The sequence below is a fragment of the Arachis hypogaea genome, chromosome 3 (genome assembly GCF_003086295.3).
Source record: "Arachis hypogaea cultivar Tifrunner chromosome 3, arahy.Tifrunner.gnm2.J5K5, whole genome shotgun sequence".
NCBI lineage: Eukaryota > Viridiplantae > Streptophyta > Magnoliopsida > Fabales > Fabaceae > Arachis > Arachis hypogaea.
In genome coordinates, this window is record NC_092038.1 from 57,042,224 (window position 1) to 57,114,312 (window position 72,089).

The 72,089-nt window shown below is 36.2% G+C and overlaps 2 protein-coding genes across 3 annotated transcripts; one reads left to right on the forward strand and one right to left on the reverse strand.

The window, feature by feature from the left end:
* The first annotated feature begins 32,854 nt into the window (after positions 1-32,854).
* On the forward strand, positions 32,855-37,715 carry LOC112790628 (protein TIFY 3). Of its 2 annotated transcripts, none has more exons than XM_025833111.3 (5): positions 32,855-33,395; positions 36,237-36,342; positions 36,471-36,660; positions 37,115-37,172; positions 37,281-37,715. In XM_025833111.3, the coding sequence occupies exons 1-5, from the start codon at positions 33,217-33,219 to the stop codon at positions 37,420-37,422; spliced, it is 675 nt and encodes a 224-aa protein (XP_025688896.1). In that variant the 5' UTR covers positions 32,855-33,216; the 3' UTR covers positions 37,423-37,715. The 2 variants fall into 2 exon arrangements, with proteins under 2 accessions (XP_025688896.1, XP_072089105.1); XM_072233004.1 differs by having other exon boundaries at positions 32,950-33,395; positions 36,471-36,663.
* A 1,011-nt stretch (positions 37,716-38,726) lies between these two features.
* On the reverse strand, positions 38,727-41,533 carry LOC112790629 (large ribosomal subunit protein uL18c). Its single transcript, XM_025833112.3, has 3 exons — positions 41,201-41,533; positions 40,168-40,329; positions 38,727-39,215 (listed from the first exon to the last, which is right to left on the reverse strand). Exons 1-3 carry the CDS (start codon positions 41,360-41,362, stop codon positions 39,066-39,068), a joined length of 474 nt encoding a protein of 157 aa, XP_025688897.1. The 5' UTR covers positions 41,363-41,533; the 3' UTR covers positions 38,727-39,065.
* Between the last annotated feature and the right edge of the window lie 30,556 nt (positions 41,534-72,089).

Below are 72,089 nucleotides of genomic sequence, written 5' to 3' on the forward strand. Positions count from 1 at the left end.
ACTCCAATTTACAAAGTGTACAAGAAAACAATTCTCAAAGAATTGTTGAGATGAAATGAGTACTCTCTAGAAGAGTATATGATTACAAGTTTAGCACTATTGAACCAATTGATATTGCTCTCTCAAATTGTGTATTATAACACCTTAAAAAATGTGTAGAATGAAAGAATATGACCAAGATAGTTTGCAAATACTCAAAATCACTGAAATAAGGCTTCAATCCATCTATTTATAGATTCCCCAAACCTTAGAAACATTGGGGAGTTAATGGGATGGAGCCTTTTTGTCAAAACTAGCCGTTTTTTATGTTTTTGAATTATTTGCATCGATGCATAACACTTTGCATCGATGCAAATGTGTCTTTGAAGCTGAAATTTGAATTTTCAGCTAGGTTGCATCGATGCAAACATCTTTGCATCGATTCAACAGGTCGCCGCATGCTTTGCATCGATGCAAGATGAGTGTGCATCAATGCAAACCTTAAAGAATGGCTTAAAATCACTTTAAAATACTTAGGATTGATCTCAAACTTGTTGGAGTCAATTCCTATGCTTTTGTACCTTTGAAAAACAAGTTTTAAACCATTTGGCTAGCATCGAGTTGCAAGATGTGCATCAAAATATTTTGTGAGTGTGTGTTGGGAGATTTAGCAATTGGTTCTTAACAAGAAGTTACCTAAGTCCTAAGACACTATACTTGTCTTCAAATGTTGTGGACTTGAGTTTCTTGCTGTTGTTGTGTTGCTTTCAACTCTTCATTCCTCAACGTTGAATGTTGGTTGATCTTTCAACATGCTTGTTCATTCAAGTTGTTTGTTGGTTTGTCTTTCATGTCGTTTGTTGGTTTGTCATTCATCAAAACCTACGAATACAAACTTCGCATACAAGCAACATGATTTACAATTTCCCCCTTTTTGATAATGACAAACCAATTTTGAGGATATGCATTTATAAATGATTTTGAAAGCAACAATAATGCACTTTGTTTTATAGAAAGCTTTGGAGAAGACTTCACAAAAAAAATTTTGCAGGAGTTCCCCCTAAATATGTGCATTTGTTCCTTTAAAGGGCGTTTATCAAAGAAAACGATTTAGATATCAAGGTTTTTGCTTAGCGGAAGTCTTTTTGAAATCATTGTTTCGCAAACTTATTTCTTCTTTTCAAATCCTCAAACTTCTTCTTTTTCAAAAGTTCAAAACTTCAAATATCCTCAAACTTTTCTTCCTATTTCAAAAGTTCAAAACTTCAAATATCCTCAAACTTTTCTTCCCCCTTTTGACATTATCAAAAAGAAGGGAGTTTGAAATGTGTCATAGAAGCATGCATAAAACAATGAATTTTTTTTTTAGTTCAATTTCTCTATTAATCTCAAGGATGAGATATTCCCCCTTTCAAAAAGAATTTGATTTCCTCTTTTTATATATAATAAGCATGCATAATTCTCCCTAAAGAAGTGAAATATATCAAGGCATGCACATTAACTTAAAACAGGGGTACCAAGCCTATTTTGAGTTATTTATGAAGGAAATATCAAAGTATTTAAACCATAATAGAAATCCTTAGCTTACTAGGAGTTAGTTTAACAATTCATATAATCAAATAAGCATAAAGCAATAAAAAGTGACTTGATGAAGAGGAGACAATCAATCTTGGTCTTCATCATCATCAGTATCCTCTTCATATGGTAGGTGGATGCCGAAATGCTCATATAAGTCATCAATACGACGATCCAAGTGACCCGTGCGATGATCTACACGAGACACACGACGATTAAGTGCTTCAAGTTGCCTACCATGCTCTACTTCAATCCTTTGGATGTTTTGGTTGATGGATTGTAATTCTCTCATTACATCAACCAAGGAGGGTGGTTCTTGAGCTTGAGGTGCTTGTGGAGGAGCTTGCTCTTGAGGACCTTGTTCATCAACATTTCTTCTTCCCATTTTGTTGAGAAGATGAGTGTTGATACAAGATTGAGGTGGTACTTCCTTGGCAATCTCATTTGATACATCAATACCAACATAATCAAAGACTTTAGACCATAGGCAAAGGAATCCTAATCCACCATTCCTATCCTTCATCTTGAGCCTAATCATATGTTGTACTATAAAGTATGGCCAATTAATCTTAATCCCATTTATCATAGCCCACATGACAATCAAATCTTCATCATTTACATTCGCATGCCCGGATATTCTAGGTTGCAATACATAGGTGACTAGATATAACAAAGTTCTATGTTCCGCACTCATTGAATTGCAACTAATTTTGGAGTGAGCTCCTTGTACAAGGTTGAACAAATGCATGGCATTGTCCTTTGAATAACCCCATTCATCAATTGGGGTTTTACCACCTTGAAACAAGTCACCTTGATTTGGCAATTCCCAAATGGTGGCTAACTCATCACCATCTAGCCTATAATCCTTTCTTCCTATCTTGAAGAATAATGTGAAATTTGATTCATCTTCCTCATCAATCTCAATCATGAGTGTACTATAGGCTATGGCAACTAAATTCGGATAATATTTACTCTTAATTTGAACAAAATCCATGAGGCCTTGATGAACTAGAATAGCCTTAAGAGTATCAAACTTATGAATGACAAGAAGGGTCGGATCCAAATACCTCGGAGGAATTTCCTTTCTTCCGGCGAGCCTTGCCTCATAGAATTGAAGATCTTCATTAGAAGCAAAGTACCTTGCCAAAGGATGATCATTTGGAGGTGGAACCACACTGGAAGAGCCTTTTGACTTCTTGATGGTTCTCTTGATTCTAGGCATTGTGGATGATTTTGTTTTATGGGTTTTGTAGAGGAGAATGTGGGGACTTCAAATATGTAATTTGTTTGTAGTGGGTATCAAAGTTTTGTGAGTTGTATGAAGCTATATGTGAGCTTGTTTTGGAGGTTTGAATGTGGGGATATGAGTTGTGAGGTTGAAGATGATGAAAAAGTGGGGTTTTGTTGCTCAAAAATGCCAAATTCACGTGTTTTTGTGCAATTTGGTCGTGTTTGCATCGATGCAATAGGCTTTGCATCGATGCACATAGCACGTCGTGTGCTTTGCATCGATGCAAAGCTTAGTTGCATCGATGCAACATGCATCATTTTGCCCAAAATCACCAAATTTTCATCCTTTGGTGGTTCTTTCTTCAATCCTTTGAGTTCCATCATGTATATACTCACTTAAACCATTATAAACTTCAATTTGTTGATCCTCCATTGTTTATAATCTTCAAATTCTTCAATCTACCTCAAGATTAATCACTCATTCATCAACTCATAAACCTACAAAACAATGGCTAATTGGATATCTCCAATGCTTAAGTTAGTAAGAGATACAAAAATAGCAATATAAATACAATGAATTCAAACAAATCATATTAGATTAGAATCCAAGATACCAAGTTCATTTCGGATGTTAAAAAAACTTTCTTTACATAAAGGTTTAGTGAAGATGTCCGCTAGTTGTTTACTAGTTTCGACAAATTCAATAACCACATCACCCTTTTCAACATGGTCTCTTATGAAGTGATGTCTAATCTCAATATGCTTGGTTCTTGAATGTTGAACCGGATTCTTGGTTAAATTTATTGCACTAGTATTATCACATTTGATAGGAATGTGATCAAGCATGAGTCCATAGTCCATAAGTTGTTGTTTCATCCATAAAATTTGGGCGCAACAACTACCGGCGGCTACATACTCGGCTTCGGCGGTAGACAAGGCTACACTTACTTGTTTCTTACTATGCCATGAAACAAGAGAGTTTCCTAGCAAGTGACAAGTGCCGCTAGTGCTTTTCCTATCCAATTTGCAACCGGCAAAATCGGAATCGGAATAACCAATCAAATCACAAGTGGATCCTTTCGGATACCACAATTCAACATTTAATGTTCCTATGAGATACTTCATAATCCTTTTTACCGCACTTAAGTGAGATTCCTTAGGATTAGCTTGGTATCTCGCACACATGCATACACTAAACATGATATCTGGCCTACTTGCCGTTAGATAAAGTAATGATCCTATCATGCCTCTATACTTCTTTACATCTATGCTTTTACCTTGTTCATCTTTGTCAAGGTAGCAAGTAGTGCTCATTGGTGTGTCCATTGCCTTAGCATTGTCCATTCCAAATCTTTTGAGCAGTTCCTTGCAATATTTGGTTTGGCTAACGAAAGTTCCTTCTTTTCCTTGTTTGATTTGCAGACCAAGGAAGAAGTTGAGTTCGCCCATCATGGACATTTCAAATTCACTTTGCATGAGGTTTGAAAAAAACTTGCAAAGTGATTCGTTAGTTGAACCAAATATTATGTCATCGACATAAACTTGTACCAAAAGGATATTTTTGTTTTCAATCAAGATAAATAAAGTTGTATCAACCTTCCCTCTTCTAAAACCCTTTTCTATTAAAAACTTGCTCAAACGTTCATACCAAGCTCTTGGAGCTTGTTTAAGACCATAAAGAGCTTTCTTGAGTTTAAAAACATGATTAGGATTTTCATAATCCTCAAAACCGGGAGGTTGTTCAACATATACTTCTTCTTTAATGAAACCATTAAGAAAGGCACTCTTAACATCCATTTGATAAAGTTTGAAGTTATAAGAGGATGCAAAAGCAAGTAACATCCTAATTGCTTCTAATCTAGCTACGGGAGCATAAGTTTCGTCATAATCAATGCCTTCCTCTTGATTATAACCTTTAGCTACTAATCTAGCTTTGTTTCTAACAATTGTACCATTTTCATCGAGTTTATTTCTAAAAACCCATTTTGTTCCTACAATTGTTTGATTACTTGGTTTAGGCACCAATTCCCAAACATCATTTTGTTTGAATTGGTTAAGCTCCTCTTGCATTGCCATAGCCCAATGTTCATCATCAATTGCGGACTCAATGGTAGATGGTTCAATTTGAGAAACAAAAGCACTATATGCAAATAAATTTCTAAAAGTGGATCGAGTTGTTACCCCTTTCGAAACATCACCAATGACGTTGTCCAGAGGATGATCCTTTGAAGTACGCCAATCCTTTGGAAGTGCATTTATTTGTGCTTGTGATGGTTCAATTTCTTCAACTTGAACACTATCCTTTGTTGAGCTTGTAGAGGCTTCATTTAAATCTTTTTCTTTGTCTTCACCATTCAAATTTAGTGAATCAAAGTTTTCTACATTTTCATCAAAATCTTTTCTAGCACAACAACGGTTAGTTTCATCAAAAGCGACATGAATACTTTCTTCCATAGTCATGATGCGTTTATTATATACTCTAAAAGCTTTGCTAGTTAAAGAGTAGCCTAAGAAGATTCCTTCATCAGCCTTAGCATCAAATTTGCCTAAGTTATCTTTTCCATTATTTAGAATAAAGCATTTACAACCAAAGACGTGAAGGTGGGAAATATTTGGCTTTCTTCCTTTGTACAATTCGTACGGTGTTTTCTTAAGAATAGGTCGAATGATAATCCTATTCATAACATAACACGCGGTACTAACCGCATCCGCCCAAAAGTACTTAGGAATATTAGCCTCATTGAGCATAGTTCTCGCCATTTCTTCTAAATGACGATTTTTCCTTTCAACCACACCATTTTGTTGTGGTGTTCTAGGAGAGGAAAAATTATGCTCAATGCCATTTTCTTCACAAAAAGTTTCAAAAAGATTGTTTTCAAATTCTCCACCATGATCACTTCTAATAGATGATATATGCAAATTCTTTTCATTTTGAATAACTTTGGCTAATCTTTTGAATGCTCGAAATGCATCACTCTTGTTTGCTAGGAACAAGGTCCATGTAAATCGAGAGTAATCATCAACAATAACTAAAGCATAGTAATTGCCACCAAAGCTCATAGTCCTAGAAGGACCAAATAAATCCATGTGCAAAAGTTGTAATGGCCTTGTTGTTGAAACAATGTTTTTGGATTTAAAAGAGGCCTTTACTTGTTTTCCCTTTTGACATGCGTCGCAAAGGACGTCTTTTTCAAAACGTAGCTTTGGTAAGCCAATTACTAACTCTTTAGAGATCAACTTGTTAAGATGATCCATGTTAGCATGAGCTACTCTACGATGCCATAACCAAGTTTCATCATTTTTACTAACAAGGCATTTCACATCATTTGAGGAAACTTCATTTAGATTAATCATGTATACATTGTCAACACGGTGCCCAATTAGCACAATTTCATTAGTGTCTTGCCTTTTTATCAAACAACATTTTGAATCAAAGGTGACTAAGTTTCCTTTGTCACAAAGTTGGCTAACACTAATGAGATTATGTTTGAGACCTTTGACAAGTATAACATTATCTATGGAGGTAGAAGGATTTTTACCAACTTTTCCAACGCCGATTACTTTGCCGGTGTTGTTGTCTCCATAGATCACGTTTCCTCCGTTTGTAGGTTCTATTGCGGTGAACTTTGATTCATCGCCGGTCATGTGTTTGGAGCATCCACTATCAACATACCAATTTGTATCCTTAGCTCCAACACGTACCTACAAAATAATTAAAATTGGGATTTAGGTACCCAAGTGAATTTGGGTCCTTGATGGTTAGTATGAGCATAATGCCCATAAGGTGCCCATCTCGTATCTTGACTACGAAAGTTTATATGTTTAATTCTAGTAAAGCATACGGGTGCTATATGACCTACTTTATTACAATAATGACATATGACATTCGGATTATGCATCCTATGCATGTTTCTAAATGGTTGCCTAGGTTGTTTCCTAAATGCAACATCTTTTGATCTATATGCATTGTGATTATAATTTCTAAATGAAGCATGTTGAGGAAGATGTTTAAAGGCTTCATTCCTTTTAGGCATGCTTGCCTTTTGAGCTTGCGGTTGCCTAATAGGAGTTTTAGCATTTTTAAATTTTCCTTTTTCAAAACCTAAACCTTCTTTATTATGAACATGCTTTTGGTTTTTCAACATTTTATCTAAGTTCTTTGAAGATTCATTGAACTTAGCTAAAGTGTTCTTAAGATTTGTAATTTCATTTTCATGCATTTTGCAAGATTTGTATGGATCACTACTTGTGCTACACTTATCTTTTCCAAGATTGATATTCTCGTTTTTCAACATCTCATTTTGTTTTAAAAGATCCATATTCTTTTTCTTTAGGAGAGAATAATCTTGGGTAAGTTTTGTGTACACCTCAAGTAAGGCATCATATTCATCTTGTAAATTAAAAGAAGTGGAGTTGTCATCACTAACCTTTTCTTCGCTTGCCATTAAGCAAAGATTTGCAACCTCGTCGTCATCGGAGTCGGATTCATCCTCGTTCTCCCATGATATGTATGCTTTCTCCTTCTTCTTAAATTTCTTGTTTTTGTCCTCCTTTTGAAGTTTCGACAATTGGGTTTGATGTGTCCAACTTCTCCACACTCATAGCATTTTGGTACCTTTGTTTTGCTCTTGAAGTTTTTCTTCATTGCAAACTTATTGAATCTTTTTAATAAGAGTGCAAATTCTTTATCTCCTTCTTCTTCATTATCATCACTCTCTTCTTGCAGTGATGTTGTTTTAAGGGCGAGACTTTTCTTCTTGCTTTCTTCACCTTTTTGTCTATTTAGCATAGTCATTTCATAGGTGAGAAGATTACCTCGTAGTTGATCAAATGTAAGTTGATCATAGAGCCTTCCTTCTACAATGGCGTTCACTTTGGAGTTCCATTTTGGTGTAAGGCTTGTAAGCACCTTGGTCACAATTTATTTATCATTGTATTTTGTGCCAAGCATGCTTAGATTGTTGAAGATCTTGGAGAGTCTTTCAAGAGCTTCTTCAATGCTCTCTTCATCTTTCATTTTAAAATTTTCCCATTCATGAACCAACATAAATACCTTTGATTCTTTAACGTGGTCGGTTCCTTCGTAAGTGATTTGGAGTTTATCCCAAATCTCTTTAGCGGTTTCACATGTAGAGATCTTCATATAATCATGCTCGTTAAGTGCACAATGAATGAAGTTGATGGCTTTATCATTCATTGCCACTTTCTTCCAATCATCGTCACTATATTCATCTTCTCCTTTCGGTACTTGCTTTGAGACGGAGACTTCTCCTTCTTTAGCGCTTGTTGTCTTTGTTGGAATGTGATTTCCATTCTCAATCACTTTCCAAATTCTCACATCTTGAGAACGGATCCAAATTCTCATCTTATTTTTCCAATAAGAGTAATTTGTTCCGCTAAAAAGAGGAGGTCTAGCGGTTGAGTTACCTTCGCTAGTGTTGTTGTTGTTAAAGCCTGTGCTTGCCATGATCTTTTCCCTTAAACGGTTAAGTCTTTCAAAGGGTTAAGCTCTGATGCCACTTGTAGAACCTATGCACAATTACTCAAGGGGGGGTGAATTGAGTATTGCAACAACAATGAATCTTTTTGCGAAAGTTAAAGACAATATACAAAAGTGTTATTGTACTAGTATTTTTCCAAGAGCTTAACTCAATTGCTAAGCATTTATAAGGAGCTTTTACTTTCCAATAGACACCAACTCAAATAAATTGATCAAGCTTTTCACCAATCGGACTTAAGCTACTCCTTAAGTACTTACGAAGCTACTTTTCGATCACAATTTATTTGCTCAAAGGTAAAAGACAATAATATTGAAGAGATGAGTTTGGAGAGATGCAAACGCTATTTAGAGTGGTTCGGCACAATCCTTGTCCTACGTCCACTTTCTTTCTCAATCGCAATTGAGAAGTTCCACTGTTGCCAAGCTTCAAGGTGCTCGCGCAAAACCTTTTACAATCCGAGTCCTTAGTTTCTAACACCTCACGGTATATGATCACCACTCGTATACTAACCCACTCCACTTAGAGATACCTTCTCTAAGATTTGCCTTGAGTACTTAGTATACCTCTTTGGTATCCTCACCGACTATAGTGTTTGTAACTCTTGACTCAACCTTGGAGATCACACTCCAATTTACAAAGTGTACAAGAAAACAATTCTCAAAGAATTGTTGAGATGAAATGAGTACTCTCTAGAAGAGTATATGATTACAAGTTTAGCACTATTGAACCAATTGATATTGCTCTCTCAAATTGTGTATTATAACACCTTAAAAAATGTGTAGAATGAAAGAATATGACCAAGATAGTTTGCAAATACTCAAAATCACTTAAATAAGGCTTCAATCCATCTATTTATAGATTCCCCAAACCTTAGAAACATTGGGGAGTTAATGGGATGGAGCCTTTTTGTCAAAACTAGCCGTTTTTTATGTTTTTGAATTATTTGCATCGATGCATAACACTTTGCATCGATGCAAATGTGTCTTTGAAGCTGAAATTTGAATTTTCAGCTAGGTTGCATCGATGCAAACATCTTTGCATCGATTCAACAGGTCGCCGCATGCTTTGCATCGATGCAAGATGAGTGTGCATCGATGCAAACCTTAAAGAATGGCTTAAAATCACTTTAAAATACTTAGGATTGATCTCAAACTTGTTGGAGTCAATTCCTATACTTTTGTACCTTTGAAAAATAAGTTTTAAACCATTTGGCTAGCATCGAGTTGCAAGATGTGCATCAAAATATTTTGTGAGTGTGTGTTGAGAGATTTAGCAATTGGTTCTTAACAAGAAGTTACCTAAGTCCTAAGACACTATACTTGTCTTCAAATGTTGTGGACTTGAGTTTCTTGTTGTTGTTGTGTTGCTTTCAACTCTTCATTCCTCAATGTTGAATGTTGGTTGATCTTTCAACATGCTTGTTCATTCAAGTTGTTTGTTGGTTTGTCTTTCATGTCGTTTGTTGGTTTGTCATTCATCAAAACCTACGAATACAAACTTCGCATACAAACAACATGATTTACAGTTTGCAGCCAGTTTTGGGCGTTTAACACTAGCTTGTAACTTGTTTTGGCGTTTAACGCTAGAATAGGGCAGGAAGTTGGCGTTTGAACGCCAGTTTGCATCATCAAAACTCGAACAAAGTACAGACTATTATATATTGCTGGAAAGCCCTAGATGTATACTTTCCAACGCAATTTAGAGAGCGCAATTTGGGTTTCTGTAGCTCCAAAAAATCCATTTCGAGTGCAGGGAGGTCAGAATCCAACAACATCAGCAGTCCTTTTTCAGCCTCTGAATCAGATTTTTGCTCAGGACCCTCAATTTCAGCCAGAAAATACTTAAAATCACAGAAAAACACACAAACTCATAGTAAAGTCCAAAAATGTGAATTTTGCTTAAAAACTAATAAAAATATACTAAAAAGTAGCTAGATCCTACTAAAAACTATCTAAAAACAATGACAAAAAGCGTATAAATTATCCGCTCATCAGGGAGACTCCATAATAACCCGCGATAAAGCCGCACTAATATTGGCCATCCGAATACTATTACTTGTAACAAAATCAAGGTGGTGAAGAATAGATACATCATCCAACGGAAGCTTACCATGAGGAGCAATTAGCTCGGTAGCAAAACCTACACCATCAAAGTCCTTGGCATTTAGATCGTAAGAACCAAGAGTTTTCTGTTGCTTTGGAGGAGAACCAGCAGCAGTAGGAGAGGAGGCAGCACTGAATGTCGGCTGAAGAGGGACATAAGGAATCACACGGACCTGAGGAGTCGGAATGACCTTTCTCGGCCCAGAAGCATCCGAGTTCGGCTTCTTCGGAGGTAGTTGGGAAGACCCTTCTCCAGAAGTCTTCGCTGTCAAATTCTGTACAGCTGTTGCTTTCTTTGCCTTACGAAAGGCCTTCAAGGAGTTCGTAGATTTCATCATCTCTGCAAACAGAAACCAAGAAAACAAGTCACAAAAAAAGGGTAAAATTCAACCCCAAAGTGAAACTATAGAAAAGAAGTCGGCCACTACCTAGTTCAGCACGAAGGAGGGAAGGATCTCCTAGAAACCTCTTTGTGTCGAGATGAGGAGGCTCTCCCCTGTTCTCCTCTAACACATTCATAAAGGCCTGTTCGACCTCATCCAGACTTTCCCAAGAGTACTTAGCCACTGCCAGATTCTTTTGCCAACATAAGGGAAGGTGGACTCATTATTCTCATCTAAGAAAAAAGGGTGAACACCCTCAATAGCTCGAACCTTAAAATAGTAATTTTTAAAGTCCCTAAAGGACTCGTCATACATAGAGAACACTTTCTTTCCTTTAGTATCTCAGAAAGAAATCCAGGAGGCTTTCTTCTTAGCTACCCCAGGCTTTGTCAACACAAAAAAGTATAGGAAAAGAGTTTGGGTAGGTCGGACACCCAATTCCTAGAACAACAGTTGAAAAATCTTTATGAAATCCCATGAGTTGGATGGAGCTAAGAAGGGGCTACATTACACGACCACAGTAGGTCGGTCTCAAAGGCATAAAAAGGGGTGGTGATACCCCATTTGACTAAAAAAGTAGTCATAAGCATAGAAAAAGGGTCGTTCCCTCTAAAAAGGGTCGTTCCCCCTGAGTCAAAGAGGGAAAACTAACCCTCTCCTCAGGGTCAGGTGACACCAACTCATAATTCTTCTCCTCATCCCTATCACTACAAATCCTATGGAACCTCCTAAGTCTCACACAGTACTCAGGGTCAGCCACGGTAACACACATTAATACTATGGAGTCTAGCCAGTCAGACATGCCATTAGGGATCTTAGTAGACATATCAACAATATTTTTTCGGGAAGACATAGGCCAACTATCCCTACAGTGAGAAAAACAAAAAATGGATTACTACCAAGCAACTCGGGCAAGTAAAGGAAACAACTCGGACAATAAAATGTAATAAGCAAAGTGTCAGATATGGCAGTAAAAGGGAAACCCAGGACTCACGCTAAAGTCCAGGGGCACCCTTCGGAGGCAACAACAAGGCAAGAATTCAGAAAAAGGGAAGTCGACAGGCTATGCCCTAAAACCAGCCCTAACACCTCTCAAAGTAAAAAATACAAAAAAAATCAATTCTTTTTCTGGTAGAATCTCTCCATACAAACAGCAAAATACCATCATCATCACAGACCACGCAAAATATCATCAAGAAAGCTACAACCTTTTTCTACCAACAGTTCAACAAAAGCTAAAACTTTGTACAAGGATGAAAAGAGACAAAAATAGCGACAAGCAAAAAGCCATAGAAAAGCAAAACTACCAGAAGGCACATATTTTCCTCAAGCAGGAGTGGCAGGGGAAAAGCCACACAACGATCAAGACGCAAAGATGCAATCTTTTTGCAAAAAGACTCAAACTTTTTCAAGGCAAACTCAAGCAAAAATCAAAACTTTGCGAGAATGCAACATTAAAAGCATGCATAAGAGAGATTATCAAAGTACAAGAAAATACCAACCTGCAGAAGAAAGAGCAAGAATGACAACCGCCCAGATAGAAGCAAACACGCACCGAGCAGAGTGCTTTCTTCGAGAAAGTAGAAGAGGTAGAAAGATTTGAGGGCGCAAAGGTCAGAAGAGTTATAACAAACAAATAGCAATGAGAAAGGAGAGAAGAAACGGAAAAGTGATTCTTTAAAATTCTAAATGAAATGCAAAAGAGGGAAGAGAGGAAACGGCGAAGGGAAATTAATGAGTTTTTTAACCCTCGCACGTTCCCAAGAAAGCGCAACGCGCGCTGCAATTAAAAGGAAAAACGCTTCGCATTCAAGGAGTCCCAACAGGAGTTATACGGGAGATCGACTAAAGGCAAAATGCTCGAGCTCGACTTCCTCAAAGGGTCAAAGTCTAAAAGACATGACCTTGAGGGAAAGATCGAGCCCACGCAGGGGCACTGTTCATACCCTAGGTCGAGCTATGCGACCCGGGCTGACTGAAGACACGAGCGACCGACCTCTTCAGGTTAGATCGCCATCGACCTCTTTCTGAAGAATTTGGCCAAATCACTATAGAGACTCAAGCAGGCCCAAACGAAGGAACAAAGCCTACTCTAAAGGCGGCCAGGCCTTAAAAAATAAGGCGGTTCCCCTAAAAATATAAGATAAGATAACTATCTTATCTCAAGGAAGGCCACTAAACACTACTATAAATATACTGGAGCACCCAGGTATAACTCATACTCTTATTCTACAAAAAACCTTCCTAAAGCATGTGCTAACTTAGGCATCAGAGTCTCTTGCAGGTACCACTAATGAGCGGATAATTTATACGCTTTTTGGCATTGTTTTTAGGTAGTTTTTAGTAGGATCTAGCTACTTTTAGGAATGTTTTTATTAGTTTTTATGCAAAATTTACATTTCTGGACTTTACTATGAGTTTGTGTGTTTTTCTGTGATTTCAGGTATTTTCTGGCTGAAATTGAGGGACCTGAGCAAAAATCTGATAGAAGGCTGACAAAGGACTGCTGATGCTGTTGGATTCTGACCTCCCTGCACTCGAAATGGATTTTCTAAAGCTTTAGAACTCCAAATGGCGTGCTCTTAATTGCGTTGGATAGTAGACATACAGGGCTTTCCAACAATATATAATAGTTTATACTTTGTTTGAGTTTAGACGATGCAAACTGGCATTCAATGCCAGTTCCATGCTGCATTCTGGAGTAAAACGCCAGAAACACGTCACAAACCAGACTTAAACACCAAAAACACGTTACAACTTGGCGTTTAACTCCAAGATAAGCCTCTGCATGTGTAAAGCTCAAGCTCAGCCCAAGCACACACCAAAGTGGGCCCCGGAAGTGAATTTCTGCACTTAGACTTATTTATGTAAACCCTAGTAACTAGTTTAGTATAAAAAGAACTTTTTACTATTGTACTAGGGGTCTTTTTTCCTATTTTTCGTATTCACATGTTATTTGGGGAGGCTGGCCATTCGGCCATGCCTAGACCTTGCTCTTATGTATTTTCAAAGGTGGAGTTTCTACATACCATTGATTAAGGTGTGGAGCTCTGCTGTTCCTCGAGTGTTAATGCAAATACTATTATTCTTCTATTCAATTCATGCTTATTCTTATTCTAAGATATTCGTTGCACTTCAACATGATGAATGTGATGATCCTTGACACTCATCATCATTCTCACCTATGAACGCGTGCCTGACAACCACTCCCGTTCAACTTTAGATCGAGCGCATATCTCTTGGATTCCTTAATCAGAATCTTCGTGGTATAAGCTAGAATTATTGGTGGCCATTCCTGAGATCTGGAAAGTCTAAACCTTGTCTGTGGTATTCTGAGTAGGATCTAGGAAGGGATGACTATGACGAGCTTCAAACTCGCAAGTGTTGGGCATAGTGACAGACGCAAAAGGATCAATGGATCCTATTCCAACATGATCGAGAACCGACAGATGATTAGCCGTGCTATGATAGAGCATTTGTACCATTTTCACTGAGAGGATGGGAAGTAGCCATTGACAACGGTGACGCCCTACATACAGCTTGTCATAGAAAGGAGTAAGAATGGTTGGAGGAAGGCAGTAGGAAAGCAGAGATTCAGAAGGGACAAAGCATCTCCATACACTTATCTGAAATTCCCACCAATGATTTACATAATTATTTCTATCTCTATTTTATGCTTTATTTATCTTTATATTCGAAAACCATTATAACCATTTGAATCCACCTAACTGAGATTTACAAGATAACCATAGCATGCTTCATACCAACAATCTCCGTGGGATTGACCCTTACTCACGTAAGGTATTACTTGGACGACCCAGTGCACTTGCTGGTTAGTTGTGCGAAGTTGTGACAAAGTGTGATTCACGTTTGAGAGCTCCAAGTCTTTGGCGCCATTGTTGATGATCACAATTTCTTGCACCCAACCACCACCCTCCGGTGAACAAGGATCAGCAGCACCGCCCAGTTCAACAAGTCGAACGCGACAGCTCTGGCCACAACAGCAGATCTCATCTGAGATCAACCTTCAGTTTTAGGTAACCCTCGGAACAGACACCAAACTTAAAGATTTTGAAATCAAACAACACAATTTTCCAAAAAATAGAAAAAGAAACACTGAAAGACACCAAACTTAAAAGTTTTGAAATTAAATAAGAGAAAACACTTAAAAGATTTCGAACAAAAATAAAGAAAGAAAAGGTAAAGTAAGATAGAAATCAAAAGTTCAAGAAAGCAAAGAAGAGAAATTTTCGATAATCAACAAGAAAAAAAATAATTAACCAAGATTACCAAGAAACACCAAACTTAAAAACCTTGACACAAAATTCGAAAGAAAGAAAAGAAAAGGGACTAAAAACAAATTTTTGAAAATTTTTTAGAAAGGAAACAAAAAAGGTTCAAAAATTTAACAAGAAAATCATTTAAAGAAAAACTAATAAAAAGTACCTGATCTAATCAGCAAGATAACCAGTAGTATATCAATCTCGAACAATCCCCGGCAACGACGCCAAATAACTTGGTGCGCAAAATTGAACTCGCACAACTTCACCGACAAGTGCACCGGGTCGTTCAAGTAATACCTTAGGTAAATGAGGATCGATCCCACGAGGATTTTTGGATTGAGCAAGCGGTGGTTATCTTGTAGATCTTAGTCGGGCGATTGGAAAGATAGTGGTTGTAGTTGTAGGTGCATAAAACAAATAGTAAAGAAAGCAATAATGAATTAACGTAGAAACAATAATAAGAAATCAGTTAAAGCTTTGGAGATGCTTAATCTTTCTAGATTAATACTTCTTAATTACTTGCAACGGGATTTTATTGATAAATTCTATACCGGTAAAATATCTCGCATCAGTTTTTAATTAACTTTTGAATTAGAAAAATATATTATTATGTTTTTAGAATTTTAATTTCAAATCAATTAGGATTAGATATAAAAGGAGAAAGGATTCAACCTTGCAGGCTCTCTTTTCTTCTTCTTCCTCATTCTGCAATTTACACTTTTTAAACCTTCTTATTTTTCTCCGAGTCATGAGAAACTAAACCTCTAATGTTAAGGTTAGGAGCTCTGTTTATTTTAATAGATTAATACTATTGTCTTTCTATGCTTAATCTATGCACTGATTTAAGTTCAAAGATTGACTTCGTTCTTCATCCTAGGAATTAGAGTATATTGGAAGATAATTCTTTTCATATTTGAAGTCTTGTTGGATCTTGGAAAAGCTATATCACTAGAATTAAAGCTTGAAATCAATTAATCACAACTCTCTAATTATCTGGATTTAACGAATACGTGACATATAATCTCCTTATTTTTGGGTATTTAGGGTTTGTGTGGTTCATAAACTAGAATTGCACTTAATCTTCTAATTTAAATTAAGTGACCAAGAAATTAGTGGTTTATTAAGTTAGATGAGATTAAATTACTAAGAAATTAGGGTTAAATCACCTAAGGTTTGCCATGAATTGAATCTTTGCTTGATTTGAGTAGTTGATAAGAATTGTTAATCCAGAAATCTAAACATCTCCAAAGCCTTAATTATTTTCTCATATTAATTTCACCCAGCATTCATTGTCTACTTTCTTGCACTCTTTGATCATTATTTTATGCTATTTGAATCCAAACCACTCAATTTATCTATTTGATTCGAATTTTTGTGAAAATATTTGAATAAATATTTGAAAGGTGCACAAAAATTCAAAGCAAAACTTGATCTTTAGATTGTTTTATTTGAAAGCAATAAAATATCCTTTAAAAAATCACTTGATGTAAAATTATCAAAATTTAAGAATAAAAATATTTTATTTTTCTAGTAATACTTACAAAATATTGCATCAAAATCTTATTTCTAAAGTCTTTTTTAGAATATATATATATATATATATATATATATATATATATGTATATAGTTCTTTTTGTCTCTTTTTCAATTTTTTGGAAACTTATTTGTCATTAATATCTTTTGGATTATTTTTTGTAAGAGATATAAACTTATTCGTACTGATGTACAGGATTATCGTTGGTAAAGATTTCACAATAGAAATGAACTTCGTTGCAAGTATAGTTCTAAACTGACAAACAACCCTCAATCAAAGTTTAATTTTGTTTATAACAAGTACAAACACCAATAAAATAAACCAAAGTATTCAAACCTCGGGTCATCTCTTAAAGGAATTGCAGGAAAGTGTGAATATTATTGGTTATGATTGTACCTTTTGGGGTTTTTTGGGTTTGATTAATAAGAAAATATAAATTGCAAGAAAGTAAAACTAGCAACTAAAATAGATCTTGACAAGGATCAAGAGTCAAGGGTTCCTATCTTGGATCATTGACCACAACATGGTAATTACAAAGAAATAATTCCACTTAGTCGCCCTCTAACATCGGAGGATTAAGTCAAGTGGACATAGTTGGTCCAAAAACCACTAACAACCCTAAATCGCCAATAAAACTGGACATCAATGATCTCAAGGGTCCTAAGTCCTCAATCACAAGTCAAGAGTACCAAAGTCTATTCTAAAATCCAGCGAAGTATTTTATCAAACACTTGGAAGGTACTAAAAGGAAAGCATGTTAAAATTTCAAGAAATATAAATCTACAACTACCCAATGCAAGAAAATAACAATAACAATTAAAGAAAGGAATAATAACATGAAAACACAAATTGTATTAATAGAAATCAAAATTAACAAAGTATCATGAATATAAAGGCAACAAGATAAAGGAAATGACAAGTAGAACTAAAGGAACAAAGATGCAAGAACAATAAATTGCAAGAAAAAGTAAATGAAAACAAGAATTAAACCTAAATCTAAGAAGAATCTACCCTAATTCTAGAGAGAAGTGAGGCTTCTCTCTCTAGAATATGACCTAAATCATGTTTCTAATCTATCCTAATTGCTCCCCCTTGATCCTTCTTGAATTTGGCCCCAAATACTTCAGAAATTGCCCCCAGCATATTGCCTTCAAGTTGGTCACGTGCCGCTTGATAGGCAAAATTGTGATTTACTCTTTTCATAACTTGAACAATTCTTAGCAATGGCTCTAAAAACTTGGTGCACACTACTATGGTTCACTCACATTCTTCACAACTTCGCACAACTAACCAGCAAGTGCACTGGGTCCTCCAAGTAATAAACCTTACGTGAGTAAAGGTCGATCCCACGGAGATTGTTGGTATGAAGCAAGCTATGGTCATCTTGTAAATCTCAGTTAGGCGGATTCAAATGGTTATAATGGTTTTCGAAAATAATAATAAATAAAGCATAAAATAAAGATAGAGACACTTATGTAATTCATTGGTAGAAATTTCAGATAAGTGTATGGAGATGCTGTGTTCCTTCTGAATCTCTGCTTTCCTACTGCTTTCATCCAATCTTTCTTACTCCTTTCCATGGCAAGCTATATGTAGGGCATCACCATTGTCAATGGCTACTTCCCATCCTCTCAGTGAAAATGGCCCAAATTCTCTTGTCACAGCACGGCTAATCATCTGTCGGTTCTCGATCATGTCGGAATAGAATCCATTGATTCTTTTGCGTTTGTCACTACGCCCAACAATCGCGAGTTTGAAGCTCGTCACAGTCATTCAATCCCTGAATCCTACTCAGAATACCACAAACAAGATTTATACTTTCTGAATTCTCAAGAATGGCTGCCAATAATTCTAGCTTATACCACGAAGAATCTGATTAAGGAATCTAAGAGATATTCACTCGTTCTAAGGTAGAACGGAAGTGGTTGTCAGTCACGAGTTCATAGGTGAGAATGATGATGAGTGTCACGGATCATCACATCCATCATGTTGAAGTGCATTAAATATCTTAGAACAAGAATAAGCTGAATTGAATAGAAAATAGTAGTAATTGCATTAAAAAGGTACAGCAGAGCTCCACACCTTAATCTATGGTGTGTAGAAACTCCACCGTTGAAAATACATAAGTGATGGTCCAGGCATGGCCAAATGGCCAGCCTCCACAAAAGACATATGAATTCGAAAAATAGGGAAAAGGACCCCTAGTACAATAGTCAAAAGTTCTATTTATATTAAACTAGCTACTAGGGTTTACAGAAATAAGTCTTAGTGCAGAAATCTACTTCCGGGGCCCACTTTGGTGTGTGCTTGGCCTGAGCTTGAGCTTTACACGTGCAGAGGCTTCTCTTGGAGTTAAATGCCAAGTTGTAACGTGTTTTTGGCGTTCAACTCTGGTTTGTGACGTGTTTCTGGCGTTTTACTCCAGAATGCAGCATGGAACTGGCGTTGAACGCCAGTTTGCGTCGTCTAAACTCGAACAAAGTATGGACTATTATATATTGCTGGAAAGCTCTAGATGTATACTTTCCAAAGCGGTTACGAGCGCACCATTTGAAGTTCTGTAGCTCCAGAAAATTTATTTCGAGTGCAGGGAGGTCAGAATCCAACAGCATCAGCAGTCCTTTTTCAGCCTGAATTAGATTTTTGCTCAGGTCCCTCAATTTCAGCCAGAAAATACCTGAAATTACAGAAAAATACACAAACTCATAGTAAAATCTAGAAATGTGAATTTTGCTTGAAAACTAATGAAAACATCCCTAAAAGTAGCTAGATCCTACTAAAAACTACCTAAAAACAATGCCAAAGAGCGTATAAATTATCCGCTCAACACAACACCAAACTTAAATTATTGCTTGTCCCCAAGCAACTGAAAATCAATTAGGATAAAAAGAAGAGAATATACTATAAATCTCAAAATATCAATGAATATTAGTTCTAAGTAGATGAGCGGGACTTGTAGCTTTTTGCTTCTGAACAGTTTTGACATCTCACTTTATCCCTTGAAATTTAGAATGATTGGCATCTATAGGAACTCAAAGTTTAGATAGTGTTATTAATTCTCCTAGTAAATTATGTTGATTCTTGAACACAGCTACTTTTATGAGTCTTCGCCGTGGCCCTAAGCACTTTATTTTCCAGTATTACCACTGGATACATAAATGCCACAGACACATGACTGGGTGAATGATAAACCCATATTTCGTGAGTTCTTTTGTGCTTAATTTGAGTGATTTATATAATCCTTCACCTACTTATTCACATTAATTGCATGGTTTTACTTTCCCTTCCTTATTATGTCGTATTGTGAAAAACTTGTTTCCTAAGCTTTAAAAATTAATTATTTTAATTACCTTTATTTCCATTCGATGCCGTGATTAGTATGTTGAGTAGTTTCAGATTTTCTAAGGCGGAATGACTTAGAGGATGGAAAAGGAAACATACAAAAATGGAAGGAGAAAGCAAAACGGAGCTTTAAGGAAACTGGTGTTCACGCGATCGCATGGACGAGGCGATCGCGTGCCAGAAGCGAAGATTCAGCGACGCGGCCGCATGACTGACGCGACCGCGTGCCTTAAACAGAACGCACATGATGCGGTCACATGACTGACGCGACCGCGTGGCAGGGAAAAGCTCCGAATGACGCGACCGCGTGACCCACGTGGACGCGTGACAGAGGCCACGCACCAGAAAATTACAGAACACGCCCCAGCGAGTTCTAAACCCCTTTTTGGCCCAAATCCAAGTCTAGAAAGCATAGACTAGAGGTTATAAAGTGGGGAAATGCATCCATTCAAGATGCCTCTCATAATTCACTTCTCATGATTTAGATTAGTTTTGAGAGAGGTTCTCTCCTCTCTATCTTAGGATTAGAAATTAGGATTTTTAGAAACTAGGATTTAGGACTTCTCTTGGTTTTTAAGAGTGACTCTCGATTCAGGTTCAATGTTCCTTTTTATTTATTTTTCCAATTAAATTTATGAACTCTTCCATGTTATAGATTACTCTTTTAAATTAATGCTATTTGAGATATTTCAGATCTATGATTGCCTTCTTTAATTTATGTTGTCGGTATTTATCCAAATTATTTTCTTTCGAGTAGATAGTTTTTCTTTTTGGCTTTGGTTGAGACATTGGTAACTCTTGAGTTATCAAACTCATTGTTGATTGAAAATTAGAATTAATTTACCACTTAACTTACCTCCATAGTTAGAGGTTAATAAGGTGGGGGAAGAATCCAATTCTCATCACAATTGATAAGGATAACTAGGATAGGACCTCCAGTTCTTAATACCTTGCCAAGAGTTTATTTTTATTGCTATTATTTTATTTCCTCTACTATTTACTATTGTTGCTTTTTATCTCATACTTTAAAAACCCCCAATTTACAATCTCCATAGCCAATAATAAGAACATACCTCCCTGCAATTCCTTGAGAAGACGACCCGAAGTTTAATACTCGGTTATCAATTTTAAAGGGGTTTGTTACTTGTGACAACCAAAACGTTTGTACGAAGGGATTTTTGTCGGTTTAGAGACTATATCTACAACGCGACTGTTTTTATGACATTCTTTACTGGCAAAAATCTTAACGTCAAAATGGCGCCGTTGCCGGGGAATTGCAAACGTGTGCCTTATTATTGGTTATTGTAAATATTTTTCTAAAAAAATATATATTTTTCTTTTACCTGTTTATTTGTTTCTCCTTTTTCCCCTTTATTTCTGATAAGTACTATGAATTATCACCTCTCTCGCTTTGAGTTTGGTTCTAACTTTGTTGAAGGAAATAGAAACCACAGCAGGAATATGCATCAAGGTCAGACCAATCAAGGATGGATGGAGCCAAGAGGATCTAATCAACCCTTTAGGCAAGAACACCATCCTGGATATCATGGACAAAGACCAGGCTACAATGCATCCCAAGCTGATAGATATGGTGGACCATCTTGTAGCTACCAACAAACCCCACCCTATGCTCAGAGATCATCCTTTCAACACAACCTCAACTCACCACACTCACAAGCCCCTTTCCGCCATTCACCTCCATATGACCCTAACCTTCAACCACCATACCAACCACCTTATGAGCCATATGAACCATGTATAGAACCACCCCAATTCCAACCCAATTACTCACAAGAACCACCACTTCAATATTCACCATCTCCATATCCATCAATCCAAGAGCATTATGATCCTACTTATGAAAACCGAGTGCATCAAGAGGCAAAGGATCGTCTCAAGGAAACAATGGATCGATTTCATGCAACCACTCAACAACTGGGGCAAGTATTAATTCAATGGGCTTCTAGACGCTTAAATACACAAGGACCAGCCATAGCCCCATGTGGACAGTCTAGTGAAGAGCATAACATAAAGGAGATACCAGAAACTCCAGTGGACAAGACAGAGCATGAATTCATACTAGAACAAGTAGAAGAAGCTATCATTGTTCAAGAAGAAGAGTTGGTTGAAGACTTAGGAGACGCAGAACCTCCATGGGAAAGACAAGACATAGAGCCTCCTTCCAAGACGGTTGAAATTGATGCTGAAGAGGGTGTACAACCTCCAAAGCATATCATAGTTGAAGACTTGGAAGAGGTTGATCAAGAGATGGAGATTCAAGAAGAAGAAGCACAACCTCCCATGCCCTTGGAAAGCAATGAAGAGATGATTGAATTGGAAGAAAGCTACCAAGAGGAAGAGGTTGAAATTGAAGAAGCTTGCAAAGAGGTGGTAATTATCAGAGAAGAGCACAAGGGAGTGGAGCTTGCAATTTCATTAAAGAAACCTCCCCCTAAGTCGCCATCATCCTTCACAACATTCAAGTGGGTAAATTCATATCCCATAGCTTTCTAATCCCACTTGAATATGGGCTACTGGAGACGGATGGTCAACTTAGAGCTCTTTGTGGCATTAAGAGTAAAAGGAAGATGGTCAGTGGTAAGAATTGTCCTGCAAGGTTCATCATGGTTGGAAGCTTTAAGCTTAAACGTAAAGGTTGGTATAGAGCTCAACTGAATGGGTCTAGGAAGTTATTTGGCCACTTTAGTGAGAATTCAGATTGCTTACGACCCGGAGGGAACAATATTGCTCAACCAAAAGACGGGTGCAAAGGCAAGGTCTGGGACCCCGGAATCCATTCTATCAATCACCACTCTTGGGGCCTTGTCACTTGCTTTAACTTACTTGAAGGCTTTCTGTGCCTAGTTTGGGACCCCGGAGGCTACTGGAAGTACAAACATTGGTGGGGGATTCCTAGATCAGTACAAGCATAAACCACCATAACAGGAAGCTCATCAAATGTCCAACTTAAGGACTATAACTAAAAGTGCTAGGTAGGAGACAACCCACCATGGTATGATCGTTCATTTTGCAAATTTTAATTTTATTTAGTTTTCTTTGTTTTTGAATTTTATTTTATTTTATTGAACCTGGAATCATGCATAGCATTCACATTAAGCATTGCATTATGCATTTTGCATAAAAAAAAGATGCCACGCGACGTGATCGCATCAGCGACGCGTCCGCGTCGCAAGGAGAGAAAAGAAAAATAAAAACGAACAAAGAGTCACGCTGGAGGCGTGCCAATGGCACAAATCAACCCACGCAACCGCGTCGCTGACGCGTCCGCGTCGCATGGGAATAATGGTCTCCCACGCGACCGCGTGACCCACGCGGCCGCATGACCTAGATTTCGATGTCAAAGTGGTGCACACCCAAAAGTTGTGCGAGAGTGGTGCTGGATTGGTGCTGAACGCATAATCCTTCCCACGCGGCCGCGTGACCCACGCGACCGCGTCATATTCCTTTAAAGCCCACTCACGCGATCGCATGCCCCCGATCGCGTCACTTAAAAATTTGGCACTAATAAGATTTTGAACAGAGAGTTGTGCGAGCGCGAGGCTGCACTCGCGCCACTAGCACAAATCGAGTCACGCGATCGCGTGCCCCACGCGTCCGCGTCGCCTAACCTTATTTGTGCACCACGCGACCGCGTCACCAGCGTCGCACAACCTATCCAAATTAGTGCCAATTTTCTTATCTTTTCTTCTCCGAATCCTTATTCTTCTTATCTTTTCTTATTTCTTTCTTCTTCCTTTCTTATTTTCTCTTACTTCCAATTATTTAATTTATTTGCATCCTTTCATTCATTGCATATTTTTATTTTTCTGAAATTATTATTGGTGTTCAAATATTTTTATTCAACTGTTACATCTTTTCTGGTATTTTCTTGATGCTTAGTGACTTGTTTAATTCTGATTGAGTAATATTATTTAAATCAATGCCAATCTTTTATATTTGTATTACTTTTGCATTGACATAAATTTATATTATCTCTCTTTCCCATTGTTGCAAATTTTGCACCATTGATTTGCCATGTCCTTCCACTATTTTCTCACTTGCATGTTGTAGCTACCATGTAAATGAGACGCTTATCATTTGGCATTGACCCAATTATATTTTATTTATTTTCTATCTTTTTGGGTTACTTTTTCTTTTCCCTCTTCTTTCAGGATGGCCACCACGAAGGGAAAGGAAAAGCTTCTTAATGGGAAGACAAACAAGTCCATCAGCAAAATCCTTGGAGAAAAGCATCAGTTGGAGAAGACCCATCCACCTGCACATCTCAGCATGCACCGAGGACGGTGCAATCTTTAAGTGCGGGGAGGTCGATACCGATCTCCATGGGTTAGTACTTTCTTGTCTCAAACACCAATGTTTAAATTTTCTTTGTAGATTAGTTGTTGCATTTGCATATTTGTTTGATATTTGCATATTTTACCACTTGGTTAAAGTAATATTTTCTTTTTCAAGAAACCTTTTAGAGCATTTCACTAATTTGAATAAAATTTAATGTTAGACTTGTTTGAAGAAATATTATTTTGGAACATAGTTTAAAGCTTGAACACACAAAACCAGCGAGATTTTGAGCCTATTTGATTGGCTGCATTTTATCAACCAATATTTTATTTTTGGTGTGTATTTTTCTCTCTAAAATTGTGATCTTTATCTTGCTTAATTCTATATTTCCATTGTTTAATGTATGCATGCACTTATATGATTGAGGCCTTGTTTCACTGAGCTTACATACCCATATAGCCTTAACCCTCCATTATCCCTTGCAAACCAATTTGAGCCTATTTTACCCCTTTGTTCTTTATTTTAGCACATCATTAACTCTAAGCGAAAAATAATAATGCCCTTAATTTGAATCCTTGGTTAGCTTAGACTAATGAGAATGCTTATGATTTAAGTGTGGGAAAGTAGGTTTCAAAACATTTGGTTTGAATAATTGGGTGTTGTATATTTTAATGAAAATGTGCAAAATAATGGTTGAGCACATGTTATTGCATTCAATACTTTAATCATATGCATTGAAAAAAAATAAATAAAAAGAAAAAAATAAAAAGAAAAAAGAAAAGAGCAATTAATAAAAGGGGACAAAATGCCCCAAAATAAATAGTGAAATCAATGCATGTGAGCTGTACTCAAAACTTGGAATGCATAAACATGTGAGAAGCACAGTTAATGGGAAGATAGATTTTGTATTTTAATTAAATGGATTGTCTTAAGTTAGGTGGAAAGTTTATGTTAATTAAGGATTCAAATTTTAGTCCACTTGGCCAAATACAATCCTACCTTGACCCTAACCCCATTACAACCCTTAAAAGACCTCTTGATTTGTGTATTGGTGCATTAAATTTATGTTGATTGTTAGATGAAGAGAAAGCCTTAGAAAGCAAGGTTAGTAGAAAATTGAGAGATTGAACCTTAAACACCTGAGTGATTAGAGTGTATACACTACCAGTAAGGGTTCGATGCTCAATTCCTTGTTCCCCGCTTTCATAAGCTATTTTCTTCTTACAAGTCTATTTGTGCTTTATTTTTATGATTTGAATTAGTAAAATCCAGTTTATGTATGTTCTTAAAAGAATTGTTTACTTTTAACCAAGTAGGTAGAAGCAATTTGCATTTAGTTGCATTTAATTTAGGTTGCATTGCATTCCATCACTTTAACCTTAATCATTTACCTTGGATTTAGCATGAAAACATGCTAGTGTTTAAGTGTGGGGAGGTTGATAAACCCATATTTCGTGAGTTCTTTTGTGCTTAATTTGAGTGATTTATATAATCCTTCACCTACTTATTCACATTAATTGCATGGTTTTACTTTTCCTTCCTTATTATGTCGTATTGTGAAAAACTTGTTTCCTAAGCTTTAAAAATTAATTATTTTAATTACCTTTATTTCCATTCGATGCCGTGATTAGTATGTTGAGTAGTTTCAGATTTTCTAAGGCGGAATGACTTAGATGATGGAAAAGGAAACATACAAAAATGGAAGGAGAAAGCAAAACGGAGCTTTAAGGAAACTGGTGTTCACGCGATTGCATGGACGACGCGATCGCGTGCCAGAAGCGAAGATTCAGTGACGCGGTCGCATGACTGACGCCACCGCGTGGTAGGGAAAAGCTCCGAATGACGCGACCGCGTGACCCACGCGGACGCGTGACAGAGGCCACGCACCATAAAATTACAGAACACGCCCCAGCGAGTTCTAAACCCCTTTTTGGCCCAAATCCAAGTCCAGAAAGCATAGACCAGAGGTTATAAAGTGGGGGAATGCATCCATTCAAGAAGCCTCTCATAATTCACTTCTCATGATTTAGATTAGTTTTGAGAGAGGTTCTCTCCTCTCTCTCTTAGGATTAGAAATTAGGATTTTTTGAAACTAGGATTTAGGACTTCTTGGTTTTTAAGAGTGACTCTCGATTCAGGTTCAATGTTCCTTTTTATTTATTTTTCCAATTAAATTTATGAACTCTTCCATGTTACAGATTACTCTTTTAAATTAATGCTATTTGAGATATTTCAGATCTATGATTGCCTTCTTTAATTTATGTTGTCGGTATTTATCCAAATTATTTTCATTCGAGTAGATAGTTTTTTTTTTTTGGCTTTGGTTGAGACATTGGTAACTCTTGAGTTAATAAACTCATTGTTGATTGAAAATTGGAATTAATTTGCCACTTAACTTACCTCCATAGTTAGAGGTTAATAAGGTGGGGGAAGAATCCAATTCTCATCACAATTGATAAGGATAACTATGATAGGACCTCCAGTTCTTAATACCTTGCCAAGAGTTTATTTTTATTGCTATTATTTTATTTCCTCTGCTATTTACTATTGTTGCTTTTTATCTCATACTTTAAAAACCCCCAATTTACAATCTCCATAGCCAATAATAAGAACATACCTCCCTGCAATTCCTTGAGAAGACAACCCGAGGTTTAATACTCGGTTATCAATTTTAAAGGGGTTTGTTACTTGTGACAACCAAAACATTTGTACGAAAGGATTTTTGTCGGTTTAGAGACTATATCTACAACGCGACTGTTTTTATGACATTCTTTACTGGCAAAAATCTTAACGTCAGTGAACCTTTTCAGATTGTGACTCAGCTTTGCTGAAGTCTCCAGTTAAAGGTGTCCAGAGCTCTTAAGCACACCTTTTTTGCTTTGGATCACGACTTTAACCACTCAGTCTCATGCTTTTCACTTGGACCTGCATGCCACAAGCACATGGTTAGGGACAGCTTGATTTAGCCGCTTAGGCCTGGATTTTATTTCCTTGGGCTCTCCTATCCATTGATACTGAAAGCCTTGGATCCTTTTGACCCTTTCCTTTTGGTTTTAAGGGCTATTGGCTTTTTCTACTTGCTTTTTTTCTTTTTCTTTTATATATATATATATATATATTGCCACTTTTTTTTCACAAGCTTTGTTCTTCACTGCTTTTTCTTGCTTCAAGAATCAATTTCATGATTTTTCAGATTATCAATAACATTTCACTTTGTTCATCATTCTTTCAAGAGCCAAAAATTTTAACATTCATAAACAACAAGATCAAAGATATGCACTGTTCAAGCATTCATTCAGAAAACAAAAAGTATTGTCACGACATCAGTATAATTAAACTAATTTCAAGGATGAATTCGAAACTCATGTACTTCTTGTTCTTTTGTATTAGAAACATTTTTCATTTAAGAAAGATGAAGGATTTATGGAATTATTCATAGCCTTAAGACATAGTTACTAAATAATAATGATCATGTAGGAAAGACACAAACATAGATAAACATGAAGCTCAAAAACCGAAAAATAGAGAAATAGGAACAAGGAAGTTAAGGAATGAGTCCACCTTAGGGATGGTGGCGCCATCTCCTTGAAGGACTAATGGCGTCCTTGAGCTCCTCTATGTCTCTTCCGTGCCTTTGTTGCTCCTCCCTCATAACTCTTTGATCTTCTCTAATCTCATGGAGAATTATGGAGTGCTCTTGGTGCTCCACCCTTAATTGGTTCATATCATGACTCAATCCTTCTTGAGAAGTGTTGAGTTGTTCCCAATAGTTGTTTGGAGGAAAGTGCATCCCTTGAGGCATCTTAGGGATTTCTTGATGATGAGCTTCTTCATGCGTCTCTTGAGATCCATGGATAGCCTCTCATGTTTGCTCCATCCTCTTCTTAGTGATGGACTTGTCCTCCTCAATGAGGATGTCTCCTTCTATGACAACTCCAGCTGAGTAGCATAGATGGCAAATAAGATGAGGAAAAGCTAGCCTTGCCAAGGTGGAGGGCTTTTTGGCTACTTTGTAGAGTTCTAGAGAGATGACTTCATGAACTTCTATTTCCTCTCCAATCATGATGCTATGGATCATGATGGCCCGATCCACAGTAACTTTGGATCGGTTGCTAGTGGGGATGATGGAACGTTGGATGAACTCCAACCATCCTCTAGCCACAGGCTTAAGGTCCAGTCTTCTTAATTGAACCGGCTTACCTTTTGAGTCTCTTTTCCATTGAGCTCCTTCCACACATATGTCCATGAGGACTTGGTCCAACCTTTGATCGAAGTTGACCCTTCTAGTGTAGGGGCGTGCATCTTCTTGCATCATAGACAAGTTGAATGCCAACCTTACATTTTTCGGACTGAAATCTAAGCATTTCCCCCAAACCATTGTAAGATAATTCTTTGGATTCGGGTTCATACTTTGATCATGGTTCCTAGTTATCCGTGCATTGGCATAGAACTCTTGAACCATTAAGATTCCGACTTGTTGATTAGAGTTGGTAAGAACTTCCCAACCTCTTCTTTGGATCTCATGTCGGATCTCCGGATACTCATTTTTCTTGAGCATGAAAGGGACCTCAAGGATCACCTTCTTCTTGGCCACAACTTCATAGAAGTGGTCTTGATGGGCTTTTGAGATGAGTCTCTCCATCTCCCATGACTCGGAGCTGGAAGCTTTTGTCTTCCCTTTCCTCTTTCTAGAGGTTTCTCTAGCCTTAGGTGCCATCAGTGGTTATGAAAAAACAAAAAAGCTATGCTTTTACCACACCAAACTTAGAATGTTGCTCGTCCTCGAGCAATGAAAAGAAAGAATAGAAGAAGAAGAAGAAGATATGAAGGAGAAGGAAAGGGGTGTGTTTCGGCCAAGGGGGATAATAGAGGGTTGTGTTGTGTGAAAATGAAGAAGGATGGAGGGGTTTATATAGTGGAGAGAGAGGGGTTAGATTTCGGTCATTTAGGGTGGGTTTGGGTGGGAAAGAGATTTTGAATTTGAAGGTTGGTGGGGTTTATGGGGAAGAGTGGATGGATGTGAGTGGTGAAGAGGTGATGGGGAAGAGTGATTGGGGTGATTGGTGAATGATGTTTGGAGAATAGTGTTATGAAAAGGTGTGAGAGAGAGGGAGAAGGTAGGTGGGGATCCTGTGGGGTCCACAGATCCTGAGGTGATCCTGTAGGGTCCATAAATCCTGAGGAGTCAAGGATTTCTCATCCCTGCACTCTTTAGGCGTGTAAAATGCCCTCTGTATGAAATCCTGGAGTTTAACGCCAGATTGATGCTTATTTCTGGCATTAAACGCCAGCTCTATGCTTATTTCTGGCATTAAACGCCAGCTTGGTGCTTGTTTCTGGCGTTTAATGCCAGCTTTTCTCAGGGTGCTATCCTGGCCTTCAAACGCCAGACTGCTTCATGTTTCTGGCGTTCAACGCCAGATTCATGCTCTGTTCTGGCGTTAAACACTAGCCAGATGCTCCTTATTGGCGTTTAAACGCCAGTAAGCTCTTCCTCCAGGGTGTGCTATTTCTTCTGCTATTTTTTATTCTGTTTTTAATTTTAGTACTTGTTTTGTGACTCCACATGATCATGAACCCAATAAAACATAAAAGAACAATAAAATATAGATAAATAAAAATTGGGTTGCCTCCCAATAAGCGCTTCTTTAATGTCAATAGCTTGACAGTGAGCTCTCATGGAGCTCACAGATCATCAGAGCATTGTTGGGACCTCCCAACACCAAACTTAGAGTTTGAATGTGGGGGTTCAACACCAAACTTAGAGTTTGGTTGTGGCCTCCCAACACCAAACTTAGAGTTCAATTGTGGGGGCTTTATTTGACTCTGCATTGAGAGAAGCTTTTCATCAGGGGCGAAGCTACATACTGGGAAAGGGGGGCAACGGCCCCCCCTAATTTTAATTTTTTACATGTAAATTATATGTAAATTTCAGTTTAGCCCCCCCTAAAAATTTTATTTTAATATTATTTTATTGTGTAAATAATTTTAGCCCCCCTCTAATATTTTTTCTAGCTCCGCCCCTGCTTTTCATGCTTCCTCTCCATGGTTGCAGAGGAGGATCCTTGAGCTTTAAACACCAGGTAGTCTCCATTCAATTGAAGGACTAGCTCTCCTCTGTCAACATCAATCACAGCTCCTGTTGTGGCTAGGAAGGGTCTTCCAAGGATGATGGATTCATCCTTATCCTTCCTAGTGTCTAAGATTATGAAATCAGCAGGGATGTAAAGGCCTTTAACCTTCACTAACACGTCCTCTATCAATCCATAAGCTTGTCTTATTGACTTGTTTGCCATCTCTAATGAGAATGTGGCAGCATGTACCTCAAAGATCTCTAACTTCTCCATTACAGAGAGTGGCATAAGATTTATGCCTGACCCCAGGTCACATAGAGCCTTCTCAAAGGTCATGGTGCTTATGGTACATGATATTAAGAATTTACCAGGATCTTGTTTCTTTTGAGGTAAAGTTTGCTGAACCCATGTATCTAGTTCACTAATGAGCAAGGGAGGTGCATCTTCCCAAGTCTCATTACCAAACAACTTGGCATTCAGCTTCATGATACCTCTTAGATATTGAGCAACTTGCTCTCCAGTTACATCTTCATCCTCTTCAGAGGAAGAATAGTTTTCAGAGCTCATGAATGGTAGAAGGAGGTTTAATGGAATCTCTATGGTCTCTATATGAGCCTCAGATTCCTTTAGGTCCTCAATAGGGAACTCCTTCTTGTCTGGGAGACGTCTCATGAGGTCTTCCTCATTGGGATTCACGTCCTCCCCTTCCTCTCTAGGTTCGGCCATTTTGATTATGTCAATGGCCTTGCACTCTCTTTTTGGATTCTCTTCAATATTGCTTGGGAGAGTACTAGGAGGAGTTTCAGTGATTTTCTTACTCAGCTGGCCCACTTATCTCTCCAAATTTCTGATGGATGACCTTCTTTCACTCATGAAACTTAAAGTGGCCTTAGACAGATCAGAGACTATGTTTGCTAAGCTAGAGGAGCTCTGCTCAGAATGCTTTGTCTGTTGCTGAGAAGATGATGGAAAAGGCTTGTTATTGCTAAGCCTGTTTCTTCCACCATTATTAAAGCCTTGTTGGGGCTTTTGTTGATCCTTCCATGAGAAGTTTGGATGATTTCTCCATGAAGAATTATAGGTGTTCCCATAGGGTTCTTAGGATCATAAGCTTCTTCTTCAGAAAATCTATTTCAACGCTCTGGATGTCTACTTTCCAACGCCATTGAGAGCGCGCCATTTGGAGTTCTGTAGCTCCAGAAAATCTATTTCGAGTGCAGGGAGGTCAGAATCCAACAGCATCAGCAGTCCTTTTTCAGCCTGAATCAGATTTTTGCTCAGGTCCCTCAATTTTAGCCAGAAAATACCTGAAATTACAGAAAAACACACAAACTCATAGTAAAATCCAGAAATGTGAATCTTGCATGAAAACTAATGAAAACATCCCTAAAAGTAGCTAGATCCCACTAAAAACTACCTAAAAACAATGCCAAAAAGCGTATAAATTATCCGCTCATCACCACTTGTCACGCGTACGCGTCGCCCGACAGATGACCTTCTCATGCGTATGTGTCGCCATGAATTCAGCAAATCCCCATTTCTTCATGAATTCTCCACTTTGCATGCTTTTCTCTTCACTTCTTTCCATCCAATCCTTGTCTTATAAGTCTGAAATCACTCAACAAACATATCAAGGTATCGAATGGAATTAAAGCGAATTAAATTGAGCTATTTTAAGGCCTAAAAAACATGTTTTCACTCTTAAGCATAAATTCGGGAGAATTACAAAACCATGCTATTTTAGTGAATAAATGTGGAAAAAGTTAATAAAATTCACCAAATAAGACACAAGATAAACCTTAAAATTGTGGTTTATCTAGTATCATTTTGGTAGTTTATTCTTCTCCCATATTTACATATATTTATAAGAGTAAACCATCAATTGCACACTTGAATTATCAGAATGCTGACAAAAATATCCCCAATTTTTATTAACGACAAAATATTCTTAAAATATTTTAAAACGTGATAAAAATATCCAATGTTAAATATATATTATCAAAAAATACTTTAAAATTAGATTTTGATGCTATTTTTTGCAAAATTTATTACAAAAATAAGATAATTTTATCCTTAAAATTTAATAATTTTATGCTAAGTAATTTTTTATCAATGATTAAGAATATTTTTAAAAATAATAAAAAATTCTAGAGACTAAATTTTATCTTTTTTATATGTATTTTTTAAATAATTATTCAAATATTTTTACAAAATTTTAATTTAAATGCATTAACAGTTTGTCACACACAAAAATTATTTATTATTTAAAAAAATAATACTATTTTTATTATTTTGTCGTATTTTATAATATTTTAAAAATATTTTTATTGTTATAAAAAATAAAACTTATTTTTGTCAGTGTTTCAAAAGTCCGGTGCGTTTTTAATAATTTACTCTATTAGACACCAAAAAGAATAATTTACTCTATTTGTAATTATTAAATTGTTTTATTTATTTAAAAATATCCTTCTAACCTCTAATCCCAAAGACAAAAAAATGTATATAAAAAAAAAGTGAAAGTAAACTCCACCGAATACAGAGTAGTGGTGGGTGGGGACTGCATTGTCTCCTTCTTTGATTAAGAAAACAAGAAAAGATTTTTTTGAGGGCCAAGCAAATATTACCATTGGCTAGGTGTAGTTGTAGCGTGTCATTGACGGACAAAAGGTATAAAATATTAAAATAGTACAAACCAAAGTGAAGCACAAAAAACTCGTGTTCCTTAAAAATAAAGAAGCCGGCAACTAACAATGATTGATGTTAATGTTATTGTTTACTCACAAACACCTTCGTCAAGGAATCAAAACCCACCTCTCTTTTGAAATCTCCAAACTTCTGTTGTTCTTTTTCTTGTTTGTTTTGTCCTGGGAAATATCAGTCCTTCATCATTTCCCTTCTTTTTCTTGTTTCTGCAATGGAGGGTGTCACTGTGGTGAAGCCAGAGGCCGAGGAGGTTACAGGGGATGTGCAGAAAGACCGGGAACTGGTTCTAGAATCTTCTCACCCTGTTGTGGAGGACAGTGTTGATAGAGTTAGCAGCACTGACATGGAGGAACAACAGCTCCAGAACAACAACGTTGGTGATGATAACAAGTACGTGTTTGATATAAATGTCATGCCTCATTTCATTTGCATATAGTTTCCTCCAGAACCTTCCTTTTTTATTTTTTAGTTTTTGCTTTCTATTTTTGGGTACTATTATTGTTGTTCTTCCTTTGAAAGTTACCATCTTGCTCTTGGTCATTTTAGCTTTAGTAAAGTTTTATGATTTCTGTTGCTGCAAAACCACTGATGAACAATTAAGATGTGGGGTTTCTTAATCTTCGCCTTAAATTGGTTTCTATTGGTGTAAGAGAGGACATGTGCGATTTTAGGTTTAAGCTTGGGCATTAAATTTTTTTTTTAAATAAAAAAAAGGGAAGGGGTGGGGGATTATGTTCCTGAAAAAGGTTTTTTTTTTTTTCAAAAATTTTAATGCAGGAATTTTATGTTAGTGGCAGCACAGGATTTGAATTATTCATGTAAATGCGTAATTTTTTTATAAAACGTCGTAATTGAGGTGATATATGGCAATTATGTCAATTATGTAACCCCAAAGAGAGCTATGAGCTGGAAATGAGTCCTAGGGTTAGGGCTTTTTCATCCCCAATGATTATATATGCTGGGAAATTCAGTAAACTTATGTCTCAACAGAATATTCCGCTTTGCCGAAAAATACCCTTAAGGGAAAAAAAATCAACAGAGTCGTTTCCAGTTTCCTACTAGGTAGATCTACTACATAGCTCCCTTGATGTCTTTGGAATTTGGATCAACTACTAAAATTTCAATGGAACCATTTAGAGAAGATCTTCTTTAATGATTTCTCTTACAGTTTTGTTTGGAAACTTCTTTACTGGGAGCCTGTTGATCTTCTCGTGTGACAAACCACCCAACTTTCAATTGAGGCTTAGTTTGGTAAAGTCTTTTGGAAAGGTGTTTGTGCAAAAGCACAAGTTTCATATTTTGTGTTTTGTATATAAATAGACCCTGGGCTTGTGTTTGTAGTATTTAAAGGATAGAGGTGCTTTTAAAAGCACCGAGATGAAACTTTTTAAAAATGAATTTTGCTTATCAAAATTGAAAAGTCTAATATAACTTCATACATTTCCAAATTTAACTCTTATATATATGTCTTTTATAATATTTTTTAATTTTAAAAGCTAATTTACGAAACGCAATTGTTGGTGCTTGTGTTTATTAAAAGTTATTTTTAATTTAATTTACTAAATATAAATGCTACAACTTTTAAAAAGTTATTTTTTGTAAGTTACTTTTAAAAAGTAAAAACTTTATCAAACCAAGTTTCAGTAATTCATTTATCTTGTAATCTCTTGTACATGTCCTCATCTATTCTTGTAGTTACTTTGGGAGAAGATCCATGGTACCTAAACTTTGGAATTCTGATGTGAAAATTTATTGTTGAACTTGGATTCTGTTTACTTCTCCATCTTACCATTCTTGGTAAAACAACCCCTTTATTTCAAGAGCTTCATTTCCCAACCTATGATCAAATCAACTACTACTCTTTAAAAATAGGAACTTTGAATTGATATCTATTGAAATAATGAGTTGACTTAGAACATCCATTGCTAATTTAAAAGGAAAAAGCTCCTCTAACATGAGCTTATAAAATAGGTGTATAGCCTCCATGGTCAACCTTCCTAGCATAAACAAAAAAATTTCTATAATATTAAGGTCTTTTGTCCTAATCTCTCTCGTTACTTTCACATAGTATAGTCTTTTACAGCTATGGTGGAATAGTGGTGAAGTTCTGTGATTGCAATAGTGGTGCACAAACACAATGATAGTGGTCGTGGTGGTGCGTGATGTTGATGATGATGAAAATAGTAGAAGTGGTGGTAATGATTGAGGGGATAACTATGAGGGCTTGGCAGTAAGATATAACTGCATTTTGCATTTGGAATTTTTCTAAATGTCCCTTCTAATGGATTTTTTTTCCCTCTGCCAAACCATCATATTTTTGCTTCCTTATGAATGATAAATTTGTGAATATTTGTACATCATTCCTAATATCCATAAAATATTCTGAGGATTATTGGAAGCATGAAATACTTCACAGAAGGTGATGAGTTTGGGACTATACTTCGGTCTCCCGGGTCTCATTTTGAAGTTAGTACCTCTGGTTTGTTTGATAAAAAAATGCTCTTTTCCATTTGTTTTCTCATTTGAGGAAAGGAGGAGCAAATTCTCAGTCAGATGGAATTAGATGCAGATGTTTTATGAATTTTGATTTTCTATTGAAGGCATTTTCACTTTACTAACTTATTAATCTGAGGATATTTGGGGAAATGTGATACATAACCCAACTTTTTGTCTGATTCAGTAATAGATAATCTCAGTTCAGCAAAAAGAATACAAGTCAATGATTTAAATCACAAGAAAACAAAGGAAGCATTTGAGATTTAACTCTTTTACAAGATATAAAGAACAGTTTCGATATAAAGAACAGTTTCAAGGGCATAAACTGATGAATTCGTTGTCTATCCAAGTTTAAAGAGTGATATTCTGGTGATAAAATCGATTCATTCAATTGTAACGGCATATGCCCTGACTGTCGTTTATGTGAGATTGGGTGCCTTTGACATGTATTATTATCCTTCTAAACTACTTTGGTGTGTTTTTTAGGATCAATTAATTTAAGAAGTCCTTTCAAATTGTTAAGCTTTTCGCATGTATTAGGACCCCGTTTTTGGATCTCATGCTACAATGTCATGAAGCTGTCTTCAAAATCTAGAAAATACAGGAAATCTAATAAATCCGAAACATTAATAATTCTAGGAAAGTGAAGGTTACAATTTTCAATATTGTCAAGCTTACGAGTGCTTTTATTATGTTCCCGGGGATGTGTCCATAACAATTTTTTGCTTCTTTTAGGTCATTGCCAGCTTCTGGATTTAATGGTGTAATTTCTAGCCCAAGCCAACTTACCATCTTCTATAATGGAAGTGTCTGTGTGTATGATGGACTCCCTGCTGACAAGGTATGCAGCTCTTTGAAGTTAGAATTGAATCTTGCAGATTTTTGTACTTCCAATCCAGCCTTCCTCTTTTATATGTTATGATACTATCCATCGAAATCTTATATTTTGATTATCTTTTATACTAACAGGTGCATGAAATAATGCTTATTGCTGCTGCTACTGCAAAGTCAGCTGAAATGAAGAAGATTAATCCACAGTCTCCTTTTGTTTCAGCTGTTCCCACAAGGCCTTCTTCGCCACATGCAACCTCCAATAATGTCGCTTCTCCTCAGTCAATCTGCTTCCCTGCGGAGAAGAATTCCATCTGCAGGCTGCAAGGTGGTAATTCTCATTATTTTTCTAGATGTAGATCATAATCTTGTTAATACTTACGGCACCTTCTTTTTGATATATTCTGTCTATTCCCTTTATTTGTCACCGTCACTTGTCAGTACATTACATCATTGAATCGATATATCTTGACAACAAATTGATCTAATGATATAGCAAAATATGATAGTGATAGATGACAACTATGCTAGGAGTACACTACAAATCAGTCGCCAAATCAGCCAGTCGTATAGAATACATGTTGAATACAAAATACATATTGAAAATGATTTAAACAACATATGTATTCATACAAAAATACATGATAGCTGATTTTCGGTGTGCACATAACATTTTTGGATAGCTGAAAAAGAATGGAGAGAGTTTTGTAACTGCATTGACTGTTATCTTTACTGTATCAAAATGCAAGACCATGTATTTCTGACTTACTATCTGTCTTCAGAGTTCCCAATAGCACGCAGGCATTCACTGCAAAGGTTTCTTGAGAAGCGTCGAGACAGGTACTGTCTTAATTCTAGACAGGTCTTTTCTATGGGCCTATTGGCATCTCTCGTAATTCTAGATCTCCGATTTCCTGACATTTTTTGCATAATTTGTATTTGTTGAAGGTTGGGGAGCAAAGCCCCGTATCCTACCTTGTCAACAACAAAAATGGCTGACAACATAGAGAACAACTTCAGTGCCGACAATGCACCGGATTTGGTTAAGCGATCAGAAGAGGAGTTGCAGCCAACTGTAGCTGCCTCTTGAGCATAACCATAGCTGGTATGACTATATATGGTTACATTATTGTTATTATCTGTTGTTGTAGCATATGGATCAAAATGTTAAATTGTTAATTAATGACTGTAGAAGCAACAAACTTGTGAGACTGAATTGTTAAATTGTGGGGTCTATATTTTACGTATATATATTTAATTAATGTAACTGCCTGAACCTGAAGGGATAGAAATAGTGTGACTTGGATGTTGTGTTTGTCTGGTCACCTGAACCTTTTAACTGTTTTACTCTATTTGAACAATTGATTATCCGTGTATTAATAATCTTCCTGCACTTGCTTTTATAATTTCGTGATTCCATCGAGATTCGGGGTTTAAAATTTAGAATTCATTAGATAACCAAATTTTTTGCGAGAATTGTGTTACTACAATGATGTCAAAAATTCTAGTTAAAAATGTTTACATTTACTTGTTCTGTTTAATTGCGGAGTACGAACATTATTCTCAAGTATTGGATTATTTTTTGTAGCTATAGTTTACATTTATCATTTTTCACTACAGTTGTGATGCTATCGAGGTTTTCTCAACTTTTCCACGCTCACAATACATTTGATCACTCGTATTTAATCATGGCTAATTCTATGGTGCTTATAAGTTTTTGCCTAATTTATGTTTTCCAGTAAGTTTTAATTTTTTAAAAATTATTTATTCTTATATCTTTTAAATTAAATAATAATTTTTAACCTTTCTTAATAAATAAACACCACTTTTTAGGCAGCATAGTATTCACCTTTAATCATTTAAGCTACTGAGTTGAGTATTTTAAGTGTTAAAAATGCAAGCAATTTTGCTAGGTGGAGTACCATCTAACTGCAGTCAATTAGTATATGGACGGTGAAAGAAACCCAACAAGGAAAAAAAAAAAAATCCTAAATCAAGAGTAATCATAATCTCAGTTTCACTCTTTATTCTTTCCCCATGTCACCTAGCCCCTTCCCCTTCTGCCACCAGCAGTTACCCACGTGTCCTCTTCCGCCACCAGCAGTCACAGGTCTTCCACCATCAACCATGCATCACCTTTCGTCACTTGCAGCCACACGTGACATCACAAACGTGGTAACATCTCCTTGGTGTTTTTTTTTTCTTCCTTTCCTCCACGTCTCTTCTTTTCTTTCTTATATTTTAGATTTTTTTTTAGATTTTGGATAATTTTTTTCAATAGTTTTAGAAGTTTTTTTTCTTTACTTTTTGGATTTTTTTTTTTTATATTTTGAAAAACAACATCCAAAACTTAACAGAAACATCTAACATCATTGAAATAAAACATATGAAACCTAACAAAAAAATATCAAAACTTGTTGAAAAGAACATCCAAAATACAACAAAAAGAATCATCTAAAGTCATTGTAGAAGAACTTCCAAAAGTGATCTAGAGAAAAAGAAGAAACGTGAAGGAAGGGGTGACGCAGAAAGATAGAAGGGACGCAACGGGAGAGGTGAAGGGGTCGGAGGGCATGTGTTTTTTGAGCAAAAAACTAGTTTTTCAAATTTTAAAATCAAGTGTTGAAAAGTTGGCTGCTTGGCCGCATATAGGATTGTTCTCTAGACTTTCTAATTGTTAAATCATTAAGTAACAAACTTCAAAATGAACTACATGGCAAGTGCATAATCATTTTAGAACTCTAGGCCATGTTCGCGAGCTGCATCTGCGAGTGCTTGAACACGACCATGGTACGGGTATCCACCTCGGTCGAAGGCCACCTTTGTAATCCCTTTCTCCAGACAGGACTTTGCAATGATTTCACCAACCCTCTTTGCTACTTCCTGAAGCCAAAAACAAAAACAAGAAAACAGAAACAAAACGAAAGGACCAGTGTCATAATTGAGTGGCTGAAAAGTATGAAGATGATGCAAACAAAGCAAGAATTCTTCCAAGGGAGTCAGACCTTACAAACTGTGTACACCAGAAACACAATCACGGAAGCAAGGTTATTTGCCAAGATACAAATTATACATGATACTCAGATTGAAAGGAAAATATGAAGATTCATGTGCAAATAATGAGTGATCTGGATTCCTGCTTCCAATATATATTGAACAATTTGAGGAAAAGTGGTAAAATCTTGGAACCCTGATGTGTAATGCTATTACTCGAAGTGGATATCAGTGAAAGTGGAGAGGAGCTTCAAAATGTAAATGTGTTTCTTCTACAAGTCTATGGAGCATTATGAATCAAATTAAAACTTAAACTTCTATTAAATTGGCATTAATAAAGCAAATAAACATCAGAGGTAACAGTTTCATATTCAGTATGCATTCGATGCTGAGAAACTCGGTGACCATTAACTGTTAGGTTTCCAATCAAAGATGCTTGAACGGTAAGAGATTTAGCTGACTTGCAGTAGTTACTATGGGAACAAATGTACAATCATAATCAAGGTATCCAGGTTCCTTGGTTTCCAAACTACAATGAAAAATTTGAAAACTATGTGTAGTAAAAACCAGTTCGCTTAAGTGTCAAGTTTAAATAGAGCATTGAATGCTATTTGTCACTGTAAAGTGAATAATTTTTCCTCTTTGGTATAAAGAGTTTCCAAATAACTATTTATAACCTAAAACTTTATATTCTTTTCCAGGTTAGTTTTTAAGTTTGAGAAGTTATCTATTAAGGAAACACGACGTTTAATCACAAGAACAGGAATGTTTCCAGTGCGTGGACTGAAGTATGACAGTAATTAAGCGATAATCAGCACATCAAAAGCATTTTAGAGCTTACAACTGTAGGACCAGCTGTGTAGTTGAACTCTTCAAAAACTGCCTTCTGCATTGTTGAAACCGAAGCAAGAGTGTGCATGTTGGTGTCATCTATGACCTGGACAGAAAGATGCTTGTTGGATCGGAACACGGACAATCGTGGCCTTTCTGGTGTCCCTTCAACCTGACAAACCAGAAAATGATCCAAAACAGATATGCATTGCATTCTTCATGAGGTGAACTTACAATCAAAAGCTTTACCAAAGAATGCCTTGGCATTCCATATAAGCAGTAAAAAGACTGTTCCACAGAGTACAGTACTAGCAATAAGAAGAAAAAGGTAAAGAGAAAACCGGGTACATTTTCCCCCTCTTGAACAGAAATTTTCATTTTCTTTTGTTTTAACTTTTTTCTTAAATCATGTAACAAAGAAACTCATCCAATATTTCAAATCTGTTAAGTTTACATGCTTAACCAATTCCAATTACTAGGTGAACCCTGCAGTACCAAAACTTATGAACTTCCACTAAATGGAAAGATGGATCATAAAGCACAACAAAGTGCATATAATATAAAGCCATAGCCAACAATGCAGAAAAAACAAATAAATCACTGCATATTCAGCAAAGAGAAAAAACAAACAAAAGCATAAATGCAACAGGTGTAAAATACAATTGCATATTGTCGGGCATGAATTGACTTTCAAACACACTAAATTAGGCTCCTTTTGTTTAGTGTTTAACACAAATAACGGAGGTACACAAAAGATGTAATCACACAGAAACCGAGAGTGACATGGTAGCAATTAAATAAACTGTCTTAATATGCATATCAGAAGGAAGGACACTAGAGTCTCTCTTTTCAACGTCTTGTTTGAACTCAGCATCAGAGAACTACAATGTTAACAACATGAAATCAGTGTAAACAATTAACTATTCAAAAAGCAAGGAAAGAAGAAGGGTAAACCGTAAAAACAGCCAGCAAAAACCATAACTACTCTCAGAATTCTAGCAGCTACTATAATTTAGAAAAGAAGGAACGTAATTAAAAGGGACCTTCTTCCTGATGCGGGTGTGGCGGGCGGTCCTGTCTTGTCGGCGGGTGGTGGAATGGGCTTCAACGACGAAACAGAAGGAAGGGGTTAGCGGGTTCGGTGGGAGGAAGGAGGAGGAAGTGGGGAACGCTGATTGAAGGAAGGAGAGAGAAGAAGTATTCATTCTTGTGTAATCTCTAATCACTCGCCCTTCGCGCTACTTTTGCTATCATCACACCTTATCCTTCTGCTGCTTCCTACTTCCTACTTCCTACTTCCTACTCTCCCATTTTCGTCACACTTTCTAGATTTTATTTTTTTGAGTTTTTAATTTTGATAAGATGACAAAGAGGTCTTAACTTTTTGATCGCCAACATTTAAGTTTTTATGAATTTAAAAATATATTTAAGTTCTCATCTTTTTAAAATTTAGATATATAAATTCTTTATATTCATTTGGGTCAGTCAGATCTAACAAAAATATCAAATGACTTTCGTTCATTCGGATACAGAGAGAATTTTTAAAATAGAACAAATTAAATTTAGAATCGATGTCTCCAAATTTTGAAAAGGTCATAAACTTAAATCTATTTTTAAATCCTTAAAAAATTAAATGTCTGCAGACCAAAAAATTTCATCAAATATTATTTTGAAAAATTTATTATTATTATTATTATTATTATTATTATTATTATTATTATTATTATTATTATTATCAAATAAATAGGTTAATTTACATTTTTAATATTCTAAATACAATATAGAAATAAAATTATTAATTAACAACATAAATTTTTTAAGAAAAAAATGTATAAATATTTTAAGTTAGGAAAAGTATGAGAAGCCAATGAAATATTTATACAATGTGTACAATGATTGTATATATGTAATGCATGTATAAGCCACGTTGTGGCTTTTCTTTCTTTTGTTTCCGAAAAACAAATAATAATAATAATAATAATAATAATAATAATAATAATAATAATAATAATAATGTTAACAATTACAAAAATTAATTTAAATTTTTGTTTATCAAAATAATTTTCAATAAATAATTTAAACTAATAGAATAAATCATAATTAAATTAAATATCAGTAATTTTTAAATTTTAGTTAATTATTTTTAATAAAATAATTTTTTTAAAAATAAAATCTCAACAAATATAATGACTCGTAAATAACTAATTATTTATTTTTTTAAAAATTTGAGGTCATACATAATAAATCATAAATAACTAATTATTTAATTTTTAAAAACTCAAGATATTATAGAATTCATTCAAATAAATTAATTTTTATATTAAATTGTACAAAACCATAATATATGAACAATATAAAAAGCATTGAAGATTTAATTAAGAAACACAAAAATTATATTGTTTAGTTGAATTTTATAGAAAAATGACAAAAAATTTAGTTAAACAGGACATAAATTTTATTTGAATAGCATAAAAATGTAAGTTGAATAATACGTAAATTATTTTGAATTGTATATTTTTCAGTTGAATAACAAAAAAAAAACATAAATTTTAATATCTAAAAATAGAAACTTTAGTTGAAGAATACAAAATTTAAATTGTGTAAATTTTTTAGTTGAATAACAAAAAACTTCTTACAAAAATTTTAGCTGAAAATACATAAATATTAGTTGAATAACACCAAAAAGTAGCTTGAATGATATAAGCTCCCCTCCTCAAATTGGTTCTTGCGTTATTGGTAATGTAACAGATGTAACAGCTTAGCTTGCTCATCTCCTTTGAGAACCAGAAGCCAATCATGATGAAGATGATTTCAATATACAACAGACAATTCATATCCCTGAGACACCCCATCAGACAGAAGATGTACTTTGTCCTCCTCCAAAATCTTCCAACACTCTTGGCCCTTTGTGTTACCAGATTATGGATATCTCGCTGCCTGTTAATTTCAGCTTGCCATCTGCCGAGAAACTGAAATCGTATGAAGAACTATGCGATAGTTGAAGAACCCGTAACACTAGAGAAGAGTTTGTGAAAACAGAATTAGTAATGCAAAACAATCTTTAAAATGAAGAAACCTCTATTGCTAAAGTGTAAGAAAGAAAAATGTGTACAACAATGATATAAGACTCTCTATAGAACCTGAAGATTAAGACTACATATATATATGTACTGCAACACTATTTTGCAGACCAATAACTAACTTAAGCAGACCAATTCTAACTAACCAATCTTGTGTCTTCTTGACGTCTTTCCTTAATATCTTTTCTTTCTTTATTTATACCTACAACACCATCTACCTTGAAGCAATATGATGTGACAAGCTACCCAAAGCTTCATATCGCTAAGTCCATTCCATGATATTAAACGATGTTTCTAACTTTATACTTTGTTGTGTTCTCTCCCTTCCTTTCTTCTTTGCTTATAGGATCTGTTTCTAGTTTTCAGGATTTGGTTTGTTCACTAATCATTTTTCTTCTTCGTACATGTTTGAGATTATTTGAGTACTAAAAACATATTTGCGTGAATTAAAAAATATTAAAAACACTTATATTCATGATTCAGATTATTTGAGTACACTAAAACAGGGACAAGAAAAGTTGCGTGAATACCTTACATGTTTCATGAATGTTGCCTTGAAATACCTAACTTGCACACTGGGGTCTACTTTCATGCCAATAAAAATGGTTTGAAGCCAGGAAAATTCCAGAATGCCATTGTTGTTGTAAAACCTAAAACCTTAGGTGACATTCGAGAAAAAGTGCTAGGCTTTATAGAAATTGAAGAGCTATTTTTATCTTGCTATCATACTAAATAGTTGATCTTTACTCCGCAGGCTCGTCACAATGCTCGTTGGTTCGGGAAAGACAAATCCATTGATAACAATGCTAAGCATGAAAATATTATTAAGGAAAAGTTTACATAGCAATCTCATCAAACTACTAAGTTGACCTAGGACCTATGGTAAAACCTGGTCAAATTATAATTAAATAAATAATAAATTAAATATAAAAAAATAGTTAAAAAAATTTAGAAACATAATTTGAAAATTTAAATATAATATTTGGATTCAGTAAATTTTTTTAATCAGAAAACATAATTTTTTACGTAAAAACACATAATGAAAATTTGACCGGCAGTACCGGGTGAAATCTATCCGATACTGTAGTTGAGAAAAATAATTTACGAGTGAGAGAGATTAAAAAGTTAGAATTTATGATTTAGAAAGTAAAAATATTTAAAGTGCAACGCTAATCTTAAAGGCTTTGACCCAAAATTGGACCAACGGATTAAACCAAGTGAACCGCATTGATATCCATGTGGGCCCAAGATCCAACATATATAAATTTTAGTTATGAACATATCAGCTTATTAACCCTAGAGAAAGAGAGTGGGGTGCTGAAATGGAGAAGAGAGGAAGAAGAGAGAAAACCCTAACTCCATCAAATTTCAAACCACAATAACTTTTTATACGCAGTTCCAATTGACGTGCAGTTTGCGGCCATGTATCGCTCTTCTCACCCTCTTCAATTTTATTTAGGTATTGTGATGAGTATATCACTGTCCTCTTCCCAGTTTTAATTTTCCTCCTTAAATTTGAAATTTGGTATGGCTGTTGAATAATTTTCTGATTTTGGTTGTTTAGGAGTGCTTTAGTATGAGCCATTGGTGATATTTATCACAAAGTTCAGTGGGTTAATGTAAAAAACCTCAAAACCCTTGTGATTTATCAAATTTTATGAACCCTAGATTAACATATATGTGAAATTGTTATGTTAGTGCTGTTGGGTGTATCTGGAGCACTTGGAAGAAGGTGTTGGTAGCTAAAGCTTATTGGCGATGATTGAGAACCTTGGAAGTTTAAGTTATGATGTGTTTAGGTGTGAACTACCATCATAAAGATACGGTTTAAGTTTCATTTAGGTACCATATGGTGTGAGAAGAATTTCTTGGCTAGGTGCCCCTAGGATTAGGTTTGAATTGTGTAAATGGTTAGTATTAATATGTATAGTTGATATGTTGTTTAAACTAATGATTAGGTTGAGAATTGTGTGAAATTGCATGTTTAGTGTGTTAAAAAAATTGATAAATTGGATAATGATTATTGGTTTGTGGAATATGCGATGAAATTGTAAATTTGGACTGGAGGCTGTGGATTTTGGGCCGGAGGGCAGGAAAAGGTAAGGACGATAAGTGATGATTGAATTGTGTGATAATGTATGAGATTGAATGCAAAATTTTTATGGAATGCATGAAATTTGGTTGATTGACGAAATAATAAAAAATGAGATTTCTGAAATGTGTAATGGATGTATTTGAGTTGGAATGTGTAGATGGAATAGGTTTGGATTTAGTTGTGTGTGAATATGTGACTTGAGTTGGTTTGGCTTCACTTTGTTGGCTGAAATTGATTGAGGCTTGTGAATCATTGGAAAATTGGTAAATGTGTCTTTTTGGTAAAAACAGATTTTTTGCCATCGTCGGTGGGCTGTAACTCGGCCCTCGGAGTTGGAAAACTTTCAAAACTAACTTTTTATGAAAATTCATTTATCGATCTTTCTAATGGTTTAAGAATGGTTGAAAATGGAATTTTGTGGAAAAAGTTATGGGATTTTGAAAATTGGACTGAAAAACTGATTTCTGCAACATATCAGATTTTCTGTTTTTTGATATGGATGCGTACGCACACACTGTATACGTATGCAGAATGGTCCAAAATTGGGGTCAGGCGTACGCGACACCATGCATGCGTACGTGACTTACTAAATTTTCACCTTATGCATACGCGGACTTTTGTATGCATACGCACACCTCCCAGAATTTGAAAAAATGTGTTTTTATGGCTTTCAACTCTTCTTTTGGTCGCCTAAACCTTTATAAACCTCGATAGGAGTCTAGAGCTGGCTGAATTGAGGATGGAAGAGTTAGGGATAAAGCCAAATGAGTTGAGTTAGTAAAATTGAGAGAAATGAACATGATGTTAAGTGAGAATGATGATGATTATGAGATTGTTAATGAGAATGATGATGATTATGAGATTGGTATTGAATATGATCCATATTGTGATACACCTGCCTAGGTAGATGCAGTGGCATTGATCCACTTTCTTCGGGTTTGGTTTGAGTCTCCTGAGGTAAATGTAGTGGTTAGTCCCCACTTTCTCCCAATCAAGAGTGATTTGAGATTTGAGAAATTATCCGAGTTTCAGATTTTCTTGGGTAGATGCAATAGATCAGCTCCACTTGCTCCAAGCTGAGATCCGAGATTCTGTTGACCCTATATCGTAAGTTGAGATCCCAAGTATGTATGTATGTATGTATGTATGTATATATATATATATATATATATATATATATATATATATATATATATATATATATAATGATTATGATTTTGAGCTTGGGGATGTGCGCCCGTAGGGACTGTCCAATAGTTAGCTACCAGGACATGTCGGGTTGGCTATATAACTGACAGATGATATCATCAGCCATAGAGCAGGCATACATCATTTGCATATGTTTGATTTGTTTGGGTTTTCTTATTTGTATTTGGTTTGCCTAGTTGAATATGCCATACTATGTGATTATATGCTATTTGCCTTACTTGAATCTACTTGTGTATTACTTGTCTACATTGCTTATATTTGTACAATTGAGAGGTCCCTCATGCTGGTGTCGATTGACCCTGAGGGCTGTCCCTGTTGAAATGAAATGATGAAATGATTGATTAATAATGATGAATACTGAATGAGTGATTTGAGTTTCCTGGGTAGATGCAGTGAAATGATTTCTCTTGCTTCAGGTGAAGATATGAGGTATTGATATAGAATTATTGAGACAAAATAGCTGGTGATGTTTCTGCTTATGATTTTGGTTATGTTATGTTGAAGAATTAGAAAGTTAGGAAATATGAGAAATATGAACTAGATTTAAGTATTCCGTTATGACAGTTTCCTATTTATGGATTAGTGAGAACCTCTGATGAATATTTAATGAAAAGAAGCTTAGGATGCTTAGTGAGTTTCTATTATAGTACATTGTATTTATTTGGCACTTTTATCATACTAGGAACCTATGGGTCGAGGGTTCTCATTCCGTATATATCTCTTGGAGCTCAGCAGTGAGCTGTGATTTATCTGAAAGACGGCAAAGATCATTGGACTCCTGTTTTACTTTTCTTAGAATCTCTCCATATTTTATCTTGATAAACTTATATGTATGTTTTCATCATTTTGTAAAACATACCTATAGAGGCTTTGATGTATATTTTGGGAGAGGTAGGAAAATATTGTTGTCAAACTGATTTTATTTCTATACCCTAGTTGGCTTAAACATCGCAGGTCGCAACTAGTGGCTATTTTACTTATGTATATATATATACCTTGTAGATCTTAGTCAGGCGAATAGAAAGATAATTGTTGTTGTTGTAGGCACATAAAACAAAACAATAAAGAAAGCAATAAAGAACTGATATGGAGACAGTAATGAGAAATCAGTTGAGGCTCTCGAGATGCTTTATCTTTCCGGATTAATACTTCTTACTGTCTACTTAAAAAATGAATGATTCATTCTATGGAAAAGCTGTAAGTGATTAACGCCATGGATCGTGGTCTATTAATCTCCTCTAATCTATATCCAACGCCATGGATCGTGGTCATTAATTATGAACGAGGGTGAAGCTCACGCAATTCATTCTCTCTTGATCCTACTCAAAATGCCACAGACAAGGTTAGATCTTCCGGATCGGAGAATTAAGCTTAATATTCTAGCCTTAGCGCCACAGAAACCTTATCACCCATAACTAACTAGATTATATGTCAAATATCCCAATTAGCCCAGATGAATTATTGGTCTAAGTAATGCATTCTCAAGCTTATAACTCAATACTATCCGGGTTAGGACTCGTAAGAACTCATGTAGGGGGTCATACTCTCATTCCACCTCGGATTCATTAGATGAAAGACGACAATACATCATAGAATAGAATCAAACATATATTGAAATAGAGAAGTAATCATATTAATCCATAAGAATCAGCAGAGCTCCTAACCTTAACCTACGAGGTTTAGTTGCTCATAATTTACAAAGAGATCTATGGTCTGAAAGTATGATACTAGTTGATTCTAAACCTAAGTGATCTCCTTTTTATATAGGAGATGCTAAACCTAAAAGATGTTAATTTAAAACTAAAATGTACAAGGATAAACAAAACAAATCTAAAGAGTGCTGAAATCCACTTTGGGCCTACTTTGGTCTTGTGCTCATCCAAGCCTGGCGTTCAACTTGGAGAATGGGCGTTGAACGCCAGTTTTAGGCATTTAACACTGAATTTTAGTCCTTCTTGGGCGTTGAACTCTAGATATGGGTGTTCAACGCTAGTTATGTGCAGTGATCTGGAAGAAAAGTATAGACTATCATATATTTCTGGAAAGCCCCTAGAAGTTAGCTTTCCAACATCATTGAGAGCGCATCAATTGGACCTCTGTAGCTCAGGATATGCTCGTTGGAGTGCACGGAGGTCAGGATCTGATAGCATCTGCTATCCTTTCTTCCTCTCTGAACAAGACTTTGCTAATTCTACCATTTTTGTCAAAAAATCACCTAAAATCATAGAAAATCACAAAAACTCAAAGTAGCATCCAAAAAGTGAATTTTGCACTAAAACATATTAAAACATACTAAAAATTAATGAAATATAACTAAAAACACTATGAAAATGCTATGAAAAAGCGTATAAGATATCCACTTATTAAGCGCCTCCCTCATTCGTCGCCTCCTTCTCAGTTTTCCTGCAATTCGAGAAGCGGTTCCTCTGCATCGTTCTTCATCACAGCCGTCGTAGTCACTACGTCTAGGAAGCCCTCTACGTTACCAAGTCTCTGTCGCAACAGACTATCCTGGCCGAGCAATACCAAAAGTACAGAAGTGGAAGCCTTCTCCTACAACTCAACAATGTCTTCTTCTGAGATTAGTACATTCACCACTTTTTAGAGTCAAATTTGTGGTTATTGCTGGTTTTGATGTTGATGGTCACAGTAAAATTTATTGTTCAATAAAATTTTTTGTAATTCTTGTTGCTGGTTAGTACGTTCTTGGTTGTTGTTGCTGGTTCGTTGATCTAATTTATTATTCTATAAAATTTGTTGTAATTCTTGTTGTTGTTGTTTAGTACATTCTTGCTTGTTATTGCTGGTTATATTGTTGTTTATTTGTTATCTTTATATATATTGTTATTCATTTGCTTTTTCAATGACAACTGATTTTAAGGAGCTTATTGAGGAGGTTGAGAAACTTAAATTAGGTATGCAAAAAAAAAATTGAATTTCCATTCATAATTTATGTGCATTGATTTATAATCTATAATTTATAATTTATATTAATTTTTTGTTTTGTTTTGTAGAAATTGCATCAATCAGAGATGAATCTGGTGTGGATTCAGATTAATCATGGGGCTGGTTTAGTTGTTATTTAGTTGTAAAATGTGTTTGTTGGTTTGTTTGGTTTTAAGATTGTATTTGTTAGATATTTTTAAGTGTGTTTATTTATGTTTATTTATGTGTGTTTAATTTATATTTAGTTATTCAGATGGATTGAAAATATATTGAATTTGGATATGATGTACTCTTGTTATTTCAGTTTATCGACTATTTTGAATCTCTAGTTATTGTGATTCATATTTTGCTTATTAGGAATAAAAAACCAAAAAACGACTAAACTAAAATGATTTTAGTCCAGTTTGGTTCAGTTCAATTTTTGTAAAAGCAACAAATCGAACAGTTGTGTGTTTGTAAGAACTGAACATATCGATTTGGTTGGTTTTTGGTCTAAAATCGAACCAAATCGTACTGATAACACCCCTAATGGCTGATGATATCATCTATCAGTTATATAGCCAGTTCGACATGTCCTGGTAGCTGACCTTAGACAGAAACACCACCTCATAAAGCAAGTGGGTATGAGTCACAATCCCTCGCATACTACCCTCTTGACTTATAGCAAGTGAAATTGAACCACTACTACTACGTACTATCCAGGCAGATGTTTAAAACTCAACCCAAAACAAGTGAAATAAGCCACTACTACTGCTGCTACCCAAGCGTCTCAATTATTGACCCCAAAACAAGTGGGACGAACCATTATTACTGCCACTACCCAGGTATCTCATTCAAAAATCATTATCATTATTAGTATCATTTCAATTCCTTCATATTCATTCAAAATTCATAATTACATCAGTTCTCATCATTCTTCTTTCTCATAACCAACCTCATCAACAATCATATCTCAACTCAGTCACATTTCGTTAATATTATCATTATCTTCATCAATTACTTCTTATTCAACACTACCAACATCTCATTACCTAGTTATCACTTTGCAAATCTGTCTCAATATTCCCTTAACTCATTTAATCTATTCACCTTTGTTCTAAAGTTTAAAAAGTCACTAACGGACCCTAAATAGGTATTAAAGAGGTTTGAAAAGTTAGAGAGTACATTTAAAACTAAAAAATGCCACTTTTCTAAAACACCATGTGTACGTATGGACGTAAATCTTGCCAATATCACGTACGCGAGCACCTCCCGCATACGCAGGTTCTCCAAACAGAGCTGGTGGCTTCCGTACACATGAACACTGCCGCGTAGGCACACTTTCAGAACTTGGCCTTTCATGCGTACACATCCACATCATGCTTACGTGAGTGTACAAAACATAGAGGATTTTCGCGTATACATGCATGTGTCTGTATACGCATACCCTGCATTTTCCAGAAAAGTTGTTAAGTTTGTAGAAATCAATTTTTACACACCCAACTTCAAATATGCATAACTTTTTCGTTAAAAATTTATTTTCTGTCTGTTCTTAAAATATTGTAAACTTCACATACCTAATTCTTATTCAAAATTAGTTTTACAAAATTTGGGAGTCTGAAGCCAAGTTATGGTGCACTGAAGTTGGTTAAAAATCAGCTTTTACCAATTTTCAAAAAAAACCCTAGTTTTCAAATTCTCATTTCCAAACCACACTTTGACAACCAAAACAACTCCAAGGTTCCTAAACATGTTCATACATTACTCTTTCATAGTACACATGCCAACCTACATAATTCACCCAATCTATTCAATTTAATTTTCCAAACTCACCATCAACCTTTTACACATCCACAATCATTTTTATCTTATACTCATGAACATCATAATCCAATACATACAAGCTCATATACTCATCACAATCATAATTTAACATATACCAAATCATCCACCCTTTATACACAAATAATATACTATACACATATCATTCAATTCATTCGTATCTTATAGTCCTCTAGCCTAAGATTTCACGTGACATTAAACATTAACCATGAGAAACCAAAACCATACCTTGGCCGATACCCCCTAAGCCCAGAATACCTCAAAATGCCTCTCCTTCACAAGTTCCAAGCCTCCACCGTCAATTCCACAAGCTCAACCACCGGAACTTCGTTCCAAACCACCAATTGAACTCCAAATTAACAAGAAATACAATCTAATCCACACAATATCACAATAATCAACGTAGGACTCACTAATCAATAATTCACTAGGGTTTAACAATTTTTTACCTTATCCACAAATCAAATAGACAAAATCCAGTGATTATCCACTGCTAGAGTTCATCTAAACCATTAAAATCATTTAATTTCTCAATACCAAAACCTAAGATTTTCAAAATTGGGGAGAGAGAGACTGAGTGTGAAACTAGAATCTTCTTACCATAATACTTGTATGATTTTGAAGAGCTCGACATTTTGGTCGCGTGGCCGCAAACGGTGCGGCAATTGGAGCTCTAGATTGAAAGATATGACAAATTTAATTTTTTGGAGGAGAGGAAGTTAGGGTTCCATGTTTTTCCCCTCCTCTTCAACGTGTGTATGTGTGTGTTAAATAGGAGGAAGAAGACTGAGTTTGAGTTTGATTTCTTATATGTCGGGCTATGAGTCCGGTTTAGCACGTTGTCTTAGTTTTGGGCCAAAATTTTTAAAATTAGTGTTAAAATTTGTATTTTAATTATTTATACTTCTCTAAACTGTAAAATTTTATTTTCTAATTTCTTGGGCTTATAATTAATTTATTAGTTAATTAATTATTAATTTTCAGGATTTTACATAATGGGCTCTGAACAATAAACACTATGAAAGTATATATGGCCTTAAAGTTAAAAGAAAATTAAATTGAAGTCAAAATGTTAATAACTTTTTCTCTCTCAACTTTCAAACCTTTCTTCTCCTTTGTCATGGTAATGTGAAGTACTAAAGTGTGAAGTAATGTATAAAACCATACAAAAAGACAAAAAGTGTACTGTTTTGAAAAAAAAAGACAAAAAAGGTATAAAATTTTCTTTATCAATTTTATTTTTACCACTTATCATTTATTTTATATTTGAAAAATTGAAACTGAAGATCAAAAATTAAAAATAGATGGCATGGTAACACAGCAGTAACTAGGGGTAGACTCAAGGGGATAAGCATAGACCTTGTCCTCTCAGTTTAAAAAAAAAATTAGTAGTAATAATATTTTGTTTAATATAAATTAAGTCCAAACCAAAAAGTATAAGAAAAAAGAGTATTTTGAAGAGTTAATACTCAAAATGGCCCCTGAAATTTGGAGACAGACTCAATTTGACCCTCGAAATTTCAATTAACTAAATTTGAACACCCAAATTTGAATAAGTGACTCACGTTAGCCCTTCTGTTAATCTCTGTTAACGACACGCTTACCTGAAACGTTAAGTGACAGGTGGGCTTGACAGGTGGGCTTATTAAACGACGTAGTTTTCTCCTTGGTAGGTAATCTCTCTTCAAACGACAGTGTTTTCCATTCTGAGGTTAAAATTCAACAACACCAATGATCAAACCACTCAAAACAGGGAAACTCTTCTTCTTCTTCATTCTCTCGCATGCACTATACTGTGGAAGATCAATGTCGGTGGTAGTGTAGGGCACTAGCAAAGCTTGTCGCATGCGTTCTCGTTTGCTAACACGAGGAAGAAGAAGCTGCACACCACAGTTTTTTTCAAAAAAAAGGTTAGTAACATAAGCATTCTATGTTTGGGTTCAATGTTATGTTTTGTCTCTTCTCTTGGTTGGGGTTTACGGGCCATTAATTTGTGCTCTATTTGATATTCAAATAGATTGAGTTCAATGTAAAAGAAGATAGTTTTAGTTATTGGTCCTCTGTTAGGGTTTTTTCTTTTAAAAGACTAATTATGATTAACGTTAACTGTGTTACAGAGAAGAAAGGACATCTAAATTAGAGTTGAATCATTTAGAAGAGTTAAATCATTTGTTTCTAACATATTTATACTAAACATTCTACCAATTAGTGGAGAGTTATGAGTACTGGCACTTAGTGTTGGAATTATGTACTATAGAGTACATAAAGAGTACAAATTCAACTTGTTTCAATTTGAGATGTTTAGTTTTACTATTAGCATTTTAATTCAACTCTTCTAAATGATTCAATAGCTGATTTTTTTTCTAAAAATATAAAATGAGAAATTCATGAATGAACAAATAGATTATGCTGTTGTTCTAAATGAAAATATAAATTGCGTAGCTATTGTTACACGGATAAATTAAATTGTTCTTACTATTTGGTTTAGGGGTTGATACTAGCGGTCAAGGAATTGTTCTTACTATTTGGTTTAGGGGTTGATACCAGCGGTCAAGGAATTATTTAGAAAGAATTTTAATAAACAATGGAAGGAGTTGGAGTTGAGAGGAATGTTGTGGATTCCTATCCAAACTTCCATGTGACTGAGATTTGTTGCAGCTTCCGGAACTTTGGCTGGTGCTCCTCATCATCTTTTCCAACACCCAAACAACGATATCAATTTGGAAATTTGGCACTTGTTAGGATTTTATATTCATTAAAAGGGGGCTAAATTGAGTCTAAAAATTTTTTTCTTATGTCAGCAATGTTTAATAAGGCTACCTGTCAACTACACGTGTCACTTAACATTCCAAATAAGCGTGTCGTTAATGGAGATTAATAGAAGGACTAACGTGAGTCACTTATTCAAATTTGGGGATTCAAATTGAGTCAATTAAAATTTCGGAGGTCAAATTGAGTATGTCTCCAAATTTTAGGGATCATTTTGAGTATTAACTCGCATTTTGAGAAACTAAAAAGAAGTTTACAAGGCTGATTATTAGATAATGGGCTCTAAATAGTAACACTATGAAAATATATGACCCTAAAGTTAAAAGAAAATTAAATTGAAGTCAAAACGTTAAAAACTTTTTTCTCTCTCAACTTCCAAACCTTTCTTCTCCTTTGTCGCGGTAATCTGAAATAATGAAGTGTGAACTGTGAAGTAATATAAGCAACCATACAAAAAGACAAAAAAATATACTATTTTAAAAGAAACAAAGACAAAATAAGTAATAAAATTTTCTTTATCAATTTTATTTTTACCACTTATCATTTATGTTATGTTTGAAAAATTAAAATTGAAGAACAAAAACTAAAAATAGATGGCATAGTAACACACTAACACATGAAACAAAATTAGGGAGATATATTGCTTAGTTTTGTATATTTATTAACATTAATTTTATTAAATTTGTTTTTAATAATAGAAATATATTATATTTAGCATTTAACAAGTAAGAAAAGAAATCAAGAAAACAAGAAAACGAAAAAGTTTATAGAAGCGAAAGGTTAGTATATTTTTTATTAATATTTTTAAATTATTAATTTGATTTAAATTTTAAATGTTATAATTTAACTATTATTTTTATTTTTTAGAAATACATATTTATAATAAATTTTTGTTATCTTGTTCACATTAATAATGCAGGTAAAAAGAAATTAGAGCATTTCACAATGAGAAGGCAAAGCAAAACCGATACAATTTTTAAGAGAAAAGTTGTTAATAATGTTGATGTTCAAATTAGTCAGCCTTCTAATCTTATTTCATAAGAAGTTCAAGTAAGTGAGTGCTCTAATCTTACTCAAAATGCACATCATTATGAAGCTAAAATTATAAGAATAGAAAAAGATGTTGATATCTCCTTATAGAAAGGAATCCGAAAATGACGTCCAATTTGTCAATATCATTGATGTGAGGATAAATGTCGGTCTAGAATTTCTCAAAGGAATTTCATTGCAAGCATAGTCCAAACCAACAATCAATCCTCACATTAAAGTTTAATTTTGTTTGTCATAAGTACAAACCCAATAAAAATAAACCGAGAGTATTCAAATCTTGAGTTGTCTCTCAAGGAATTGCAGGGAAGTGTGCATATTATTGGTTATGGATAAGTATTTTGGGGTTTTGAATGATAAACAAGAAAGTAAATAACAAAAAAGTAAAACTAGCACTAAAATGGGTCTTGACATGGATCAAGAGTCAATGTTTTCTATCTTGGATCATTGACCACAACATGGTGATTACAAAGGGTTAATTCCACTTAGTTGCCTTTTAACATCGGAGGATTAAGTCAAGTAGATGTAATTAGTCCTAAAACCAATTAACAACCCTAAATCACCAATGAAATTGGACATCAATAATCTCAAGGGACCTAAGTCCTCAATCACAAGCCAAGAATACCAAAATCTACTCTAAAATTCAACTAAGCATTTTATCAAATACTTGGAAGGCATAAAAGAAAAGTATGGTAAAATGACAAGAAATATAAAATCTAACAACTACCAATTGCAAGAAAACAATAATAACAACTAAATTAAACAAGAAGAAACATAAAACATAAATTGCATTAATAGAAATTAAAAAACTAACAAGAGTCATAAACATAAAGGCAAAAAAATAAAAAAAATAGCAACTAAAACTAAAAGAGCAAAGATGTAACAAAAAGAAATTGAAAGAAAAACTAAATTAAAGCAAGCTTAAAACCTAAATCTAAGAGGGGTCTAACCTAATCTACCTTAATTCTAGAAAGAAGAGAGAGCTTCTCTCTCTAGAATATGACCTAAAGCATGTTACTAAAAATATCCTAATTGCTCTCCCCTAGATCCATCTTGAAGTCAGCCTTTAATAGCTTCAAAAATGAGTTGTATTTGGGCCTGGATGGCTCAGAAATCACCCCCAGCTTATTGCCTTTAAGTTGGTCAGGTGCTGCTTGTCACGTGTATGCATGGGTGACGCGTACGCGTCGCCCGACAGATGTCCTTATCACGCGTACGCGTGGGATCCTCATTTCTTCATGAATTCTCTACCTTGCATGCTTTTCTCTTCACTTCTTCCATCCAATCCTTACCTAATAAGCCTGAAATCACTCAACAAATATATCAAGGCATCGAATGGAATTAAAGTGAATTAAAATTAGCTATTTTAAGGCCTAGAAAGCATGTTTTCAATCATTAAGCACAATTAGGAGAAATTCACAAAACCATGCTACTTTAGTGAATAAAAGTGGGAAAGTTGATAAAATCCACTAAATACAATACAAAATAAATCATAAAATTGTGGTTTATTAATCATGTCAATGAACATGACAAGATTCGTAGAGCATAAATAATAGGTGGACCAAATGAATTAACAAATGTTAGTTGTAATGACCCAATTTCTGGTACGTCATGATCATACTAGAAACTGAGCGCTACCAACTTGTCTTCCTAATTATTATCTATTATTTATTATATGAGCCTAATTCATTGTTAAAAGCATAGTTATTTTGCGAGGTACTTTTTTTTAAATGTTTGGATTAATAAACAGAATTATTCATAATCAATTCACAACTGATAACAGATAAAATAGTTATAAACAACGACACATAAATACATCACAAGCAGTTGCTAATATTCGGTGATCCAGCCTTTATTAGAGTAAAGATCTTTAGTTAGAACACCCCTAGATATAACTAGATAATAACTATATACATATATATACATACAACATCACAGGCCCTGACCTGTTCAAGAAGTCCCGACGCTGGCGCCCAGGCTAGCCTAGACTCTATACTCACCTAGTCCCTCTAAACTACTAAAGCGAGGGAAAGGACGTTCTAAGTCTTCAAAACTCAAGCCAGGTTGAACATCATCAAAAGGTGGAACATCATCTACTACTCCTCTGCACGATCAGACATTGCCATATGACGTCTCTCTGGTACCTCATCAAGTAGCCACATAATAGGAGTCTCGTACACAGGATTTAGGTTAAAGTTTGCCTACAAATGAGGTGAACAGGGTGCAGACGTTGGTTGGTCTCATAGTATATACATATAGACAGATAAAGGAGTTCACTCTAGACTCAGAAGACTACCTAAAGCGGAATCTTCTTTGTGGAACGATCATCAACAAACTACAGAAGGGTACTCTTCTTCCATCTGAAGAGGGGAGGGAGAGAGAAGGGGTAAGAACTGTGGTGTTCTTAGTAGGACTGGGGTTATTAGTTACATTCATTAATTCTGTGTTGTTTCACAGATGAATAGCAGAATACAGAAAAGCAGTAAATAAAAGATACAGATAAATAGAGAAAAGAGAGAAAACAAAAAAGCAGAATACAAATAGAAGCATACAAGAAAACAAAACACAAACACAAAGAATAGAATACAAACAAAGAAAGTATACATTCATACAATAATCATAACAGAGGAAATGCACAACCAAGTAAGATGCATGTCTAGCCCAAGTCAAGGTAATGAGCTCAATTGTCAGTTATATACCCGCTCCCGACGTTACCCAGCAACCATTTTCTGGATAAGGCTTTCCTGTTGGCAATCCCCATGATGAGCGGATATTTTATATGCTTTTTGGCATCACTTTCATATAGTTTTTAGTAGTTTTTGTTTAGTTATTATTAGGTTTTTCTAGGTTTTAGTGTTAAATCCATATTTTTGGATACTACTATGATTTTTTGTGTCTTTAGAAAATTTCAGGTATTTTCTGGCTGAAATTGAGGAGTGGTGCATGAAATTGTGATCTCAATGGCGCCAACAACTTGGTACGCACAATTGTAATCTCAACTCTTTTTCAAAACTTCGCACAACTAACCAGCAAGTGCACTGGGTCATACAAGTAATAAACCTTACGTGAGTAAGGGTCGATCCCACGGAGATTGTCAGCTTGAAGCAAGCTATGGTCATCTTGTAAATCTCAGTCAGGCGGATTCAAATGGTTATAGAGTTTTGACAATTAAAAGATAAATAAACATAAAATAAAGATAGAGATACTTATGTAATTCATTGGTGGGAATTTGAAATAAGCGTATGGAGATGCATTATTCCTTCTGAATCTCTGCTTTCCTACTGCCTTCATCCAATCCTTTATACTTGATAAACCACTATTTTATGTTTTATAATGTGTTTAATTGTGTGGTTTTATCATGATCTTTACCCACTTATTCATATAATTAGCATGCATTTATATTTCCTTCCTAAAATTATTACATGATTGAAAACTTACTTCCTAGAGACTTTTAATTAGGTATTTTAATTCTCCTTTATCCCATTCGATGCCGTGATCTGTGTGTTAAGTGTTTCAGGCTTTACTGGGCATGAATGAATTGGAGATTGGAAAGGAAGTTTGCAAAACTGGAAGGAATACAAGAAATTAAGGAGATGACCAGCAAGAAGTGACGCGGCCACATGGCTCACGCGACCGCGCGGATTGGAAAAGCATAAGTGACACGGAGGCATGGATGACGCGCCCGCGTGGGAAAGCAAAACGCCGAATGACGCGTCCGCATGAATGACGCGACCGCGTGGCATGCATGATTTGCAGAATTTCAGAAGTCGCTGGCAGAGTTTCTAGGCCAGATTTCAACCCAGTTTTTGGCCCAGAAACACAGACTAGAGCCAGAGAACATGCAGAAACAGAGGGGAACAATTCATTCCACAAAATTTTTAGTTTTAGATCTGAATTGGCTCCTCCCTTAGGTTTTGATCATTTGACATTCATAATTAGGATTTTTGGAAGATTTTGCTTTTTAGTTTTTGAGAAGAGGCCACTGATAAACCACTATTTTATGGTTTATACTGTGTTTAATTGTGTGGTTTTATCATGATCCTTACCCACTTATTCATTAATTTAGCATGCATTTATATTTCGTTCCTGAAATTATTACATGGTTGAAAACTGCTTCCTAGAGACTTTTTAGTTCTCCTTTATCCCATTCGATGCCGTGATCTGTGTGTTAAGTGTTTCAGGCTTTATAGGGCATGGATGAGTTGGAGATTGGAAAGGAATCTAGCAAAAATGGAAGGAACACAAGAAATTGAGGAGATAATCAGCGAGAAGTGATGCGGCCGCATGGCTCACGCGTTCGCGCGAAAGAGAAGAAATCACAGTGACGCGGCCGCATGTCTCACGCGACCGCGCGGAATGAAAAAGCACAAGTGACACGGAGGCGTGGATGACACGAACGCGTGGCAGGGAAAAACACGAATGACGCGTCCGTATGGATGACGCGATCGCGTGACGTGCGCGATCTGCAGAATCTGTAGATTCTGCTGGGGACGATTTTGGGCCCTTTTTTGATCCAGTTCTTGGCCCAGAACAGTAGACTAGAGCCAGAGAACATGCAGAAACCAGAGACAACATTCATTCTACACAATTTTAGTTTTATATCTAGTTTTTACTCCTCTTCTAGGTTTTTCTCTCTACACATTGATAGTTTTTAGGATTTTATTTTTCTATCACTTTTTGCATTGGGATATTGAGAAGAGTTACTACCTCATCAAGACTTCGTCATTCTAGTTCGTTTTCTTTACTTGGCTTTACTCTTCCATGTCCTTGGCTTTGTTAATTTTACCATTGGAATATTATTAGGATTTATTTAATACAAGAATTACTTTTTTTTATTTGATTGTTTTGATTTTTATTTACTATGTCTTTCTTGAATTCCTTTTTATATGTTATGAATTTTACATTCACAATGAGCGAGTAGTTCCCTAACTTGATGGGGAGATGATTGAAAGGAACTAATTGTGTTGGAAGGCTTAAAAGAAAGATTGTAATTGGGTTATTGTTGGCTTGCCCTCCAGTCACTAATACCAATCCCTTTTAATTAAGTGGGTTGCAACTTGTGAACGGGCATAGCATCCCAACTTGTTTGACTTTCCCTTACCTAGCAAGAGATAACTAAATAGGATAACACCTAATTATCAATTAATCTAGAGAGTAATCCAATAATAGCGGGACTTCCAACTAATCAACTCCCAGTCAAGGCTTTTATTTACATTATTCAAATTCTCCAATTTTATTTCCTGTTCACTCAACTCAAACTTTTTTGAAAACATCTGATTAATAAAATAGCACACTTTTCTGCAACTCGTTGGGAGACGACCTGGGATTCATACTCCCAGTATTTAAAATTTAAATTTCTGTGACACCTTTCTAAATTGATAAGTGGAATTCTGGTGAGTTAAGAACTATACTTGTAACGTACACATTTTAATAATTTTTAATTCACCAATTTTTGCTGCATCAATTTTTGGCGCCGTTGCCGGGGAATTGCAACAGTGTGTTAATTTATTGATTGGTATTTATCTTTATTACAATTTTTTTCTTTTCATTCTATCACTATGAACTGTACGTTTCTTTCGTTAAATGACGCGTTCACTTCCTGATCCAAGCATGCCAGCATTTGACCCTGAGATTGAAAGAACTCTTTCACATATAAGGCAAGCTCGGCGTAGGCGACTCCTCTTTGAGGACGAACCTGAATCGTCATCTAAGGAAGAAATAAACCCCCTTTCTTCTGATCCAGTTCATTTACGTGCAGGTGACATGGCAGCGCTCAGAAGAGTCACCATCCAGGAGGAAGGAGCCCCTGATTTTACACTCCAACCGTTCCAGGCACACCACCCAGCAGTAGCTGTAGATTTTGAATTAAAATCTTCACTTCTCAACTTGATGCCCAAATTTCATGGCTTACCTGCTCAAGAGCCTATCAAGCATATTAGAGATTTCCAAACCGCTTGCTCTATTGTTAAGCGTGATGGCGCTGATGAAATCTCTATTTTATTGAAAGCCTTCCCGTTTTCTCTGGAGGGAAAGACAAGAGAGTGGTACTACACTCAGCCCCGAGAAACTATTTCCAACTGGGATACACTTAGGTGAGAATTTCTAGATAAATTCTTCCCAGCTGAAGTTGCCGATAAGCTGAGGAAGGACATGTCTATGATCGTTCAAGATGAATCTGAGATCCTCTATGAATACTTGGAACGCTTCAATACTCTTCGGGATGCATGTCCCCATCATATGATTGACAAGATAGTTTTGCTCGGTTACTTTACACAGGGTTTGAAATCTCAAAATAGAACCACACTGGAAGGTGCTTGCAATGGTTCTATGAAAAAGTACAAGACTACGGATGAAGCATGGCAATTGATCAGAGACTTAGTTGACTCTACTACGAATCATAGGTAGAGACAAAGTCGGTCAAGAGCTGTTGCGGAGGTATCCACTAATACAGAGACTACTGCTATAGCCCAGAGTCTATGTGAAATGACTAACTTGCTGAAGCAGATTCAACTGAATCAACAACAACCTCAGCAAGTTCAGCCTTCTCCACCACAGCATAGCCAACAGTTAGTTCCACAAAGAGTGTGCGGAATCTGTGCAGATTACAGTCACTATACCGATGAGTGTCCGCAGCTCCAACCAGAAGACAACACTGTAGCAGCCACTCACAACTTTTATGACCGCCCCAATCAAGGGTACAATCAAGGTGGCAACTATAACCAAGGATGGCAGAATAACTCTAACCAAGGCTGGAGAGATAATTCTAACCAGGGTTGGAGGGGCAATTCTAACAGAGGAGGCAGAGATAACAATGGATATCAGAGGTGGAATAACAATAACAATTTCAGGCAGCAGAATCAGACTCAGTCCTACAGAGCACCTCATTTGAGACAACCTCAAGCCTCTCAACAAACTTCTCAGACCACTTGCCCCTCTTCATCTCCTAATGATGAATTACTACAAGCCATTGATCGGAGACAACAGGCTATGAAGAATAATATTAATGCAACTATGAATATGTTGACTTCTACTTTACAAACTCTTGTCTCATAGATTAGATCAATGAACAACTCCAACAACCAGTCCTCAAGCTCTAGTGGACTCCCCTCTCAACCATTACCCAACCCAAAGGGTGGTATTAATGCCATCACCCTAAAGTCTGGAACTACACTGCAGGAGAGAAATTAGGAGAAGCCAAGCCCACCAAAACATGCCTCAGCTGAAGAGGTGGTAGAATTAGAAGATGTTGAAGAGGAAGAGGACATACAGGACATAGCTGAGAAAGAAGAAGCTCAACCACAGGAGGAAGCACCAAAAGGCACAGACACTGCAGAAAACACCACTCCCATTCCATTTCCACAACTTGCAAGGAAGCCCAGGAAGCAGTTGGAACCTAATCCCAAAATGGTAGAAATCTTCAAAAAGGTTGAGGTAACTGTTCCCCTTTTTGATGTCATTCAACAGGTACCTAAATATGCAAAGTTTCTAAAAGATTTATGTATACATAAAGACAAAATTAATGAATTAGAAACTATTCCTTTAGGAAGTTCTATATCTGCTTTAATGGGAAATTTACCTGAAAAATATAGTGACCCAGGTCCTTGTATAGTTAGTTGTACTATTGGTGGTGTAGTAATTTATGACTGCATGTGTGATTTAGGAGCATGTGTTAGTATAATGCCTTTATCTGTATATGATGTTTTAAGGCTCCCTCCCTTAAAAAGGTCGGCAGCTCGTTTTGTGTTGGAAGATAAAAGCATTATTACAGTAGCTGGAGTTGCTGAAGATGTTCTGGTGAACATTAAAGGGCTCACATTTTTCACTGATTTCTATATCTTGGAGATGCCCAATAATGACTCAGATAAGCCATCATCAATCCTACATGGCAGACCATTCCTAAAGACATCAAGATTCAAATTAGATGCTTTTTCAGGAACATATTCTTTTGAAATAGATGGCCGAATAGTAATCTTCAATTTGAATGGAGTCACAAACAACCCTCCAAAAAATCATTCTATCTTCCAGTGTGATATCATAGATGAAACTGTAGCTGAAATTCACTAGGAAGAGTTGGAAGAAAGGTACACAGAACAAAGTCCAAGTGTGGGGACTCTATTAACTGACAATAAGGATACTTCGGCATTTTCACAAGCTCCAGAGCCTGCCCATGACCAGAAGATAGAGTTGAAACCTCTCCCTCCACATCTGAAATACGCTTATCTTGAAGATGGGCAGAAGTTTCCAGTTATTATTGCACAGGACCACACTCTTGAACAGGAAGAGCAGTTACTTAGTGTGCTGAGGAAACACAAGAAAGCAATTGGGTGGAGTTTGGTAGACATAGTAGGCATCAACCCTCAAGTATGTGAGCACAGACTATTTTTAGAGGAAGGAGCAAGACTTGTCCGCCAACCCCAAAGAAGACTGAATCCCACTATTTTGAAAGTTGTCAAAAAGGAAGTGACCAGACTATTGGAAGCAGGTATCATTTATCCCATTTCAGACAGTGAATGGGTTAGCCCAGTACAAGTGGTGCCCAAGAAGTCTGGAGTCACCACAGTGAAGAATGAGCATGGAGAGCTCATAGCAACCAGAGTACAGAACGCTTGGAGAGTCTGCATTGATTACAGGCATCTCAACCAAGCCACCCGTAAGGATCACTACCCACTTCCATTCATTAATCAAATGCTGGATCGCCTGTCAGGTAAATCACATTATTGCTTTTTAGATGGTTACACTGGTTATTTCCAGATTCATATAGCTCCTGAGGATCAGGAAAAGACTACTTTTACATGTCCTTTTCGGACTTATGCTTATAAGAGAATGCCATTTGGCTTGTGCAATGCACCAGCAACTTTCCAGAGGTGCATGATGAGTCTTTTCTCTGATCTTATTGAGGACTGTATGGAGGTTTTTATGGATGATTTTAGCGTTTATGGTGATTCTTTTAGCCTTTGCTTAGATGGATTATCTAGAGTATTAGATAGATGTGTCAGTACAAACCTTGTATTAAATTTTGAAAAATGTCACTTTATGGTAAAACAAGGGATTGTATTAGGACATATTGTATCTAATACTGGCATTTCTGTAGACCCAGCAAAGGTGAATGTTATTTCTAGTTTACCTTACCCCTCCTCTGTGAGGGAAGTCCGTTCGTTCCTTGGCCATGTAGGTTTTTACAAGAGATTTATTAAGGACTTTAGTAAGGTAGCACTTCCCTTATCCAGATTATTGCAGAAGGATATTGAGTTCGAGTTCAGTGAGGATTGCAAACAAGCGTTTGATAAGCTAAAGACCGACCTGACTCAAGCTCCAATTGTGCAAGGACCAGACTGGAGCCAGCCGTTTGAAATCATGTGTGATGCTTCCAACCATGCAGTAGGAGCAGCGCTGACTCAGTGTGAAGGTAAGGATCCTTTTGTTATTGCTTATGCGTCTAAGACTTTAGACGCTGCCCAGTCCAATTATACTACTACTGAGAAAGAGCTTCTTGCTATTGTTTTTGCTCTGGATAAATTCCGAGCTTATTTACTTGGTACTAGAGTAGTAGTGTATTCGGACCATGCAGCTTTAAAGTATCTGTTAGCTAAAATGGAGTCCAAACCAAGGCTCATACGTTGGATACTGCCTATTACAAGAATTTGATTTAGAAATAAAGGATAGGAGTGGTAACCAGAATCTAGTGGCAGACCACTTGAGTCGCCTTGAGCACATTAAAGATGATTCTACTCCTATAGATGATAATTTCCCATTGGATAACCAGCAAGCAGTATCTGAAGTAGCCCCTTGGTATGCACCTGTAGCTAATTATCTAGTTAGCCGCACATTTCCTCCACACTTTTCTAAGCATCAAAGAGACAAGCTGGAAAGCGAGTCTAAATATTATATATGGGATGACCCATATTTATGGAGATGTGGCGCTGATTAGGTAATTAGACGTTGTGTGCCTCAATCAGAATTCCAGTCCATTTTAGAGGCCTGTCACTCGTCTGAGAGTGGAGGACATTTTGGCCCTCAAAGAACAGTTAGAAAGATCTTAGACTGTGGATTTTGGTGGCCTACTCTTTTTAGAGACGCTGATGAGTTTTGTAAATTTTGTTCCCTATGCCAAAAATTTGGTAATATATCTAGGAGGGATGAGATGCCTCAACAAATTATGCTTTTTTGTGAAATTTTTGATGTTTGGGGCATTGACTTCATGGGTTCGTTCCCAAATTCTAATGGTCATTTTTATATATTGTTAGCTGTGGATTACATTTCCAAATGGGTAGAAGCAATTCCTACCTGCACTGATGATGTTAACACTGTTGTTTCCTTTGTGAGAAACCATATTATTTGCCGCTTTGGATCACCACGAGCAATCGTGAGCGATCAAGGCACCCATTTTTGTAACAGGAGACTCACAGGATTAATGAAGAAGCATGGGATAATTCATAAGGTTGCAACAGCATAACATCCTCAAACCAATGGGCAAGCCGAGGTGTCAAACAGAGAGATAAAGTGTATTTTGTAGAAGATAGTCAAACCTCATAGAAAAGACTGGAGCACCAGGCTACAAGATGCACTATGGGCATACAGGACAGCATATAAAACACCTATTGGGATGAGCCCTTTCCGCTTAGTTTATGGAAAAGCTTGTCATCTCCCAGTTGAAGTAGAGCATAGATCCTTTTGGGTAGTCAAGGAGTGCAACATGGGATTTGAGGAAGCCGGAGCTGAAAGAAAGTTGCAACTGCAAGAACTAGAGAGCCTTCGCCTAGAAGCTTATGAGAACTCACGAATATACAAGGAGAAGATGAAGGCTGTACATGATCAGCACATCAAGAAAAAGGAGTTCCAACCTGGGGATTTAGTCCTCCTTTACAAATCTCGACTGAGGCTCATGCTAGGCAAGTTGGGATCAAGATGGGAAGGTCCATACAGAGTAGAGAAGGCCGAACCATACGGAGTTTATCACCTCAGCCACCCTTCAAGCTCTGAACTTATCAAAGTTAATGGACAACGTTTGAAGCTGTACCATGGCGAGAAGATACAGAAAAATAAGGAGCTTGAGATATTCCTCTTGGAAGATCCCCACATGCCAGTAGATTGAGCTAATGGAGCGTCCAACTTACGGACGTTAAAGCAAAGTGCTAGGTGAGAGACAACCAACCATGGTATGATCGTTCTTTTCTTTCTATCTTTAGTTTTTCCTAGTCAATAACTCTTCTCTTTATCAGTACCTTCATGCATCTGCATTTGCATACTTGTATATAAAAAAAAGAAAAAAAGAAAACGCTGCGCGACGCAACCGCATCTGCGACGCGTCCGCGTCGCAAGGAGAGGTGAGAAAATCAAAAACGAACAGAGAGTTTCGCTGGAGCATGGCTGGAGGCGTGCCAATGGCACAAATCATCCCACGCGATTGCGTCATTGACGCATCCGTGTCACATGGGACTCATGGCCTCCCACGCGGCCGCGTGCCCTGATTTTCGACGTAAAAGGGGTGCACAACGAAATATTGTGCGAGAGTGGTGCTGGATTGGTGCTGGACCCACCATCCCTATCACGCGACCGTGTCGCTGAAGCGTCTGCGTCATCCCTTCTGAAAGCCCACTCACGCGATCGCATGCCCCACGCGATCGCGTCACCCCAAATTTGGCAAATATATCAATTTGAACAGAGAGTTGTGCGGGCGCGAGGCTGTACTCGCGCCAGAAGCATCACACGGGTCACGCGACTGCGTGACCGACGTGACCGCGTCAACTAAATTACAGCGCAATCACGCGAACGCGTGCCCCGCGCGGCCGCGTCGCTTGCGCCGCACAGCTCAACCAAAATAGCCAAAATATCTTATCTTCCTCTCCTCCAAATCCTAATTTTTCTTTTCCCTGCTTATTTCTTCCTTCTCCTTTCTCCGTTCTATCTTACCTTTCACTCTCTCTCTCTCTCACCTCCATTAACAAGGTTTTATTTTCTTCTTCTCTTCTTCCTTTTCTATCATTCTTCTTATTTTCTATGCTATTTTCTTTTCTTTTCTTTTTCTTTTCATTATCCATATTTTCTTTCTTCTTCTTTCCTTTTTACATGGTGCTAGAAATTTATTTGAGTCATCATTCCTCATTATTTGCTTGTGGATTATTGCAAATTGTTTGGCAATTATATCTTATTTTCTTAAAAGGGTTGCTTGCATGTTTACTTTAATACTTTCTATGACTTATTTACCATGCATGCTATGTGTTTGTGAAAATGCCCGTATGGCATTATGCACTTTTCTACATTATCCTATTCTACTACTCAATGCATGTTTTTCACAAATTTCCTTTACTATTTTATTAATTCAATTTAATTGCCAATACAAACATGTTAGTTTGTTACGAAGTGATGCTTGATCTATGCTACTCATGCCCTTGTCGGCATGCCAATAATCATCTTGCATCTACTTACCCTTTCGGGCACTTGTTCTATTTCCTTTAATGATCTTTTCACATGTTGTCATGACCATGTGTTTATTTCATTCATCTTCACCGTGCACTATTTATTACTCACTCCATCTCCTTCCTTGTTTTAATTCTTTGGATCTAACTTACTTTCTCTTCCCTTTTTCAGAATGGCCACCAAGAAAGGCAAAGAGAAAGCTACCCCTAAACCCACAACAAGGAAAGGAATGAAGAGAGAATTAGTGGCAGAACCTTCTTCAACTGCAGTCAAGCCCTCAACAAAAAGAATTAAAAGGATTATCAAGGTTGATAAAAAGGAGCGAGCCTTCCCAGCCAAGGACACTGCACGATTTCCAAATCGCTACTGTGAGCAGATGTTCCCCATTCTGGCAGCTCGAAATTACAACAATGAACACCTTCTTATCCTTCTGCCTCGTATCGCTAAATTTGTTGAGCCACAAATTGCAAAAAGACATTGGGGATTCTTATTGCGATAGCCACGTCAGGTTAATCTTTCTTGGGTTGTTGAGTTCTACTCCAACTTCCACCTGCCGACTCTACAGTCCATCTATTTACGCCAAAAGCAAGTCCCCATTACAGAAGAGGCCATACAGCAGGCCTTAGATCTCCTACCTGCTCCAGAAGGGTTGGACACTTTTCAGAGAGCCGCAATCAAGCGCCAGGCATACACTTTTGACTGGGACGCTGTTCTCAGAATTATTGCTCACCCTGGCAGTAAATGGATCTTCGGATACCATCATTCCTGTCCTAAGGGAATCTCGACTTCTGCACTTACCTTAGAGGCTCGTGTATGGGCACAGATTATGTCCCGTTACGTCTTCCCGAGTACTCATGAGTCCTCCTTCACCGCAGACATGGCCGTTCTACTATGGTGCATCCTCACAGACCAGCCTCTCAATTTACCACGACATATCCGGAATGCTATGAAACATGTGCAGATCGCGGGCAACCTACCTTTCCCCGCATTGGTCTCTGATCTTATCTCAGCAGCCGGAGCATCCTACAGAGCTGGAGACACCAAAGCCATTCTTCCATGGGATGATCAGTATGTCCCTAACGGGAGATATCTCAGGCCACAGCTTGCCACTACCATCCAGTCCACAGAGGATGCTGCAGCCCCTCCACCATCTACTAGTCAACTACTGCATCAAATACTGAAGCGGTTGGACCAACATGAAAAGAAAGCAAAGCTCCGAGAGCACCGCAATCAACGCCGATTCAAACACCTCAGGGAGCTGCTTAGAGGAGATTGCAGAGACTCAGACACCTTGGACTCCACTTCCTTCACCAGCACAGGGAGCCATGACGGCCCTGACTGTGGAGACACTGCCACCAGCCCACCATTGTTCCTAACAGATGGCACCGAGGACGGTGCAAAGCCTTAAGTGTGGGGAGGTCGGTCAGTACCTGACTTCCGGAGGTAATTTCTCTTCCCTAGCACCAATAAATTAGGATATTTTAGTTAGATTTTCTTTTTTTTTTAGAATAGGTTAGTTGCATGCATGTTCTACTTGATTAAAAAGACAATAAGTTTCTTCTGAAAAGCTATCTTTGGAACAAAATTTCACTAATTTTAATCAAAACTCTTATGTTGAAATTGCTTGAAGTTGTATTTGGAACATGATTTTTGAGCTAAAGAACACACAACCTGTGAAAAATTTGAGCCTTTATGCATGGTTACATTATTTAACCATAATTATTTTATTCTTGTGTGTTTACTTCTCTATGATTGTAATCTATATTTTGTTTCATCCTATATGTCCAATATTTATTATGTTTATATGCTTGCATGTATGTGATTGAGGCCATTATTTGTTTAAACTCACTTATCCAAATTAAGCCTACCCTTTTAATTACCTTTGTTAACCACTTTGAGCCTTTAAATCCCATTTGTTCTATATTTTACCACATTACTAGCCTTAAGCGGAAAAACAATTGTATATCCCAAATTGAATCTTTGGTTAGCTTAAGATAGAATTGTGTATGCTAGTTAAGTATGGAAATTTGTGGGAACAAAAGTTATTAAGGGAATATGTCATGATAATACAATGGGAATTTGGATACCTACTCATGTGAAGCTATAAGAATTAAAAATCTATGTCCATTGATAAGCTACGTTTATTTTAAAAAAAAAATCAATAAATAAATAAGGGGATAAAATCACCCCAAAGCTGAATTAAAAATTCAAAGATCAATGCACATATGATAAAATTGATACATGAGTATGAAATGTAAAAGGGAATTCTGGGTAGCTAGGTATGAATTCTAAGGTTATATAAAATATATAGGTTGGGTTAAAGCTTGGGTTAATTAAAGATTCAATTTATAAGCTCACTTAACCATATATGTATCCCTACCCTTACCTTGGCCCCATTACAACCTTGAAAAGACCTTATGATGTTTGCATTGGCATATTAACTGTTGTTGATTGGTTAGGAGAAAAAACAAAAGTTAGAGAGCATGATTAGAGAAGGATAGAGTGATTACCCTATACACTAGAGAGATTAGAGCGTACATACATCATCAGTGAGGGTTCTATGCTTGAATTTCCATGTTCCCTGCTTTCATGAGCTATCTTCTTGCACTTTTATCTGTCTTACTGTATAGTGATAGAATTAGTGAAATTTGATTTGTAATTGTTTTGAAGAGCTTATTTAATTTTGATCAAGTGGGCAAGAATCATATAGTTGCATTCATATATATAGGTTGCATTACATTGCATGAGTTTCTACATGTTCATACTTATTTATCTTATCTCCTTCAATTAAGCATGAGGACATGCTAATGTTTAAGTGTGGGGAGGTTGACAAACTACTATTTTATGGTTTATATTGTGTTTAATTGTGTGGTTTTATCATGATCCTTACCCACTTATTCATTAATTTAGCATGCATTTACATTTCCTTCCTGAAATTATTACATGGTTGAAAACTGCTTCCTAGAGACTTTTAATTATGCATTTTAGTTTTCCTTTATCCCATTCGATGCTGTGATCTTTGTGTTAAGTGTTTCAGGCTTTATAGGGCATGGATGAGTTGGAGATTGGAAAGGAAGCTAGCAAAAATGGAAGGAACACAAGAAATTGAGGAGATAATTAGCGAGAAGTGACGCGGCCGCATAGCTCACGCGTTCGCGCGAAAGAGGAGAAATTGCAGTGACGCGGCCGCATGCCTCACGTGACCGCGTGGAATGGAAAAGCACAAGTGACGCGGAGGCGTGGATGACGCGAACGCGTGGCAGGAAAAAACGCGAATGACGCGTCCGCATGGATGACGCGATCGCGTGACGTGCGCGATCTGCAGAATCTGTAGATTCTGCTGGGGGCAATTTTGGGCCCTATTTTGACCCAGTTCTCGGTCCAGAACAGCAGACTAGAGCCAGAGAACATGCAGGAACCAGAGACAACATTCATTCTACACAGTTTTAGTTTAAGATCTAGTTTTTACTCCTCTTCTAGGTTTTTCTCTCTACACATTGATAGTTTTTAGGATTTTATTTTTCTATCACTTTTTGCATTGGATATTGAGAAGAGTTATTACCTCATCAAGACTTCGTCATTCTAGTTCGTTTTCTTTACTTGGCTTTACTCTTCCATGTCCTTGGCTTTGTTAATTTTACCATTGGAATATTATTAGGATTTATTTAATACAAGGATTACTTTTATTTTTATTTGATTGTTTTGATTTTTATTTACTATGTCTTTCTTTAATTCCTTTTTATATGTTATGAATTTTACATTCACAATGAGCGAATAGTTCCCTAACTTGATGGGGAGTTGATTGAAAGGAACCAATTGAATTGGATGGCTTAAAAGAAAGATTGTAATTGGGTTATTGTTGGCTTGCCCTCCAGTCACTAATACCAATCCCTTTTAATTAAGTGGGTTGCAACTTGTGAACGGGCATAGCTTCCCAACTTGTTTGACTTTTCCTTACCTAGTAAGAGATAACTAAACAGGCTAACACCTAATTATCAATTAATCTAGAGTGTAATCCAACAATAGCGGGACTTCCAACTAATCAACTCCCAGTCAAGGCTTTTATTTACATTATTCACATCTTCAATTTTATTTCCTGTTCACTCAACTCAAACCTTTCTGAAAACATCTGATTAATAAAATAGCACACTTTTCTGCAACTCGTTGGGAGACGACCTGGGATTCATACTCCCAGTATTTAAAATTTAAATTTCTGTGACACCTTTCTAAATTGATAAGTGGAATTCTGGTGAGTTAAGAACAATACTTGCAACGTACACATTTTAATAATTTTTAATTCAACAATTTTCGCTGCATCAGCCACCTCTAGTACTAGTCATTATACTTTGCTATTTGCTTTTTACTTATTCTTCCATATCATTATTCTCTCTAGAGTTGACATTGGATTGTTTTTACAAGTTATTAATATAGAATAATATTTTTATTTAATCCCTTTTCATCTTTTATTTATCATGTCTTCCTTTAATTCCTTTTTATATGTTATGAGTTCTACATTCACAATGAGCGAGTAGTTCCCTAACTTGATGG

Bases quoted from the DNA above. Each gene is read 5' to 3' on its own strand.
- LOC112790628 (XM_072233004.1), top strand. From the start codon at position 33,217: ATGGAGGGTGTCACTGTGGTGAAGCCAGAGGCCGAGGAGGTTACAGGG. The intron at 33,396-36,236 runs GTACGTGTTTGA...TGCTTCTTTTAG, and splicing joins AACGTTGGTGATGATAACAA to GTCATTGCCAGCTTCTGGAT. The intron at 36,343-36,470 runs GTATGCAGCTCT...TTATACTAACAG, and splicing joins ATGGACTCCCTGCTGACAAG to GTGCATGAAATAATGCTTAT.
- LOC112790629 (XM_025833112.3), bottom strand. From the start codon at position 41,362: ATGAATACTTCTTCTCTCTCCTTCCTTCAATCAGCGTTCCCCACTTCC. The intron at 40,330-41,200 runs GTCCCTTTTAAT...CTGGTTTGTCAG, and splicing joins ACACCCGCATCAGGAAGAAG to GTTGAAGGGACACCAGAAAG. The intron at 39,216-40,167 runs GTAAGCTCTAAA...TTTTGGCTTCAG, and splicing joins ACACAGCTGGTCCTACAGTT to GAAGTAGCAAAGAGGGTTGG.